This window comes from Micromys minutus (assembly GCF_963924665.1).
Source record: "Micromys minutus genome assembly, chromosome: 30".
Lineage (NCBI taxonomy): Eukaryota > Metazoa > Chordata > Mammalia > Rodentia > Muridae > Micromys > Micromys minutus.
Genome location: NC_137965.1, coordinates 25,984,831 through 26,051,261, shown reverse-complemented (window position 1 = coordinate 26,051,261; position 66,431 = coordinate 25,984,831). Strand labels below are relative to the sequence as shown.

General features: G+C 42.1%; 3 protein-coding genes and 1 pseudogene across 4 annotated transcripts; 2 read left to right on the top strand and 2 right to left on the bottom strand.

Moving 5' to 3' along the window:
• The first annotated feature begins 7,270 nt into the window (after window positions 1–7,270).
• PDCD2 (programmed cell death 2) lies at window positions 7,271–11,165 on the top strand. Its single transcript, XM_080941695.1, has 6 exons — window positions 7,271–7,557; window positions 7,924–8,163; window positions 8,827–8,949; window positions 9,867–9,970; window positions 10,743–10,856; window positions 10,982–11,165. Exons 1-6 carry the CDS (start codon window positions 7,275–7,277, stop codon window positions 11,138–11,140), a joined length of 1,023 nt encoding a protein of 340 aa, XP_080797821.1. The 5' UTR covers window positions 7,271–7,274; the 3' UTR covers window positions 11,141–11,165.
• A 3,978-nt stretch (window positions 11,166–15,143) lies between these two features.
• TBP (TATA-box binding protein) lies at window positions 15,144–30,284 on the bottom strand. The gene is made up of 8 exons (XM_080941677.1): window positions 30,175–30,284; window positions 26,847–27,010; window positions 25,367–25,734; window positions 23,066–23,153; window positions 18,587–18,678; window positions 17,817–17,984; window positions 16,594–16,688; window positions 15,144–15,861 (listed from the first exon to the last, which is right to left on the bottom strand). Exons 2-8 carry the CDS (start codon window positions 26,898–26,900, stop codon window positions 15,782–15,784), a joined length of 945 nt encoding a protein of 314 aa, XP_080797803.1. The 5' UTR covers window positions 26,901–27,010; window positions 30,175–30,284; the 3' UTR covers window positions 15,144–15,781.
• A 1,711-nt stretch (window positions 30,285–31,995) lies between these two features.
• Window positions 31,996–48,715, top strand: PSMB1 (proteasome 20S subunit beta 1). The gene is made up of 6 exons (XM_080941864.1): window positions 31,996–32,171; window positions 35,874–35,981; window positions 36,757–36,838; window positions 39,080–39,209; window positions 47,265–47,371; window positions 48,470–48,715. Exons 1-6 carry the CDS (start codon window positions 32,062–32,064, stop codon window positions 48,653–48,655), a joined length of 723 nt encoding a protein of 240 aa, XP_080797990.1. The 5' UTR covers window positions 31,996–32,061; the 3' UTR covers window positions 48,656–48,715.
• A 3,919-nt stretch (window positions 48,716–52,634) lies between these two features.
• Window positions 52,635–53,004, bottom strand: LOC308439932 (small ubiquitin-related modifier 2-like; annotated as a pseudogene). Its single transcript has one exon. The product of its transcript is annotated as a small ubiquitin-related modifier 2-like (transcript).
• Between the last annotated feature and the right edge of the window lie 13,427 nt (window positions 53,005–66,431).

Sequence of the window (66,431 nt, the reverse complement as noted above, 5' to 3'; positions counted from 1 at the left end):
CACACGGGCAGTGGGAGAACCGCGGTCCACTCACTGCTTCCATCCCAAGGCACATCAACACCCAGCAGTTGTAAGTGCATCTAACCATTCAGCCACAGGACTTCATAAACAGAAAGCCCAAGGCTAACATGCTATGGCCGCATAACCCTGAGAGCGATACTTCTTGACCACGTTGTCCCAGGAGTTGTAATGGAGCGCAGTGGGTTCACGACCTGAGTTTTCTGAGTGCAAAGCCAAAAATCATGATCCATGCAAGACTGAAGATTTGCATTGCCTCCGAGCAGGAACATACAGTTTTCAAAGATGGCGTGCTCTCCCTGAACAAAGAAAGGGCAAGAAATTTACGTGGGAAGCCTGTACTTATTTATATGGGGGATGTTTGGGTTTGGTCTTTTGCTACCTAATGCGAAGTGCGTGCCCCCAAGACTTGGTTGTCTCAGAAATGAGTCTGCACATACACCTTAGTTCCAAGATATTTCTGATTAGTAAATACAAATGCCAACAGCCAATAGCTAGGAAGAAGAGACATAGGTGGGGTTTAGGTTTCCCTGGCTAGGGGGTCAGAGAAAGAACCATGAGGAGAGAAGGGGAGTGCAGAAAGAGGAAGAGGAAGCTGCCGTGCATTAGGAGTCAAGAGACCATGGCCCTGAGGGCTGCCCAACTGGAGCTAAGAGCAGCCCAGATGAAACAGTAATAACTCAGGATTGTCTATAGGGAAGGAGATTCTGACAACTGTCTGCCCAGCTCTTGTGTTGTTTAAGGCTTACTGTAAATATAAAGTTTGCGTGTATAGCAAAGGTGGAATAGGAACCTCGGTTTGGGAGTTAAGTAAATTTCTGCAACATGGGGAAGATATTTTGGGATGCGTACATAGCTGTAGATGCTGAATTTAAGATAAACACTTATGGGCATGCTCAGTTATACTCATTGTTCAGGAGGAAAATGTAGCAGAAAGGACTGCCTGTATAAATTGTGACAGAGTTGTAAAGACAAGGAGAAATAAAATTTCTGGGGTAATCAGCACACATCACAGATGCTGAACAGTAGTGGGAGCCTGCTGATTGCTTCTAGCCTTCACTATTAGTCTCTGACAACTACAGTAGCAAGAAAACTCTAAAAGTTCCAGGAGACTAACCCCATTTCCCTTGACTGCCCCCCCCCCAGCCTCACAGTTTCCTAGCAACCTAAGGCTCCTTGATCTTCCTGTAAACAATCAGTCCTTACATTTTTAGATGTGACCTGAGAAGCCAAGGCTTCAGATTGGCAGTTAAGGAGACGAGACAGACTTCAAACTAGTAGTTAAGAAGACTAGGTCTAAATCTCTCTTCCCAAGAACTGGTTAATTCTAGGCAAGTCCATGCCTGAGAAGCTGTCCCACCACCTGGTCTGAGGTACAGACAGTGGGTCAGCAGCAGTTTCCAGATTTCCTCAGGTACTTCCTCAGCCAACAGTTTCCAGACCTCCTCAGAAAATTTATAGCCCCCACACCCCAGTTATGGAATGTCTGTATGATGGACCCAACAGATTAACATAGAGGTCACCTGGCCAGGAATTCCCTAATGTGCTTTAAATCAGGCCTTTGAGCTCACTTGATGCTCTATTTTGGCAACGAGGAGACCACAGCATGTGGGACTTGTGCAGCATAAAACATTCTTTGTGTTCACTATCTGAGTCTGGGATAGCATTCTTTGGCAAATCATGGACCCTTCCAACCAAAGAAAGAACTCCTTTGAAGAAGAGTTAAAAACTGATTTGTCCCCAGACCCTTCATACTTTTGTGGCTAGTACCAGCACAGCGGTCATTGGCTTGCCTTCTTGGAGAGCCAGAGTTAGCCCAGACCAAAAGAATTCCCTGCTAAGTCTAGCCCAAATGCCCATTCTGAAGAATCACAAACTAATAAATCATGTTTCTGTTATGATACTAAGATTTTGGGTGGAGACCCTGCATGCATTTGATATTAGCACTCAGAAGGCAGAGGCTGGCTGGTCCCTGCCTGAGTATAAGGCCAGTCTGGATTCTATTGTGCTCCGGTACAGCCAGGGCTACAAAGTGAGGCCCTGTCTGTAAAGCGAGGTGGGGAGGGGATTCAAGTTCTTTTGCTTTGCTTCTGCTCTGTCGCCTACAGAGGAATCATTGACAAAATTCAGTTTCATTAAATACTTGTATCGGGAAGATCATGCTTGGGACTGAACTTTCAAACACTCTAGAAAATATAAGGGCCAAGATGCTGCCTACGGAAGGAGTTCTTCCTAGTCAGTAAAGTTGATCTTTGCTGTTAACTGGAAAATGGACATACTTTGTCTGACGACAACATTCAGAAGGAGCTCACCCTTCGTCTTATGTTGAGACTCTGTGGTGGTGCTGAGTAGAGAAAGAAGTTGCATACTACTTCTAAGGAGTAAGAGGAAGTTAAAATGGCTATATTGAAATGCTGTAAGGTGAATGAAATGGCAGAATTCATTGCCTTCATGGACAATGGCCTTCAGATGAGTGTGGCTATAGTCCTCACTTTGATAAAACGGGTGTGGCAAGTGCTGTCTGACTCGCTGCTTTTACAAAAGGCAACTGTGCATAAATTAATTTTAAAAAAAGTCAACAATTAAACGCCCCAAGAGGATTTCAGATGGTCATGACACAAAAGCTCATGTATAGCCTTTAAAGTTTTTTCTTTCTCTTTCTTCTGTGAGCTCCAAACTGTGAATCTGGAAATACGGGCACTGGAAATCTAGAGGTTGAAAAATGCAAAGGTTTGTAAACTAGTAAAATGTGCTTTATTTACTGGGACAAAGGCACTCACCTTTGGTCTCAGGGGTAGTGTGGTGTCTGAATAAAAATAGCCCTCATATTCTCACAGAGAGTGGTATTACCGGAGGTTTGATTTGTTGGAGTGGGTATTGCCTTGTTGGAGGAAGTGTATCACTGGAGTGAGAAATTTGAAATTTGTAAAGCCCAAGCTAGGCCCATGGGCTGTCTCTTCTTGCTGCCTGAAGATCCAGATGTAGAACTCTCAGCTTCAGCACCATGTCTGCCAGAATGCTGCCGTGCTTCCCACCATGATGATAATGAACTAAACCTCTTAACTGTGAGCCAGCCCCAGTTAAATGTTTTCCTTTTAAGAGTTGCCCTGGTCATGGTGTGTATTGGGCCATGGTGTCGAGAGGGATCTTTTAAAAGGAAAATACAATTCGGTGACAGTGGAAATGTGCTGAGCCTGGTGGCAGCTGATGATGTAAGGCGCTGGCACTGAGTTGCTGAAGGCAGGGTGGGAGAGTGCCTAATGTATAACACAAAGTTCTCTTTTTCCTTCAGCTAAAATTTTAAAGTGTAAACTGAGTATACCAGTAATCATACAGTCTAGAGATCTTGATCAGGCCTACTTTCTTTGCTAGTAAAGAATTAAAAGGCAGGGGGAAAAAAATCTCAAATATAATGAATAACAGTGCAGAAACCTCGAGTACCACAAACAGCACATAGAAAAATCAGCAGTTGAAGAGAGGCTTTTATTATGGGTGAGGAAACACACACATAGTAGGTACACAGATAAAAAGACTTTAAAAAGCAGAGAGAGGGACTTTAAGAACCAAAACCACCCATTCTCTTCTCTCTCTCTTTTTTAAAGATTTATTTACTTTATGTATATGAGTACACTGTCGCTGTCTTTAGACACACCAGAAGAGGGCATCAGATCCCATTACAGATGGTCCTGAGCCACCATATGGTTGCTGGGGATTGACCTCTGGAAGAGCAGTCAGTGTTAATTACTGAGCCATCTCTCCAGCCCCCCCCCCCCATCTCCTTTTGATGTCTGTTCTCTCTCTCCCTCCCCCTCTCCTTTTGGAGCTTCCCCACACCCACAAACAATTATTGTGTGGACTAATTTTGATCTGGCTTCAAACTTGTCAAACCAGCCCTTCAGTAGGGAGCCTAATAGCAGGAGAAACACTTAGGAAGCCTTTGCTTTAAGCTGCCAGACTTTGACTCAGGTCAGGAGGGTGAAGCTGGCCATCTTGAAAGTTTGATACCTTTATTGGCTAGCCATGCCCCCTTTCCATATCTGTCTGCCCACCATCTAACTTGCAGTCCCTCAGAAGCATTCCAAGACATCACACACCCCCCCCCCTTTTTTTGTTTTTGAGACAGGGTTTCTCTGGGTAGCCTGGCTGTCCGGGAACTCACTCTCAAGACCAGTCAGGCTTTGAACTCAGAGATCCACCCCCTCTGCCTCATGAGTGAGGCATTAAAGACTTGCACCACCACACCTGTGCTCCAGGACTTTGAGCTGAGCATGGTACCCCCGCCCCCACCTTGGCCAAATGTGTCTATACATATTTTTTAATTTTATGTGGATAGGTGTTTTGTTTACATTCATGTTTGTATATTACTTGTGTGCCTGGTGCCCAAGAAGTCCAGAAGAGAGTGACGAATTTCCTGGAACAAGTTAGACGTTGTGAGCCACCATGCAGGTTCTGGGAATTGAACCCGGGTCCTCTCGAAGAACAGTCAGTGCTCTTAACTGCTGAACCATCTCTTCAGTCCCTAGCTTTTCTTTTTAAAGAAAATGACCTCACAACAGGCCATATGTCCTGTGTTTTGCTTCTGTAATCTCGTATCAATGGAACACTCCCTCTTGGCAAGAAACAGACAATTACAAAATAACTGTTCTAACCTCATAGTTTCTGCTTCTGTAAATATGGTTGCTGATGTGTTTATAAAAAGATAAAGAAAAGCTATGTCCCAGGTTTCAGCACCAATGTTAGGAAAAAGGTAAAGAGGTTGGAGGGATATCTTCTGTGGGGGTATGGCAGGCCCATGCTGAGGCATCCCTTCCGCCTGAGGGACCAGCCACAGGAAGGTATAGTATTAGAATAGACTTTATTCAGAGCATGGGGAGGGGGAGTTAAGAGGGTAGTAGGGGCAGAGAGAGAGAGAGAAGTAGAGAAGAGACCAGCCATGAGCACGTAGCGAGAGAGAGAGAGAGAGAGAGAGAGAGAGAGAGAGAGAGAGAGAGAAAGAGAGAGAGAGAGAGAGAGAGAGAGAGAGAGAGGGAACAGGAAGAAGAAGGACAAAGGGATAAGAGCAAAAGAAGCAAGAGAGAAGAGAGCAAGAGAGAGAGGAGGGGGCAAGCAGCCCCTTTTATAGTGTCAGGTAACTACGGGGCAGAGCATACCTGGCTGTTGCCAGGTAACAGTGGGGTGGAGTTTGGAGAGAATCTTAGTTGCTCATGGGTCTTAGTCACGTAGGCTAAAATTCAAACTCATCTCTCCTCACTAAAGTTTAACCTTTAGTCTCAGGTTAAACTCACCAATAACAGAAAAGGCAGAGAATGATGCTGGGCTAACTATAAATGTAAACAGTGTATCAGGGCTGAGCATTAGCTTTATGGGTCTGCCAGATAGGTCAGCCAGCATAATGAAGACAAATTCTCCAACTCTCCAAGGGTGGTTTGGTTTCAAGGTCTGACTCATAAGACACAGGGAAAGAGACACAAAGAAGAGACTCATAAGACACAAAGAAGAGGGAAGGAGGAGGATTTAAAGTTACCGTAAATCGTAAATTGAGTAAGATCACAAATGTATTCTTTAACTGAGCATGTTTAGAAATAGGCTGACCCCTTGGAATTCTCCATGAATAAAGCCTCATCCTCCACACAAATAAAATCTCCTTGATCCTGATCAGAGCGACCACTGCTTTGGATGTCTCTCCTGTGCTTTCCCTGCTCACTGAAAGTAATTAATCTTTCTGCACTCTTTGGTCTTGGGTGTGCTTTATTTGGCTCTGCATGCACCAAGATGGGAACCCTCTTCATTCACTAACATTACTAATGTTGACGAAAAAACTACAGCTCTCACCTCAAAGGCAGTTAAAGCTTATTTGGAGCCAGTTTTGAGTGATCACGGATCAGGAACAGGTCTTCCCAAGTGCAATGTTCCAATGTGGAAGCACTTTCATGGAGGTTTTATTGTAACAGAACAAAGAAAATTTGAAATGAAGATGCTGTAACAGTGCATTGGTGAAAACATTAAGTAGTCAGTTAGAGAGGAATCTCACATAAAAACCTCAGATGCCATCTGATAGCATTCTTAGTCTTTTGATTGGTGGAGAATAACATGTTGTTAATACAGTCCAATGGCCTTTATCTGTTTATCAGTGTCTTAGGTCTGACACAAAAAGTGGCCACTAAGGGTTCTTTAAGGGACTAAAGACAATCCAAGAGAAAGCTTTTTTAAAATCATTTTTTTTAAAGATTCAAAAAAGTTTTATTAGTTGACCAGACTTTGAAAACAGCTCCTTCCTAGGAATTTTCATTTACACTAGCCAATAAAACACTTTTGTGGGGCTAGAGACATGGTAATTAAGAGCACTGACTGCTCTTCAAGAGGTCCTGAGTTCAAATCCCAGCAACAATATGGTGGCTCACAACCATCTGTAATGAGATCTGATGCCCTCTTCTGGTGTGTCTGAAGACAGCTACAGTGTACTTAATATATAATAAATAAATAAATCTTAAAAAAAAAAAAAAAAAAACCAAAACACTATGTCTTTCTATTTTGCTGGGATCCTGTCTAAATTCAAAACACAGGAGAGCAGGCCCTCCCTTTGAGAGAAAATAGGAAAATAGTAAACTTTAACATTAATTGTGATTAGCGACATTATTTAGGATGTATTTAGTCTCAAAAAATAAGAGAATAAGAAACTGTCTCTAATCTGAGACAGGGTAAACAAAAACTGTCGACTTCTGCTTTCGGAAGCCGACATGCCCCTTTCTCTTCCAAAAGGAGCATACAGCTGTTTTTCTCCCTTAAGAAGTGACCACCAATGTCCACTTAGCAAGTTCCGTTTGCTAAAGATGAAACTGTCTTAACAGAAATCTGAAAATTCGGCTTCTGTAAAACTTGCTCAGCTCCGGGAAAACCTCTCTTGAAGCAGGGACGTAAAAAGATCACCCTAAAATAATCACAAAGCTCATGCCAATACCTAACCGTATAAACCATGAAATGTTTCTGATCCGGGCTGAGTCTCTTATCCAATGGCTAAAGGCTATAGCTGCGAACTAAAGCTTTTGTCTAAAGTGCTGAGAATGCCCCCACTCCCTCACCAGCCTTAGGATCTAGAATCAACACCTTAAGCTCAGAGGTCGGAAACAGCGTCTGGTCTTCGCGTCCCTGGAAACAGTGACAGCGCGGTGGAGGGGTGGAGAGGGCCCGCCTTCCGCCTTCCGGTCTAACACGTGACCACCCCCTTCCGGCCTTGTGGGCTGAGTCCTACTGCGAGCATGGCTGCGTCTGTCCCCGTTCCGGTGGAGTTGGGCTTCGCTGAGGAGGCACCGGCCTGGAGGCTGCGCAGCGAGCAGTTTCCCAGCAAGGTGGGCGGGCGGCCCGCGTGGCTGGGCCTGGCGGAGCTGCCGGGACCCGGGGCGCTGGCGTGCTCGCGCTGCGGCCGCCCGCTCGCCTTCCTGCTGCAGGTGTACGCGCCGCTGCCCGGCCGGGACGACGCCTTCCATCGCAGCCTCTTTCTCTTCTGCTGTCGCGAGCCGCCGTGCTGTGCCGGCCTGCGAGGTGAGCGGCCGCTGGGACAGGACCCGGGCGAGGGCTGCCACGGGTCTGAACCCCGGACGGAGGACGACCGGTTGGTGCAGGTGGTTGTATTCTGGTATCAGAAAGAGTCGCGCCCCTTTCATCCTTGGCCCGGACTCTTTAGAGCTAGCAAGTTACTCGTGTCAGACGGAGCTTCTGGTTTTTCTGGTTAAAGCACGTTAGCTTTCAGTTTTATCTCCTCTCATAAAAACTGTCCTCTGAAAGTAGGAACCTTAGTTTTCCTCCTTAAATGACATTGTATGAGGTGAAGCGCTGAAGACGGTCCAGATGTTTGAATTATTTTGTTTCATTGAAAAATACTCACTTACCCTTTACTCTTCATTTCAGTGTTTCGTAATCAGCTACCAAGGAAAAATAAATTCTACTCCTATGAGCCCCCTTCTGAAACGGGAGCTTCGGATACAGAATGTGTGTGCCTCCAGCTTAAGTCTGGAGCCCACCTCTGCAGGGTTTGTGGTTGCTTGGCCCCTATGACATGCTCTAGGTGCAAACAGGCACATTACTGCAGCAAGGAGCATCAGACATTAGACTGGCGGCTCGGACATAAGCAGGCTTGTACACAGTCAGGTAAGACATCCCTGCTTTCAGCCTAGCTTCACTGCTTCTGCCAACTTCAGTTTCTGGTTAAAGTTGAAATTAGAAAACATAAAAGTTTTAGGAACTGGTAATACCAGCTTTCTTAACAGGGAAACAGTAGTTACCAGCGGTCATGCAAAAAGTTTCGCTGTCTTTTGACAGCACATGCATGCATCCCTGATCTGATAAGATTATAATGAATTCTTAATTGTCCGGGGACTGTATTCCTGCTTGTGTTGGTGTAAACAGATGTGTGGTGTAGTACAGGAAGTTATATATGATATCCAATACCAGAGAACAAGTTAATTAACAGTCGGTGTGTTATCTTTTAAATTTTGTTGAGCACTTAGTGGTGGTACCTATCTGTAGTCCTAGAACTCAAGTGCCAGCTGCAGGATTTGGAGTTTGAGGCCAATCTGGGCAACATGGTGAAAGCCTGTCTCCTAACAGTAATTCACGTAGCAGCTTCGCACATGTAATGTCTTACTACTTCACGTGATGGCTTGCATGAGGCTCTTTGATGATTGCCCTATAGCACAGCAGCTCTGGTATCCAAACCGTGATGAATTCAACACAACTTTCACTTTAGCAATGGGAAAAACTTAGGTCTTCAAAACTGAATGTTTATTAGTGTTGGGAATAACTTTCTTTTAGACCTTACGGTTCCAGACCACAATTTCCTGTTTCCAGAATTTGAAATTGTAACAGAAACAGAAGATGAGATTGTGCCTGAGGTTGTAGAAATGGAGGATTATTCTGAAGTTACAGGAAGCATGGGTAAGGAGTATGTGTCAGTCCTGTTTGTCTGTGATGAGGCAGAGAATGTCTTGGTAGAAGATGGTAGATCACAAGTTACTGCAGAACGAATGACGAGAGAGGTCCTTTGTGACATAGTCTTTAGCTCTACTTTCAGATACATACTTTGGTTATTAGTGGGTGTGGCAATAGATGTATAATCCCAGCTACTCAGGAGGCTTAAGGCAGGTTTGAAGCCCAGGGACAGATAGGGCTACCAAGTGAGTTCAGGGCAAGCCTGAACAAATTTGTGAGACTCTGTCTACAAGAATAAAAGTGATGGGGTTGAACTCAGCATAGAGCATTTTGCCTAATGTGTACCAGGCCCTTGATTCAATTCCTGGTTCTGAAAAACAAATCTCTTTAAGCATCAGAAACTATTTGAGGTAAAATGAAGAGACTTGGAGATCCTGAAGTTTGATATGAAGCAGAGTTTCGGTACTTGACAATTAACTACAGTGTATGTTGAAACATTTACAAGATAAAAATTTCAAAGTGCTTCCCTGAAATTATTGTGTGTAGTGAAGATCTGGTTTGGGAAAAAGAAGTTGTGAGGTGTTTGCCTCTGGGAGTGTCGTAGGGTCCTCTAAATTATTGATGCTTTGTTTTTACACTTGTCTGAGGGAATTTCCGTCCTCGTGCATCCTGGCTCTTTATGGCAATTCGGTGTAATTAGGTAATGCCACCTCAAAGATGGACTGCTGTCTTCCTGAGCCATCCTCCATATGAAACCTTAAAGACTAGATTTATAATGATCGCACCCTGACCTAGAAATAAGCACTAATGTTACTTGAATAGTGGAAGCTATCTAATTAGACCTAGGTTCTCCATACATTTGAACTGTGAAAGTGGGGTTATCCCAGCATTCCATAGTTCTTGTGTGTTTTTTCCTTCCCCAGGGGGAGTACCTGAGGAAGAACTAGATTCCATGGCAAAGCATGAATCCAAGGAAGATCACCTATTCCAAAAGTTTAAATCCAAAATAGCCCTTGAACCAGAGCAGGTAAATTGGTATTTATACTTCCTTCATTGTGTTCTCAAGATGATAGCCACACCTACTTTTAGCTTATAAAACCTCTATGATTCAAATGCCTATAGACTGTCTACACATACATATCTACACAAATATTAAACAAAAGTTACAAAGGCAGCTTCCTAAAAACACTGGATCAAGTAGTGTCCAGGATAATAGGAAGTTTTGATCTGGCTATAAGACTTAAGGTGGTTTTTGGAAATGGTGATAAGTCTTAATCAAGAGACAGAAAAAAAGACTAAAGCCAATTAAAGTGAATTTACTTTTTAAAACAATTTAACCAACCCCATGTTTACCTCCTTACATATCGTTTATTAAGCATTTAAGGATCCTGGCTATATATGAAGAAGTGCTACCTTGGGCCACATTTTGTATGCAGACTCTAGTATTTAGTTAGTACAGTGTACTGATAGAGTGGGGCCAACACCTGGGGCTGAACCTCATAACCTGAGTTAGATCCTTGGGACCCTCACGGGAAGAAGTTGACTTCAACAAGTTACCATCTGACTTCCATACTTACACTATGACACGAGTGCTGCCTGTGCATGTGTGTACACAATAGTTTTTGTTTCAGAAAACTCTGATGTTTTAGGGAGGAGTATCACTATTAAGGAAATCAGGTGAAATAATGGCTTTTGAGGTTTAGGGATGTTGGCAATGTATAAAAGCACATGTGGACTGTCTCCAAACAATCCTCACATCATGGTTCCATTAGAAATTCTTAAGATATGTTGATTTTTAGATTCTCAGGTATGGAAGAGGTATTGAACCCATCTGGATTTCTGGTGAAAATATTCCTCAAGAAAAAGATATTCCAGATTGCCCATGCGGTGCCAAGAGAATATTTGAGTTCCAGGTATGACCTTAAATAATTACTATTTGTAGACAACTTGCTCTAGGTGGCTCAACATGCCAGATTATAGGGCTATAAAGTCAGAAAGTGCTCTTCCGTGACCTGTTCTTCTGCTGTCCTCCCTCCAGGTCATGCCTCAGCTGCTGAACCACCTAAAGGCCGACAGACTGGGCAGAAGTGTGGACTGGGGCATCCTGGCTGTCTTCACCTGTGCCGAGAGCTGTAGCCTGGGCACTGGATACACAGAAGAATTTGTGTGGAAACAGGATGTGTCAGATACACCTTGAAAAGGGTTAAATTCCTAAAAATAAATGTTCCTTAAGTTACCAAAGAAGTATGAAGATGTTGATTTAATGTCTGTGCATTACTAGTGCCCAGTGACAGGGAATTATTTGAGGTATATCCACAACAAAGGACAATAGTGGTATTGCTATAAATGTCCCTGGACACCAAGAAGGGTATAAACTAACAGCAGGATATCATTATTGATGTTCATGGCCTGTTAATTTTATAGAAATATTCGTGTGTGTGAAGAAAAAATCTGCTAGAGAGATGGCTCAGCTGTTTGTTTTATTATTATTATTATCATCACTGTCATTTTAAGTATATCCATGTTTTACTTGTGTATGTGCGTCACAAAGTGCCTGGCACCTTCAGAGGCTAGATGATGATGTTGTGTTCTGTTAGACATTTGTGAGCAGCTGGGTGAGTACTGGAAATCAAACCTGGGTTTTCTGCAAAAATAGTGAGGGCTCAGTTAATCTTTGAGCCAGCTTTCCAGCTCAGCTATTAAGAGTGTGTGCTCCTCTTCCAAAGGATCCAAGTTCAGTTCCTAACACTCACATAAAGCTCACTACTACCTCTAACACCTTTCTGGACCCTATGGGCATGCATACCCATGTGGCATAACTCTCTCAGATACACAAAACATATACATAAACAAAAAATAAAGTCTTAAGAATATCCGTAAAGGGAAGCTCTACACGTATATTTCTTATAAACCACCACACCCACAGCATTTCCCCACCTATAAATTTACAGCTAAAGAGGTAACAAATCTGTCTGGTACACAACAAAGAGAAACTGAGCTTTGTTAGACTAAGTAGGACAAAGGAGAAGCCAGTAAAGCAGAAGTACCGGGAGCCTGGATTTGAGGCCCTACTTCAGAGCTGACCTTGAAAAGCCAGGGGACCTGCTTATAGAAGATTGACAGACTAGACCCTGTCTTCCCTTTGCACAGTGTCTTCACAGGCTGACAGGAAAGTGAACAGAGGAGAAACTGGCCCTGGAAGCAGTAACCTGCAGTAACCTGAGTAAGGGGAGGGGAGGGCCTGAGCCTTCTTCAGGTGTGGGGTGTTTCATATGATATACTGCCAAGCAATGGCCAAATCTTAAGATGTTAATGATGTTTCCAGATGTCACTTAAGTTCCCAACATCAGAGATTCACATTAAGACAAACCTGAAGAGAGCTGTGTTCTTGTTCACTGAATTCTAATCTGTCAGCCTTTACAACTTTAAGAGGCCACATCACACTCTACTTCCATTGACTTTCTGACTACAGACAGCATGTTATATAAAGTACATACCACCTGCATGTACATTGAGACTTGTGGGATTATTTACAGATTTCTATGAAGAACACTTGTTGGTTACCAAGCTACTTTTAAGGGGGAAATGCTTTTCGTTTTAACTTGAGGAAGCTAAATCAATAATAACCACATAGAACAAATAGTATAGTCCATAGCTGTGGAAGGAATTGGCATCAATTAGTGGCAAACATGTAGAAAACATGACTCAGGAAAAGACTTGGACAGAGGTGTGAGTGTGGCTTCACATCCCAAATTACCAGCAATGCTGTCTGCTCAAAATGAATTACATAAAGTTCTAAATGCTATGGGCTTTTAAAAGTAAATGCACTAAGGCATTTAGAAATGGCAAGGGCTATTATTTGAGGATATCCCTAGGCAGTGTGGACATGAATGTACCCTGCTAGGCACTCATTTGAGTACATCTGGGTCAGTCTTGGAAGTCCAGAGATTCAGGCTACCCTGGGCCGCAAACAGTGCCTGCTCAGGCTACTGGTAGCAAGATCCCTTCTCAGTAAAACCAGTCTGTTGATTTTTGTCAACTTTTTACAGAGACCTAGACATAACTGGGAAGAGGGAATCTTGAGAACATGGCTCCTTAAGATTGACCTGTAAGTAAGTAAGTCTGGGGGAATTGTCTTGACTGATGTGGGCAAGCCCAACTCAATGTGGGTGGTGTCACCCCTGAGCAGGTAGTCCTGGGTTGTATAAAAAAGCAGGCTGAGCAAACCAGTAAGCAGCAGCATTTCACAGACTACAACTATACGCTGAAATAAGCCCTTCACAAAAGTTTTTTGGTCATGGTATTTTATCACAGCAAAAGGAACTCTAAGGAATCACATTCTCAAGAGGTCTGCTGCATGTGTCATCTAGGTATACTACACTTAACATTCTGGTAAATGCTAAGGGTTCTACTCTGGATGTAGGGCAGTTACGGAGGCCATTCCCTGCAAGCATGAGATCCTGTGCTCTATCCCCAATGAGGACAAAAGGATATACATAATGTAGAACCGGTTAAATGAAGACCTTGGTGAGCTCTAGAGGTTTATAATCCCAGCTACTTGAAAAAGGAAGGCAGAATCACTGAGTTCATGGCTACCCGGGCTAAGCAACCCTAACCAACACCTAACTCTGTCTCAAACAAACAAACCAAAAAGCAAGGTACATTAAAGCCCCAGCCATTAAAACGTTGAAAATAAATACCAGAAAGAAAAAACAAAATTACTACTTATCAACTATGACGTACCTAGAACTTAGGGTTCAAATGCAATCAACTCTTAACAGTAGTAATAAAAGTTCAGCAAATAGATCGGAAAAAGTTAAATATATACCAACATTTTCCCTTAAAGTGTTATGAACAATTAAAACAAGAAACTATGATGAAACAATTAACTTTTATGAATTGGAAATGCCCCATATAAAAAGAATTATAAAACTTCAAAAGAAACATGGAGAATACCTGTTTACATGGGGAGATGATCTTAGACATACTAGAATAATGTCTTTCCAAATAGTTCATATGTTACTGACATCAGTAATGCCTGGGATGTGCAAGAAGGGATACTTTGTACACTTCTGGGAGGTTGAAATCTAGTACTGCTTATTAAAATTTAAATCACATAAACCTATAATACAGCAATTCCTCTTGTAAAGTATACTATAGGAATCTATGTATGTATTCAAACACATACAAGAATACCTGGTCCAATGCTGTATAACAGTGTATACTGCCATCACTAGGGGAATAGTTCAAACCATTGTATCTAGGAAGACGTTACATTATATTGTGGAAGTATAGCTACAAAGAGTTAAATTCGCAAGAGAACATATGCTTCAGTATTTTTCCAAAAATGAAATGAAAAGCGGGCCCAAAGAACGGATTTGCACATTAAAAATTATAAAAGCAACCCAGCTGGTAACTTTAACATCCTAGTCCTTTGCCTGACCGACCACACTTCACAAGTCAATAAGTCCCCTCCCCACCCCCCACCGCCAATTCCACAGTTCCTTCCCATACCTGGTCCTGAGTGACAGGGTATATGACAAGCACTAAGGACTAAAGCCTTATTCTCCCAGCTGTTGGCATTCAGTGGCTCTCTTCTCAGTCTAGTAACCCCAAAGTTCCAGGACACTCACGCCACTGGGAAAGTCACTTACTAGTAGTGTTCCCTCCCTGCCTGCTGCTACTGTCAGCATACTGGAGAGCTCAGTCACAACAGAGCAGAAGATGAAAAGTTACAAGACCCACTCACGAATCTGGAAGTTACCCTGGGGAAACAGGAAAGACTGGGAAGAAAAAGACTTCCTTCTGATTACACATACTTGGAACTGTCAAAATGTACTTTTAGAATTAAAAAGGACAGAATGCCCTCCAAAATAACCCAAGTCTTTATAAATGCCTACCAGCCATGACAAAAATATTATACCCGAGAAGTAGCTATCTGTGGATAGGGCACCAACTTCTCTACTTGAATTACTTACTCAGAACCCTCCTATGTCTCTCACTAGTTGTGGAACTTTGGGCAAGGCTTTGGCAAAGGCTGAAAAAGGAACAGAACAACTAATTTGGTGAAGATCCCAGGCGCGGTGGACTATCTAGGAAATGAGGAGTTCAATGGGGATCATAAAATCAATGGCATGTTCATTCCCATAGCAACAGACAATAAATGTTAACCAGACAGACAAGCAAACAAAACAACGGTCTCAGGCGTTATATCTAAAATAAATTTCTTTGATAGTATGATCACATGACTTACAAGGTATCATTTATAACAAAAATCTAACAATTTACAAGCTGCGTTTTTGTGCAGAGCACTCTTTAGAAAGAAAAGTATGTACAGCCATTTGTTTTGATTAATACAACTATTCAGTCCTGCAATACTGGGAAGGTGGAATGTATCTGGCACAAAAATAACTCCTAAGAGTTACAAACTAGAAAAACAACACTTTTAAAAAAGATTTTTACTTTTCTGGTAGAAATATAAAAACGGCTTGTGTGGGAAAGGCTAAAATAAAAAGTCCAATTGTACAGGTGGCTTGAACACTTAAAAGTTCTGTCCCTTAAACCAACAATCACCAACAGCAGTGTTTAAAATCTAAATATAAATAAATGGGCAGTGCCGCCCAAGTAGCAGCACAGAGCAAGCGACTCACAGTAATGCTGCAGGGTGATCTCAGTGCAGAGGAGGGAACCTTTCCAGTACCCTGCAGTAGAACACACAGTGCCACTTCATGCTGCCACCTGCAACTGAGTGTCCTCACAACTGTACCATCAGTGGTACCAAAACTGACTGGTTTTAAAAAACACGTGGGTAGAGGAGGCAGGAATACATGGCAGACAACTATGTGGTCTTCCTGAATCCCTTTAAGATGGGGTAGATGTTTTCAAATGCTTCATAAATCTCTGCTCTAACTTTAGCACCTAAAAAGACACATTGGAACAGAAATGAGATAGTTAACATTTCTTAAAATAGAAAGTAACATCATTACCTTAAAACATAAGTACAGTTCTCTCCACACCAGGTTAAAACAAACAAATGTTATTAAAACAATAACACAATCCTAGCTGCACCCCCATTTTTTGTGACAGGGTTTCTTTCTCTCTGTAGCTCTGGCTGTCCTGGAACTTGTGTAGACCAGGCTGGCCTGCCTCTGCCTCCCAATTACTAGGATTAAGGGCCATGCCCAGCTAGCTCTCCCGCTAGGTTGTTAGAACAGTATTTTCTTAGCATTTTAAAAGTGCCACACATAGTGATCTTTAAACACCCTAGACCATCATTTCCTCACTATATAGTTGTCCTAGGCCAGGACCCACATCAGCGAGACAATATTCACCCCCTAGTCTAGTTCCTTCCCATACTTGGTCCTCGGTGACCTTGAGATCTTCTCAGTCACCTTACCTTAGAATTGTACTCTAATAGCCTGTAAGGTGCAGGGGGCCAACTGAAAACAGGCAGTGTTCCCTCCCTGCTTGCTGCCACAGTCAAGCTTGGTCTAGCTGATGGCTACAGCAGCAGACTCTGCTGTTCTCAGTCTTCCTTCTCATGAAGGATAGGATGGGATGAAAAATGTAAACAAAAGCATCCTTCCAAGTGGCTGACAACTGTCCCAGCATCCTCTGCAGTTTCAGTACACTACTTCCCTTTCAACTTACCTGTTAATACAACTTTTCCAGAAACAAAAATAAGGAGAACAATTCTGGGTTTAATCATTCTGTAGATTAATCCAGGAAATAATTCTGGCTCATAGCTAGAAAGAAAATGGGAATACAGTTTAGAAGTCATCAGTTTTTTTGTGTTTCTATACAAAGAGGCCTTATGCCAGAAAGTACTGAGTGAACAATCCAGGTATACACAAGTAGGAAACCGTCACCAGTCAGGAGTCATCTGTCATGGACATGGCGACCAACTACTGGCTACATGTCCTTCTATCACTTAATGCTGTCTTCACAGACTCTAGATTTTCTGTGATAAAAACAAGAGTTGTATACTAACGTCTGATCCCCATTTAGATTCACTTTGAGTTAGTCTAGGTATAGCAGCTTATCAAAATCTCACCATTCACTCCTAAGCCAAGAGTGACAGTCAGCCCTGTAATCATCTTACCTTCCTGAATACAACTATTCTGGAGCTGTCTATTTTTCTAACAGGTGACTTAGCCAGAGTGAGAAACCAGACATGAGCTTGGGAATGAACCGACAATGCCCTGGTCATACCATCTACCTGACTGACATCAGTTAATGACTGGAGAGATTTCTTAGTTCAGTCTACAAAAGGATCTGCCTGTCTTGTGAGTGATCTGGAGACAGGTCTATGAGGGAGAGCATCATGAGTGAATTCCTGAAACTCAAACAGAAGTTTCTACATTGAAAATTGCACCCCAATATGCCAGGGTTAAAAGTATCATGTGTAGGGGCCATGGATCAAGAGGAAGCTGGTGAGTGTGGGGAACAGGTAAGCTGCTGTGGCGGCAAATAGAGAACAGATGCCAAGATAAGGATGAGTAGGGATGCTAAGCTAATCTGTGGGTTGATGTCATGGTGATACATGTTTGGTAATGTCCAGGTAGAGAAAGGCAAGGAATAATACCGGGCAAGTCTACCTCTGCTCTATACTGTGCTGGTGTGTTGACAAAGAAAGACTCAAACTAGGAGAAAAGTGGTAGAACAAACTACCAATTCACGTATTTATATCTAGTTATTGACTAACAAAATGGTAAGGCGCACGGGGGAAAGGAAATGGGGACTGTAAGGACAGTAGAGAGTGCAGTAGCACAAGAGCAGCAATACCTTGTGTTCACAAGTACTTAACTTGCAATTACATCATACACGTACGTCATCCTAAATGGAAAACTACTGTCCACACTTCTTAGACCTACCTACTGAACTGCTGGTGGGTCAGCACAAGGCCTTCCAGCCTTATGGGGAACTTCACATCACAGCTCCCCACCATGTTCTGGATCTTGAAGTCTAAGAACTTAGCGGGGAAGCCCAACTTCTGCACAACTCTAGCGTACTTTCTTGCTGCTAGTCTGGATTGTTCTTCACTACAGAAAGGAAAATCAGTGAGTTATGTATAGAACCCTAATGGAATAATTTAGACGAATAACAAACAGAGTCTAAATTAGGAAAGTAATTAGACTATCCCTGTGCCCTTAACAGAAACCATAAATATACCAAAACATCAGCCTTCTATTTGGCACATTACTGCCAAGTCCTTGGATTTAAAGGACTTGATGTAGCGAGTGGTTCAGTTAGCATGATCACTGTCATTACCATATTCTAACCTATACATTTCTACTGAAATGTAAACTTTATCTCTATAAAAAATTAGTAAAATGTATTATTGAGGAATACAAATTCTATCTTCCTTTACACTGAATCTCAGTTCTCTATTAGGACACTACTACTGGATAAAAACTGATTTTCCAACTCGGAGTTTTCATCTGAACAGTAGAATGCAAATGGCTGCTACACCAGAGCACAGGAGATCAGGAGTTACAGTCAGTGTGGGCACCAAGCTATGCAGAGTAATCAGAGCAAATCATCCCAAATAACGTGAGTGCCACCCTGATGACAGAGGACGGTAGAGCCTTTTCTTTCATAGTCATAATCCATTCACCAGAAACAAAGCATTCCTTAAGGATACCTCTTGGCTCCTGTGCACACCATTTTTCCAGAACTGAAAATCAACGCAGTTGTTCGTGGCTCTCTTATTCTCATGATGACTGCAGCAAACCGCTAAAATGGTCAGAAAGAAGCATTAAAAAGGTGTGAATGGAAGGGTAAAAGAAAAGTTGTCTTTATGTTGAATGATTAAGAGACTGTGATTGAGGAAAGCTGTTGTGTTATAAGTCCTAGGTCAGACAGTCTTTGCTATTCCTATCAATGAACTTAAAAAGTATTACTTAAAATGTTTTTTAAAATTCTTTTTCTTACAAGTTTGTCCAACTAAAGCAACCCACGAGTACTGAAGTCAGCACTGCAGAAAATACTTAAAAGGAATGCTACACACAAAGGAAAAAAGTCAGACATGAAAGCTCAGGAAAGAATAATAATCTTATGAGGAACTGATGAATAAATGAGAACCAAGAAAGAATCAATCTTCAGACTCAGTAAACCAACTAATTCCTAATGAAGATAGAAAAAGCCAACCATAAATGTCAATCAATAAAATTTCAGGAATCAGATAATTTTTTCAGTAATAGCTCTAAATGTAAATCTTAACTATCTAATGAAAAGACAGAGACTAGTTGTTTGTTCTAACCCCACCATTTGTTGACTGTAAGAAGCAGACCTCCATGGTAAAGATACCTGCAAACTGAAAGGGAATGCAAAGGAAAATAATAAATAGAAACAGAAAACAAACAGGAGTTACTACACTCATATCTGACAAAAAAGGCTTCAAACAAACATGAGATGAAGCTACTACATCTTAATAAGGGTGAATGGCTCACCAAGTAGATATGACAGTTGTAAATATTAAATACAACAAAAACTTAGTTAATCTTCCAGTTCGCCTTATACTCAACTAAAAACCTGGACATGAAATAGATCCCACATTTCCTATATTTAAGACCTTCTTTCCCTTAATCTCTAGATATTGCTACATTGCCAGTTTAATAATGTCACTCAACTAAGTACAGGGACACATAGTTTTAAATCCAGAATTCAAAAGGCAGAGACAGAAGAATCTGAGTTTGAGGCCATAAAAAATAAAATCACAGTATAAAGTATGCAACCCTATTACAGACAGAAACAAGGCAGGGAATGTTTATACAGAAAAGTTTTACGACCTAGGACTCCACTTGGGTTTGGGCTATGAATATACCCTTCTGCTAATAATGAACATGGCAGCCCGAGACCCTTAGCTGCATGCACAATACACACATAGTCCTCTCCGAACCCAGAAACCCAGGACCCACACCTGCACAGATTATATATAGGACACTTAAAAAAATGGAATAAGTTTCTCCTTCCTTGATGATGGTCAAACACATTCAGTTAAGTCCAAGTATAAGGCGTGTGTGCTGGGGGGGGGGGGGGGGGGTGTTGATCAATCCTGATTGTTTTGGATGCAAAAGGCAAACTGTCCTCTGAGTAAACTCTTAAGGAGAATCCTCATTACCTCCTTATCCCCATGCATATCAGTAAGTGAGCTGCATCACTTCACAGACACGCTCTATAACCTGAATCTGCTTGTCAAATACAACACCAGGCCCCTAATAGCCAAACTCCTCTCTCCTTTAGCTCTGTAGATCCCAGGAATCTGGGCCCCTTGATGTCTTTCTCATTCATGCAGCACATCCTCACTCTTCACAGTATATTTCTTTCTGATCTGTACTAATGTCTATAAAGGAACTGTTAGTTTGGGATCTCTGTGGACCTTTATTTAATTCATTGAATAAAAAGCAAAGAAGCTCACAGGAGAATGTATAAGGCACTCCCACAGAAGAAGCAAGAGGTTTTCATGGCTAATATCAACTAAAAATATGCAAAAAAGGAGGGGGAAACTGAGATTCACTGGTGAAGGAAATGGGGCTAACCCAGCAAAACTAAGGTAGGGTACTGAGACCAACAGCCAGGTTATGGTATAGACAATGTCGAGGGGTCTGAAGAATGATCAAATAACTAGAATTGTGTGTGCCTTACTGACCTATCAAGTTGTAAAAGGACAAAAGCCCGATTAACCTCTTCCTGGCCACCAATTATCAGTAGCTGTCCTGAGTTTTTCCCTGTTGCCTTTTCTTTTTCATTAATAAAACTTTAAAAAAAAAAGATTTGTTTATTAATGAGTACACTGTAGCTGTCGTCAGACCCATCAGAAGAGGGCATCAGATCCCATTACAGATGGTTGTGACCCACCATGTGGTTGCTGGGATTTGAACTCAGGACCTCTGGAAGAACAGTCAGTGCTCTTAACCACTGAGCCAACTCTCCAGCCCCTAATAAAACTTTTATACATGTATTGATGCACACACACACAGAGACATCTTATTTTCTGTTATTAAAGGGAATCTATGAGGTACTGGTTCCCACAGTATAGGTTTACAGGTACTAGATGGCCCTTGGATGAATGCTTCCCAGTTTAGAAAACTATTCCTACATATTTTCTCAACCTAACCTTCTACTTCAGCACCTAGGCATCCAGACAGCTCTCTATCTAGACTTCACAACTGTCTGCTTATCTGTCAATGCAGGTGTTCCCTATAGAAAAAAGAGAAAAAAAAATCTTTCTTACTGGTGCACGTTAAAAAAAGCCTTTTAACATATACTAAGCTGTTATCTTTAACACCCAGTAGGCTGTTGTGATGATTTGTGTATGGTTGACCCAGGAAATGGCACATTAGGAGGTGTGGTCTTGTTGGAATAGGTGTGTTGCTGTGGGAGTGGGATTAAAACCCTCCATCATCCTCGCTGCCTGGAAGTCTGTTTTTCACTAGCAGCCTTCAGATAAAGATGCAGAACTCTCAGCTCTGCCTGCACCATGCCTGCCTGGATGCTGCCCTGCTCCCACCTTGATGATAATAGACTGAACCTCTGAACTTGTAAACCAACAAAAATTAGATATTGTTGTTGTAAGAGTTGCCTTGGTCATGGTGTCTGTTCACAGCAGTAAACCCCTAACTAAATCAGCTGTCATCTTTAGCACACACTAGGCTGTCATCATAAAAACTGGTGCTTTCTCACTCATAACTCCTTTTTAAAGTTCCAATGTTATGGCTTGAATGACAATGGACCCTAGACTCATATATTTGGATGCTTAGCCACATGAGAATGAAACTGTTTGAGAAAAAATGAACGATTAAGAAGTGTGGCTTTGTTGTGTGGCTGAAGCAGGCTTTGAAACCACAAAAGCCCAATCCAGTCACAGTGTGTTTCTCTTGTCTGCTGCCTTCAGATCAGAAAGTAAAGTTACTGCTCTAGCACCACGCCAAGCTGTTTCTGGCCATGGTTACCGTGGGCTAACCCTCTAAAACTGTAAGCAAGCCCTGAACAATTGTTTTATTTTTTTAATAAGAGGTTGCTTTGGTGGTAATGTCTCTTCACAGCAATAGAACAGTAATTAAGATACATGGTGGTACAGTTAAGTCTTTGATTTTGCTAGGCCAGTGCTCTCCCACCAGCCATACAGGTCCTGCAGGTTGTGTATTAGAAAAACCCTCTGTGGCCATCCCACCCAGAACACATTTGATCTCTGGGATGGTTTGTATATGTTTGGGCCAGGAAGAGGCAGTATTAGGAAGTATGGCCTTGTTGGAGTAGGTGTGTCACTACAGGTGTGGGCTTAAGACCCTCATCTTATCTGCCTGAAAGGGAGTCCTCCACTAGCAGCCTTCAGGATGTAGAACTCTCAGCTTTGCCTGTACCATGCCTGCCTACATGGTGGCCAGCTCCCACCTTGATGACAATGGACTGAACCTCTGAACCTGTAAGCCAGCCCCAAATATTGCTGTCCTTTATAAGACTCGCCTTGGTCATGGTGTCTGCTCACAGCAATAAAAGACAACCGTATCTATCAAAAAACCTTAAAAGGTATGCAAAGGCAGGAAAGCACGCAATAAACTTCTTGTACTTACAGCCAACAATTACTACTGACCAGTCTGTTACCACCCATATAACCATGCCCAACTCTTCCACAGTACTACAGAGGTAGATGCCCCAAGTATGTCACCAGATCTGCCTCAGGGTCTGAATGGAAATCCCGCTTTCCCATTTCATGCTGGGTACCCGCTACAATATAAATGTATAAACCTTAGTTTATTGTATGCATTTCTACATTAGAGGGCCACATATATAGTAGGTATTTAATAAAATACAAGTTAAAGAACTGAGGACTCAGATTAGTGGACAGCACTTCCCTCATGTGGTTAAGGTCCTAGGTTGAAACTACAATACTGCAAAACCAGGAAAGCAAAACAAAATGAAAACATTTCAGAATGAACTTTTCTTTTCCCACGTACTTAACATTCAAGATAAGCAGGATACATACTCATTTTGTTGATATCAAAAAAGAAGCGTAATACAAATTTTCTCGTCAATATTTCGGAGGAATTTTCTGTTTATCTCATACATGTATTAAATGAAATACATACTTTCATATTAAATACATGAAAATGGGTCTGACCTTGGGATTATATTCAGCATTTCTGGCACGAAGTGCAATGGTCTTTAGGTCAAGTTTACAGCCAAGATTCACGGTGGATACTATATTTCTGCAAGAAATTTGAAAAGAAAACATGATTAAGATTGATGATTCATTGTTTAATTTAAAGAAAATATAGCAAAACCATGCTGACTTTAAATGTCTAAAAAGTGCTCCATACCAGGTATTCTCACTTAGTACTCAAAATATACTATGAGGTGGTTAACTATTACTTCCATATTCAGACAAGCCAGCTGAGCTTCTAGGGAATGGGCTACCTTTGGCTTGGGATGTACATGACTAGCCAGCCTAGCCACAAATCCCATCTTAAAGACCAGGGTGGGTAGTGAGTGTCCTGAGAAATACTTTAGCTGCTCTTCCAACATACAGAAGGAAGTGCACATGAATGTGCACAGAAGCCGTCACTATCCACTTGGGTCTAAAGGACTGTTTCATCCACTGTATCCCATTCTTCAAGTACTGTTCTGTTTTCATCTTAAGACTGGGTTTCTCTGTATAGCCTTGGCTATCCAGACTAGGCTGTCCTGGAACACACAGAGATCTGCCTCTGCCTCCTCAGTCCTCCGATTAAAGGCATGTGCTTCCTCCACCTGGCCTAGAACTTTTATTAAAAATGGAAACATAGCAAACTCAACTTTTTTGTAGTTTTCTAGGTCTTTCAAAATAGACAGACCTGAAATGAACAATGTCATCAGATGCAATTAATAGACTACAACTGTCACATAGGAACACTACCATACTAAGAACTCTTGAGTCCAGACAACCAGCTCTAGTTCACTGTTGTTCCCAGTTCTCTTCTCTCTACAAAGAATACTTTTGAAATCTAGTGACTCGAAGTCTTGCTGAAAAGCAAGGCAACACAGAGCACATCTGCAACGTAGCATGTGGGAAGCTTAGGTAGGAGCATTATCAAGAATTCAAAGCCAGTTTGTATTTTACAGACAGCACCAGGCTAGCCAGGTTTGTCAAGTGAGACAGTCTCAAAACTATCCTCAAAAATTTAATTTAAAAATTAAATTTTATACTAGTTTTCTCTAGTACATAATCATAAAGCCAGGTAGATCAAATTCCCCCAACCTAGGAAATACTAAGAATAAAATTCTTGTTTTACTTAAAAATGAACTTTACTCAGCATGCCCATACATGAACTGAGTTTTCAGGTTCACTTTGGTATACCTGTCACAAACTGAATCATGCAAATGATGAACGTATTCTTATTTTAGAAAGTTAAATATTTCCCTATAAGGAATAGTATTAGATTATGGAAACAGTAATGCGGCTGACGGCATGTTCTGTGGATATGGAAGGAAGTGTGTCCGAAGCTGGTTCTCATATATGACTTTTGTCTGTGGACATCACACAGGCATGCAGAAATAGTTTAGAGCAGTGCAGACAAGGAGTGCTTACAGGCCTTATCTCTGTAAACTCAAAAGTAATCTTCAAATGGTATAACGCAAGGAGTGAGGTCATGCCACAGCTTAAAGAATGAGCGTGGCTCACAGTGACAGTGAGGGAAACTGAGTGTAAACAGGAAACAGCCGAAAGCAGGACGGTGGAGTTAATAAACACTCTTCAGTCAGCCACTAAGCTTTCTTAAAGCAAAGCTATATTCTTGTTACCAAGTGGTATCTGCAAAGTTTGGGCTGTTTCAGGAAGAAGAAGAAGAAAAGAAAAGCCTGAACCTCCCACCTTTTTTACATTTGGGAAGTATTTTCACTTAGACAGACATTTCATGAAGACAAGAACTGCTGTCCTCACTCTGAGAGTGACACAGTGACATAGATCTTCAAAGACATAAATATAGCCCTCACAGGCAAAACTGAAGAAAACCTGGACCCCTAAGACCTGACATTTGGCCAAGGTGTGATACAACTAGTCTGTGACTCTGCCAATTAGATACAAGAAAATGTCCACAGTACCAATGAAGTTCAGTTTGCATCTCAGTGGTCAAAATACACGAACACGAGCAACTCCACTTCTAAGGGAAAGTCTTTGCTGAGAGCACTGACCCAGCACGGAGCTTTAATTCCTTGTCAAGAACAGATGAAGTCAGTATAACAGAATTACCATGGGGTTCCTTCCTTAAGGAAATCCACTGTCTGAAAGCAAATAGTGTAATAGCACTGAGTGCCACCTTTGGTGCAGGGACATAGGACGGGGGACACAAACAGAAAAACCATGAATACATACACACGCACACACTCACTCACTATTATGTACAGGGGGTTGGGGGTGGTGTGTACACAAGTGAGGGGTACTCACTGAAGTTGTGGTACAATCCCAGAGCTCTCAGAGGCTGGTGTGGCAGGAGTGATAGGGGTCATAGGAGTCATTGGTGAAGGGTACAAGGGGGTGGTGCCTGGCAATGGTGCAGTGGTCAGAGTCTGCGAATGGAAGAGTTGTGGGGTCTGGCCTGAGGCACCCTGTGTGGATTGCTGAGATGTTGATTGCTGCACTGAGGCTGCTGCAGTTGCTACTGCCTGCTGTTGTTGTTGTTGTTGCTGCTGCTGCTGCCTTTGCTGCTCTTCCAAAATAGATAGACTATTGGTGTTCTGAATAGGCTGTGGAGTAAGTCCTGTGCCGTAAGGCATCATTGGACTAAAGATGGGAATTCCAGGAGTCATGGCGCCCTGTGGAAAGCAAAAAGAACAATGATTCAGATACTGATGTTAGGTAATTTAGATTTTTTCCTAGTGGAGTCCAAGTAAAGTATAAAGACTGATGTTTTCTGAATATAATGGGTCAATGGCAGAGAAGAATTTGTGTCCTGAGATGCATCACTGTCCTCTGTAGTACTCAACACAGTAGATAAGCACTTAGGATTTAAAATCTGGCTGTCATTTATGATATGCAAGAAAGATCTTAGCCTCTCAAGCATATTTAGACCACAGAAAAAGCATACGGCCCTATTTAGAGTACTACCCAGTAACCAGGTGTAGTGGCACACAACTTTAATCCTAGCTCTGGAGGCAAAGGCAGGTGGGAGTTTGAAGCTAGCCTGGTCTACAATGTAAGTTTCAGGGTTGCTGTTACATAGAGAAACACTGTCTCAAAATACCAACCCCTTTTCACCACAGTACTACTCAGTATATGAGGACTATCCACTAACAAAGCATGTGTCAGTTTTGGATGATGGGTCACACAGACGATGGATGACAGGCTCATGGGCGCTACTACTCTAAAAAGTAACTTATTCTACCAAAAACGAAGATCAACAGAACCTGAGAAATATCGCCAACTGCCTTTTCTATAATGTTTGAATGTTTTACAAATATAGATTTAATTGTAATATAATTAAAAGTTTTATTTATACAAATAAAGTAGATTTAATTATTTATATGGAGATGGAAGAACACAGAGATGGTAAAATTTGTAACAATCTAGGTTTAATTCTATTGCAAACACACACACACACACACACATACACATGCACACGTTTAACATCAAAACTAATGATTAATTTTGAAAGCAGATTTGAGTAATCTTTGGATAGGAAAGTGATTGCAACAGGAGCAAGAAGAAACCTTCTGGAGTAAATAAATGTTCTATAACCCATATAGATGGATACACTTCCCAAACATAAGAGCATCTTGTCTATCTAAATCAGAAATTTTTACAAAGTAAAACAAGCTTGAAAAACTTACAAATCCATATTCAATACAGCATGGTTAAATGTCACTTTCTTTTGCTTTCTCTTAAAGGGAACGTCAGCCCTCCTTGCCCCTCCTATTGGCCCTATTACCTGTGGAGAGGCCAAGCCCTGAGCATAAGGTGGAAGGCTGTTGTTCTGGTCCATGATTCTCACTTTCTTCGGTACTCAGACTTTCCCTAGAGCATCCTCTGTATATCTCCTTAGAAACGTCTTCAATTTCCTGGATTATCTTCACACACCATGAAATAGTGATGCTGCTTGGAAAAATACATTTTAACTTTAATAGATGGACACAGGTTTCACGTTCACACAAAATAAACACATAAAAGTATTTTGGACTGTGTGTAAATACACACATACACACAAAACATGAATATATGTATTTTTTATTCCCAAAGCCTTGTCCATGTGTCATGTAAAATCCCCAACAAAAACTAGGTTGGTGTATGCTTAAATATTCTGATAGTACTAAAAATTAAGGTGTCAAGATCAATAATAAAAACTATTAGAGAAAAAGCTGTCAAGAAATGGTTCAGCCGGGGCTGGAGAGATGGCTCAGTGGGTTAAGACCACTGACTGCTCTTCCAGAGGACCCAGGTTCAATTCCCAGCACCCACATGACAGCTAACAAATGTCTGTAACTCCAAGATCTGATAACCTCATACAGACATGCAGGCATAATACCAACACATATAAAAATAAATAAATCGAAAGAAATGGTTCAGCGGGTAAAGGCACATGCTGCCGATCCTAATAGTCTGAGTTAACCCAAATGGTGAAAGGAGAGAATAGACTCTCACAAGCAGATTCCTCACATAAATGTAATTTATTTTATATGTGTAGGTATTTTGCCTACATGTATGCCTGTATATCACTTTCATGCCTTGGGGGCCTGCAGAGGCCAGAAGTCAAAGGCCCTGAAACTGAACCACCATGGGGATATATACATATATATACACATACATACATTCACACACATATACATATATATATTTAAAGTAAATATGGGTCTTTGGATATACAACTTGTAACTTTGAAACCTGTGTGTTCTTTGTGAACTTAGATAATAAATGTTTAGATTAAGATCAAATTGAAGGGTGTGACAGATGGCTCCAACCTGATTCTCTGGAAGAGTAGGCAATGCTTGTAACCTCTGAGCCATTTCTTTCACTAGGGACCAGCCCTTTGTACCACCTTCACCCTCACCTCCCACCCCCAGCAAAGAACTAGGGCGGTGGTGGTTGGGGGGGGCGGGGATAGGGGTGACACCTCGGGAAACGAATTCCTAAGCAAACTGTATAAGAAGAGAACACTTAATTTGGCACTGTTTGTGCAGCCCTGTTAGGTCAATTCTGGTTTTTAAATATGCTGCTCAGTTTTATACGATTCACAGTACCTCAAACATAAAGCGCCATAAATAGTGAACTGGACACAATATACTTTAGGTAATCATTTTTTGTGTGGGTGCTCCAATTTTAATTAAAGGCAGACTAAACAATAGATAAAACATTATCTTATTAGAATACATTAATGCAAACCAGGCCTGGAACTGGGTTTTTTAAATCATCACTTCTTGTAGTGATCACGGACATGAAATATGAATATGGATTAAGAGATTATGAAATGTGCTGTTTTTCCTTTGTAATAGTAGCAGTGATAGACCCTAGAGCCTCCTAAATAGTAGGCAAATGCCCACCTCCAATTCTTTAAAGGTACTTTTTTCTTAAATCAGTTCATGTGGACCAACAGCTTGCTCAGAGATGCCATAAGAACTGAACGAATCAACATTCCAGATACAAAGATAAAGAGGATGCAGTCCTTATCAAACAATTCAATCAAAAAATATGCAGAGAAGTATAAATACTTAGCAAGCACTAAAATTGCAGGCGTTTACTAAGTACGGCAAGAAGCTGGAAAGCTGAAACCAGCATACATGTCTTCAAGACACCTGTACCTACTTATGACTGGACTTGGCATTTGTGATCATGAGTGAATGTTATGGAAGAAAAAATACAACTAAAGTCCAGGGGCTGGAGAGCTGTTCTGAAGTTAAGAACACTGCTGCTCTTTAGAGGAACTAGGTTTGATTCCTACCACCAACATAGTTACAACTAATCTAGTCCCAGGGAATCCAAAGCTCTCTTTTGTCTTCCATGGGCCCTGAGCACGAATGTGATGCACATGCAGACAGATAAGCAGAGCATTTATATGTGTAAATCTTTTTAAAAGTTAAGAAAGACATAACTAAAGTCAAGTACCCTTATGAGAGGCCAGAGATCTCACAAAGCAGGGGCAAACTAACACAGGTCTAGCAAGAGGAACAAAACCAAACAAATCAGCGCTATGGTAGTACAAAGGACAGAAGTGAAATGGGGACAAAGCCTTGGAAGAGTATGCAGTATGTGACAGTCTGAGTACGTAAAGTCAGTTCAGAAGATGACAAAGCAGCTGTAGGTGGGGTTGCATAATCCAGGGTATAAGATGACATTACAGAGCAAAGAGAACAGTTAAAGGATTTTAAGGTGCAGTTTGAGTATCTCCTTTGTCAAAGAGCAGATAAATCTGAGAAAAACTGAAGACTGAAAATTCAATTTTAGAGACCACTGCTTTAGTTGAGCTCCTCCCCCCCCAAAAAATGGTTGGATTTAATGTCCAAAGTATAACCAGAGGTTTATCCAGATCACTTTTTGCAAACCACGTTTACTAAACGCTTGATTATATAAGACTGGGGAATTTGTAGTATGCTTCGCAGAGTTCATCTTACACCTGCAGACGATACTAAACCATCTTTTCTCAACTGCATCTTAAAACCGCAGTAATCGCGGCATAAATATATTTTTAGATTGTTTTCAGCTTTTGGAAACTGAGCCATCAAACTGAATATTTGGGAAACCAATTCTGCACAGTCTTCAAGCGTCTGCTTTACCCAGTGCAGCATCTTTTCCCAGAAAAAGCCTACCCGGAGTTTTGGAAAACCACGTTATAGAGAGACAGCGCGTAAATAAAGCAGCGTGCGTTTTTATGCTAATCTCGTCTGAGTTTGAATCTCAGGCTTCTGACGAGCTGTTCCGTCTCAAGATGCAATTCCTAACAGAATTCTTACTGGGGACAGAACGAGCAGACTCAGGCCTAGGTAAAACTGTCTTCCACCGGGGAAAGCAGCGGAGACGTGCGGTGCGCCGGGCTGTCCTGTGCCAGCCCCTCGGAGATGCTCACACTTGGCACTGGGTTTCATGATCCCGCAGAGGCGGTGGTCCAGAGACTGGTACTCGCGGAGCCGCCGCAGCCCGCGCGGTGGACCGTTCCCCGCCTGGCCGCGCGCCCATTCCACGTCTCCTCCGGCAAACTCCAGGGACCCGCTGCAGAAGTCGCCTTTGTTAAGGCCTCCAAGCGGAGAAAAGGGAGAAAGGACCGTTACCTGGGCACTGCGGAGAAAATGACGCGACCACAGAAACCTAGCCAAACCGCCTGCAGATACCGGCCACCGCTACCGGACTCGACCCCACCGAACGCCTGACGCACATTTTGATGCCGTCACTTCCGCCAGTTGCGCTCTCGACTGGAGCCGGGCTTGTTGTGTGTGAGCTGGGAGGCTCTGGCGAAGGAAACGAGGGGTCCGGGCTCTCAGCAGTTCCGGGGCGGCAGTCAAAGGGAGGTGCAGCGAGTGTAGCGGGAAGAGTTGGGGATGTGGCAATAGGGAGCAAGCGTTCTAACACTGAACTACATCCTCAGTCTTTCATGTTTTGTTTTGTTTTATTATTATTATTTTTGGGTTTCTTTGAAAAAGAGTTTCTCTGTTGTAGCCATGGCCGTCTTAGGGCTCCAACTCAAGAGATCGCTTGGCAAGCTCACTTTGTTCTGTAGAGTTGAATGATAGTGGTAGTTGCCTCTTAGAGATTTGTGAGATGGGTAACGTGAATGGCAAGCAGATGCTCATCGTGTTCTCCGTGAATGTTAACTTGCTTCTAAAGAATAGCAAAAGAAGCGTCTACGTAGTCATAGATTCATTTCTATTTTAGCTCTGCGACTACAAGCTCTCTTTGCTGTCATGAGAAAGGTCAGCTGTTTCTTAGACTGGTTATTTTGTTTGTTTTTTAATATGTATTTAATGTATATGAGTCCACTGTAGCTGTCTTCAGACACACCAGAAGAGGGCCTCAGATCTCATTACAGATGGTTATGAACCATCATGTGGTTGCTGGGAATTGAACTCGGGACCTCTGGAAGAGCAGTCAGTGCTCTTAACCTCCGAGTCATCTCTCCAGCCCCTTAGACTGGTCCTTAATGCTTGACTGATTCCAACATATCTCAATTTTTTCCTCTGTGGCTCATCTAGGCATATACAAGTGTTGTTCTGCTTACTTCGTTTCCCTTGTGTTTTGCACTATTAACAATGAGGTAATGAGCTCCTTTAGGTTAGCGCACCCCCCCCCCCCGTTTGTGTATGATGGACAGTATTGTGTTATGTGTATAGATGTTGAATAGGTTGTCTAATATGCATAGATTCTAAGAAGTACAGTATGCATTTTCTCCTAAAGGAAACATTTTCTCAGGAAACTTCAGAAGACCGGGGAATTAAGAAAACTTAACAAAAGACTGACAAGAGGCAACTTAAGAGAAGCGGGTTTTATTTTGGCTTAATGCTTGAGGGGATACAACCCAGGCCGAAGCATGGCACCCAGATTGCATCCACAGACTGGAAGCATAGATAGATAAATGTTAGTTCGCTTCTTTATTTAGTCCGGAAATCTAGGCAATAAGGTGGTGCCGCTTATATTTTGGTTGGGTCTTCCCTCGTCTATTAAAGCTTCTTGAAACACCCTCATAGACATGCCCAGGGGTTTTACCTAGGTGATGCTAAATTCCGTGAAGTTAGCAATATTAACCATCAGATTCTGGCTACGGAAACCTAGTATTGCTTCCTGGGTCTCGTGGCTGCATAGACCACACCTGACTATGCGTCCTGATTCTCAAGCCTCTAATGCAGCAAGAACTACTACCCCTTCTCAAACGCTGTGCCACTTCACCAATGTGATATCCGACGAGCTGTCGTTTCTCTGTAATTGGTATTGTCAGACTTTTAATTTTCTATCCGCCACGAGTAAATCCAAATGTTTCCTTGGGGTTATAAAACAGGTCTCTCGGAATTGGCCGATACAGGTGGTGCGCTAGGCCGACACAGACGTGGTCCTCCAAGAGCAACGACGAATACGGGCTAGAGGAGCCCAGGGGGGCGGGGCGAGGGAGGCGGAAGTGGACCGGCCCCGGCAGCCATTTTGCCGTGAGACAGCAGGAGCTTGGCGCGATGCTTTCCACTGCCGCTTACCGGGACCGGGACCGAGAGCTGGGAATGGGGCCTCACGGCTCCGCCGGCCCAGTGCAGCAGCGTTTCTCGCCTTATGCCTTCAACGGAGGGTAAAATCCTGGGTCTGCTGTGCTCACCTTGGTCGAGCCTGGGGTCGCGGCGGGCTGGTGTGGGAATGGCGGATACGTAGCCTGCAGCCTGGCACTTACAAGAGTTGTGTAGGAACATCCCTGGTGCTGTTTGCTTCAGCAGGGCGGGCTCCCACCTTAATTCTCCACTCTATGAGCTTTTGTTTGGTAGGGCTTGAACAGGTTTCTAAAGCCAACGGGCGAACATGAAGTTATAATTGGTCTTGATTGTTAGACGAGTAGCTGTTTCTTGCCGCTGAGCCGTCTGATTATTATTTTAAAAGGAAAATAGCGTGATTAACCAGACATAATTTTAGGGATGAAAAATGAAGTTTTGTTCTACTCTTGAGACGTAGCCTGCTGGGTAAGTTCTACTGAGCTGCATCCCCAGCCTTAGACAGTCCGACCCTTGTGTGTGTTTATTCTTACTTTCAAATTACTTGTGCATTTTAATCATCTGCTTTATTCGAAGGGATGTTTTTTCCTTCATATTTAGGACCTTTGACAATACAGGAGTATTTTATACGTTGAAACAGCCAACTGTCAAAAAAAAGGGGGGGGGGGGCTTCTTAAGAAAAGCAAAACCAGCCAGGCTGGGGGTGGCGCACGTCTTTAATGCTAGCAAAGGCAAGTAGGTCTTCTCTTAAGTTCGCGGCCAGTCTGGTCTACAGAGCAAGTTCCAGGACAGCCTGAGCTACACGGAGAATCCTTGTCTCAAGAAGGAAAAGCAAAAACGTTAAGTAAATCTTTAGAACGTTGATCATGTAGAAAGTGAAAGGTTGATTTTAGCCTTGGTTGTGCCTTTTGAAGAGCAAATGTGAATGGGTGTACCATGCGGGTTCCTTTCAGTTACTTGAGCTTCTTTAATAGCTTGGGGGGCGCTCAAGGTGGTCACTTTTTTTTTTTTTTTTTTTTTTTTTTGGGTCAATTTTAAGCAGTTAAGTGAATATTTCATAGTCTTCTTGTTTCTTGGCATTTAAACAGCCAAGAGCTGGTGTGAATTAGAACTGGTTTTAAGTTCATATCATTCTCAGCCTTGTCCAGTTTCGGTCTGGCTTTCCAGTGTGCTGCTTAACGCTGCACGTGAACACTAAGTACTTGCATTGTTAGGTGTGTTAATAACTTCAAGGTGTTCCGAATGCAGTGCTCAGTGCTCAGGATTTACTTTGAACTTTTAGTTTTTCTCCATCACTTTGTTCATTGTTACTTAAAGCTGTCTGTTAAGTCACTTTCTCCTTTCTCTTTCACACCCCTGCAACTAGCATTTGCAACTAGCCCCTTCAAGCAGCCTCTGATTCTACAATAGGAATATTAATTTCTCTTTGTAGCTTCCAGGTTTTGCTACTTTATTTTACATGCCTCATCCCTGGAAACATACTACTTCCCAATCTGTTTCTGTAACTTTACTTCTCAGAAGTCCCCTCAGTTCTGGCCTCTTTGGGAAACCAGTTCTAACTGCATTTTCTGTATTGGCCATAACTCATGTTAGTAAACAAAGCAAGGAGAGTAGTTATTCCTTTCAGTTACTGCTGTGCCTTGAATGTACCCCTTGTGATGATGTCAGCACTCTGCTTTGTTTGGGGGGGGGGTTGTTTTTTCTCACCAAACACATTTAGGAAGTTGTAAAGCCTTGGTTGCACACATTGGTGTTGTATTTGACTTTGTCCTCCTTCCCCCGTAATCCTCTTTCCCTTCTGGTCCATCACTCCTATTGGAGCAGTATTGTGTCCCACTAAACATACTGCATTACTGTCAGAGTCTTAAAATCCTCACTTTGCAAATGGAACATTTTCATTCTTGTTCTGTGTAACCTTTAGGACTCCTTGCTAGAATTCTAAACTCCAGCTTGGCACTTGGGGTCATCTACAACAGTCCATCACATGAGTGTGTATGTCTCTGGTTACATAAAAGTGACACCTTAATTACATTGCTTGAGTGGACTGTGGTAATATTTTTTTCCTTCTGTTGCTGCTATTCATGGTATTTGGAATGCCATTCCTTGTTGCTTTGGAGTTTTAGTACAAAACTTGCCTCAGTAAAAATAGTAGGTAATGTTTTCTGGCTGTTTTTTTCCTAGAAGGAAATACGTTGGGTACTTTATGTGTTTAATTCTCACACCCTGTAACCCAACAAATACTGTAATTACCACCAATTTGAACATAAAGATTCTATCAGAGTCACACAACTAATAAGTGGCTTGAGTGATCCCAGTGCCCAGGAACTTAGTCATCACATAGTGCAGTCCTAGTGCACCTTACAGTGCTCACATGACAGTTACTGTTAAGTAGTCCCTTGTTCTTTAAAGAAATTGAAGTCTTTAGAAGTTAAAGTAATTTGCATGTGAAAACAACATTAGTATCTAGGCTCTACTTTTGTGGTTTTTCTATGGGGCTCTTCAGCAAGTTATTAGAAATTGTACAGGAAGAAAAAGAAAAGCTTGCTTTTTGACTATGGTTTGACAACTTTTCCTGTGAAGACACACACACAAACCTGCTCTGAGATTAGCTAAGGTTTAACTTGGAGAACCAATCAATTTTTTTTTTTTGTGGATTACTATGCTAGGAGTATGGGTCAAGAGATAGATACTTTCAAGAGAAGCAAAGATGACCCAGAATTAACTGTATCATAAAAAAGTTTGCCCCAGTACAGTTGACAACTCGTAAAAGCTGTGTTTCTGGATTTCTGTGTTGTTGTAGGTCGCTTACTAGTCAGAAAAATATCTCTTCTTACAGCTTGGCTGGTCAGAGTTTCCTCCCCTAACAGTTAAGACAGTGTCTCATTATGTACCCTAGCTGGCCTAGCACTCACAGAGCCTGCCTTTCCCTTCAAATGCCAGAATTCAATGTGTGCATAGGTGTGTGTGGCAGGGGAGCAGGGAGGCTCCAGGAATCTTATGAGTTTCCCCTGGATATAACTTGGTTTCCCTCAAGTATTTTACCTTAGGAGTCCTCATGAGCCTCCTACCCCACAAGGGATGCTTCAGTTTAGAGGAGACTGCTCTAGAAACTAACCATTCGTTTAATGACTTTTTAAAAAAGATTTATTTATTTATAAGTACACTGTAGCTGTGTTCAGGCACACTAGAAGAGGGCATCAGATCTCATTACAGATGGTTATGAGCCACCATGTGGTTGCTGGGATTTGAACTAGGACCTCTGGGAGAGCAGTCAGTGCTCTCAGCCACTGAGCCATCTCTCCAGCCCAGTGATATTATCTAACAGCTCTCATGTAAGGAAATAGACATAGTCCTTTTCTGAACTCAACTTGCTTGTGGGACTTAAAGACTACAGACAGGTTGCTTTGTAATGCCAGTGTTTGTTATGCATGAATATTTTTGGTTTTTAATAATGAAGGTATGATTTGGTTTCTCTCCTATTACCTCTCCTCAGTGAGGTACTGGAACAGTATGTTCCATTTTGTATTCTGTGTTACCTATCTGAGAAAACAGAAGTTTATTTGCCCCCTGGCTTATAACTGCTTGATGGGGGAGGGCTCCATTAGACTCTAGGTTAGGGATCTTCCAGGATGACATGTCAGGAATCCTTTGCTCCAGTCTTTTGTTGTTAATTTGAATTCTACCTTTATGTCTCGTAATTTTACCCAGATAGGGCCTTTAGGACACAGAACTGCCACCCTGAAGAATTAATGTTTTTTTTTTCTTCCTTTCTTTCTTTAATTCTTCAGTACTGTATTGGCAATTGCTGGAGAAGATTTTTCTATTGTTGCTTCAGACACTCGATTGAGTGAAGGATTCTCAATTCATACTCGAGATAGCCCCAAATGTTACAAACTGTAAGTAAATCTCTCTTCCATTTTTAAAAAATATTTACTTTTATTTTAAGTATGTTTGTTTTGTTTGTACATATGTTTGCATATAATATGGATACTGGGAATTGAAGCCACCTATATTGGGTACTGGAAGAACAACCAGTGCTCTTAACCCTTGAGCTATCTCTCCAGCTCATAAGTAAGTCATAAGGACATTTCACTTCACTTTTTGGTGGCCGTTGAGAAGATCTTCCTCTTGGTTAATCACAAAACTGTTATTCTAGAATTGAAATGGAAATGGAACCAACCAGGCTTGAGTTTTTGCATAGAGGTTTGAGGTGATAAGGAATATAAAACGAGAAAGGCAGCTTTGCCCTGTGTCATCCATTCTAAGCATGGCTCACATTTACCTTAAGAAGCAGTGAGGTCTTGTTCTCATTCCCGGATACCCAGTTTTTCTAACTTACTAACTGTTCTTTCTTAAGGAAATTAGAACTAGATTTTATTAGAGTCATGAGTCCATATATTTTTAACTTCTTGGTTTTTTTTTTTTCTGTAGAAATAGATGTATGAAACTTCTATATGATTAGTTACATCATACTTTACCTTTTCTAGCCCTAGACTGTAAAATAGTCACCCTTATTTTCCTGGGCCTAATCATAGTATATTTTTGGCCCACCTAAAATTAATTTGGTGTAAGGAGATGTTGATATGTCTGCTTCCGTGCCTCAAAAGCACTGGCTAGTTGTTAGTGAGCCTTGCTTTCTCAACTCATTTTCCTGAAATTGGCTTCTTACAGAACAGACAAAACAGTAATTGGCTGCAGTGGTTTTCATGGAGATTGTCTCACTTTGACAAAGATTATTGAAGCAAGATTAAAGGTAGGTCTTTTGAACTTGTCTGACCTGTTGAAACAGTTCACAGACCAGCTGCATTTAGAGCGGATAGCAAGTTAGTAGGTGGGGTTAGCATACCATAGAAACAGCAGTACCAACACTGGCTGTTGAGGTCTTCAGGTAATGAGGAACTGCATCACATTCAGTCTGGAATACCTCTGCCTTGTCAGGGTTGTCTACCTTATAGAGGGCTCTTCCGAAGTGTCTCCTGGTGTGTATCAGATCTGCCTGTGGCAGAAGATAGCCTGGGCAGCTGATAGACCAATAGAAGCATGATTGGGAGCTGTGTGCTCACCTTCCCTTCTTCACAGCTTTCCACTCTAGTAGACAGCACAAAAAGAGGAAAAATAATTCTGGAGCAAGATGAAGAGCAGCAGCTCATCTCCTGGCAGGTTTCAATAGTAGGGATGATGTGATTGGGGCATTTTGGGGGGCGGGGGAAGACCACATTCTCTGTTGGTACTTAAGGGGATACATCACATAGTCATAAAATGTTTGCTTACACTTGCTGTGGGGCTGTGTAGAAATTATTTTACAGTATTTTAGAAATTTATCAGTGAAAGCTTCAGAAATTTACATTTACTAGCAGATATATCATGCCTTCTAATTCATATTTTACTCTAACTTATCTTAGAAATTACTCTGTATTTGTCTGCTTCTAGTCATAGCTTTTTGTAATTGTTCAGTGTTCTGACCTTGACTTACAGAACTTAGGCTTTGCCTTAGAAAGGCTTGCCATTGGACTAACAAAAAACTCACCTTTTATCCTAGTCAGGAGATGGTCAGACAGATCTCTGTGAGCCAGCCTGGTCTCTGAAGCAAGTTCAAGGGGGCTATTATATAGAGGAACCCTCAAAATCAAACAACAACATAAATGGTGAACTTAATTCATTTTAGGCTTATAATTTTTGTGGACATTTTTAGCCTATTTAATTTCATTTATTTTATGTGTATTGGGGTTTAGTCTATAAAAATATGTGTGTATATCATGGGCATACCTGGTGCTCAAGAAGGTTAGAAAATGGTGCCAGATCCCTTGGAACAGTCTATAAATAATTGTAAGCTGTCATGGGGTGCTAGGAACCAAACCTAGGTTTGCAAAAGCAGCACGTTTTCTTAACTCGGCTGAGCCATCTCTCAGTCCCTATGATGGGCGTGCTTTTATACTATTTTCTTGGTAGACAATTTGAGAAGTAAGACTGCTGACCCTCCATGATGTGTTTGTCCAGGAGTTAAAAAATCTGCCACCATAAATGATGCATTCAGTTGATTTCTGTTTGTAAGAAACCAGATCATAAATATTTTAAAACTTAAGGGCTGTTTGATTTCTGTCACAGCTGCCTAGTCAGACAGAGAAGGCTGCATAAATAACATGGCTATACTCAGGAAATTTTTATTTGTAGAAGCATGTAGCAGGTCAGGCTCTTGGTGCTGATATCATTGGGGTGCATAGTGCAGGAAGAGATGCATTTGGAACATCTTTCCCGGGCTCACCTTACATGACCTTACATGCCTGTGTATTATATTGTTGTTGAACTAGTAGTGCCCACAAGGAGGAGGGGAAAGTAGAAAGGCTCTTTAAACCAACCTTCTTGACATTCTTCCCCTTAAAATTTTGATGTGTAGACCAGGCTGGTCACAAACTCATTTCTTGAATGCTGGGACAAGTTTAAGTTAGGGAACCACTACAAACCAGAGTGACAACTCTACAAGCAGTGAGTTCACTGGTTATTTAGAGGAGTGTGGTGGGTGAGGGCCTATGGAGGGAACATGAGCATCTCAGCACCGAGGACACTTCAGGAAGGCTGCTTCCCCTGAAGCCCCTCCCATCAACATACAGGCAGCTGAGTGTTGTTTTTCTTCTCTGCGGTTGTTTACTGTTTGTATAACCTTGAGGAAGGCCCTCATGAATCTTGGTTTCAGCTTTCCTGGCACGTGTCAGATTTATTCACATCTTGAGTCTTGCTCTTTTTTTCTCCCCCAGGAAAAGTTTCTGATCTGAAAAACTACTGACCACCTCAAATATATGTAATAAAATGCTATTTTATGTTAGTAACATTGTATGATTTGGCCATAAAAGAAATAAGCTTTTGTGTTTCACTAAGGAATACTTACAGTGTGTACTGGTTGTTATTGAAGCTTGACAGAGTCTGTCTCTGCTCTACTGAATCTCTGTTATCTCTCTGTTGTCGTGTCTCCTTCCCACCCTTGCCCTTCCCTCTGAAGATGTACAAGCATTCCAATAACAAGGCCATGACAACAGGGGCAATTGCCGCAATGCTGTCTACCATCCTGTACTCTCGGAGGTTCTTCCCTTACTATGTTTACAACATCATTGGAGGACTTGATGAAGAAGGTAACATCTTGCTTTCTGGCAAATGCCAAAGTGTTATTTCATAAATGTGTGTGCTTCTGCCTGGAGTTGACTATCTAGCCCAGCAGCTTTGCTCTTTGGTCATGAAAGTAGAACAAACTGAAGCTAAAAGATAAATACCATTCAGTCACACAGCAAGTACTGTATATGGTACCTGGTGACCTGTTAGTTGTGTTTCCTTAGGATCTGGTATTTGTTGATAATTATTATCTTTCACTTTACAGTTACATAACATAGTTAATTCAAGTAATTCTTTTTAAAATAATACTTATTTTATGTGCATTGGTGTTTTGCTTGCATGTATGCCTGTGAGGGTGTGGAGTCCTCTGGAGATAGAGTTACAGGCAGTTGTGGGCTGCCATGTGGGTTCTGGGAATTGTGCCTAAGTCCTCTGGAAGAAGAGTAGGCACTGCTCTTGACTGCTAAGCTGTCTTCCAGCCCCCTCAAACAGTTCTTGAAAAGGAATTTCTGGGGCTGGAAGAACTCATGGTTAAGAGTAATTACTGCTCCTGCAGAAGAGCTGACTTTAGTTCCCAGCTCTAACATGGTGGCTCACAACCATTTGTAACTCCAGTTCTAGAGGGTCTGATGCCCTCTGGGAATTTGATCTGACTTCCTGGGAGATACAGCACACAGACAAAAAAAATCACCCACATGGGTAGACATGGGTAGCCCACAACAGACCAAAGCACAGATATCACGAGAGTCCAACGTGGTGAACCAATGAGTTTTATTGGGATTACTTGCAGAACTGTGGGTGAGGGGTTACTTACAGGACAGAGATGTCTCAAAGGCAGTTGCATCACCGAAGCTGGAAACCTGGATTATACTTACAGCCTGCAGATAGTTCAACAGGTTGGAGAATATCCCTTTTAGGTCAGTGGGTTAGTTGAGCAGCACATTTGCAGGCAGGTCAGATAATCTCTGCTTTTTTGCAGCTTGGCTTTTAATGAAAGTGACTTTCTCGGCAGTATTTATTGTTTACTCTTGGGAGAGAGGTCTTGGAAATCTGATTTGTTTCAGGGACTTCCTGAAGCTGTTAAAAGTTGTTTACCTTCTGTCTTCCCTGCAGGATGAAATGTTTTAATCAGGAAGGAATCTGCTACACAACACATTTATACATTCAGGCAAAAGATGGAGACTCATAAAATAGAAATAAATCTGTTTGTTTGTTTGTCTAAATGTATTATGGTAATACATGCCTATAACCCCAGCGCTTGGCAGCTGAAACAGAAGGATTGTATCCTTCAGGGACTATTAAAGACCTTGTCTCCAAAAACAAAGATGATTTGGGTTAGTTAGTACCTGTAGTGCTCTCAGAGTATGTATCTTTTGTTTTTATCTGTCAGAGTAAGATAGTATATTTTAAGACTTAGGCTGGATCTGGTAGCACATGGAATTACAGCACTTAGAGGCTGAAGAGTCTCTGAGTTTGAGGCGAGCCTGGTCTACAGGTTCCAGAACAGCTAGGATTATGTAGAGAGATCCAAACTCAAATAACAAAACAACAAATTTTTGTTGTCTGTGTATTTGTTCCCCCCTCATGTTTTATTAGTTCTTAGAGAATTTTGTGCAGTGTGTTTTGATGTCTTTGTTTTCATCTTTAAACATCTTTATGTTACTCATGCTCATGGATTTGTGGCCTTCCCCTAGAATGTAGTTAGCCTGCTAGGGGACACACCCTTAAAATGACTCCCTCTACCAACAGCTGTCAGTTGCCAAAAGCTCCTTGGCTAGGGTGGTACTTGTCTTCTCTATGCTGGGATGTATTTCTGGCTTGAGCTTGCTCAGGTCTTGTATACACATCACAACTGCTGTGAGTTCCTGTGTGCAAGTGCCCTTCCGTGTCCAGAAGACAGTAGTCACCACCACCTCAGGCAGTCTTTTCACCCCTGTAAACACACATGATGAAAAGGAAATCTTAAGAAAGCATTGTAGACTTACTTTTTCAGTGTGTGGGGTGTGACATGCATGTAAGTGCACATGTGCCAGAGCTGTTGTTTTTAGAGGCTGTTGTGAGCTACCCAGAGCACTAAGTACACATCTTATCCACTGAGCCATCCCTCCAGTTCAGATGTTTGTTGTTTTAAGATTGGAGCTAAGACTTAAGAAAAAATTAGTCTTTGGGGATGATGGTGTAAAAAGTGCATTATATGTATGTATAAAATTGTCAAATAGTTTATAAAAATTATACAACCAGTATCTACTTTTTAAAAAAAATTTTCAATAGCAACTTTAAAGAGCAATCAGTCTATGTGACTGACCTGTCTTCTTACCTGGATCACAGCAAGGGGCTCTGGTGATGGAATGGAGGTGAAACCCAGAGGACTGGCTCAGGGTTAATACATCTACCCTGCCTTTCCTCTTTACTGTTCTTGTCCTCTCATCGTCCTCCTCGCCTGTCTGTCCCGATTTTCTCCTCATCTGCAGCTTATGTGCCCCTCATTCTTGTTGCCTGAGGTAGTCCATCTTTTTGTCTTGTGCAAAAGTAACTTTTATTCTCTTGATATTAGAGGGTTGCTTTCTCTGCTAACCTAGGTTTAGTCCTGGAAGCTGCTAGCCTAGGCCTAGAATGTTTTCTGCCTCTGAGACTTGCTGCTGAATAAGCTCACCCTTTGTAGTTCTTTCTGAACTCTGGCTGGCTGATTCATCTCAGATGTTCTGGCTCAACACTCCTCTCGATACTGACTGATTCAAATTGGCTTCTCTCAGCTTCTGATTGAATTGCTCTGCTTGGCCTTATTGTACCTTTAGCAATCTTCTGGCTCCTCCTCATTCTCTGGCTCATTCATTCTGTCCTTACCTGTGTCTGGCTTGTTCTCTCGCTGCAACCTGTCTCTGTACAACTGTTCCAGTAAAACTGTTCTCTGTTTCTGTACTGCTTTCTTAAGTCACCCTTCTTTCCCCTCTGTTCGCATTTCCCTGCTGTTCTCATGAGAGTTGTCATATCCCAGTCTGTCAAATCTTATTCGTTCCTTTTCTGCCGCTTACTGACTCACTTTCACATATGGGTGCTTCCTTCTAAAACTAATTTTAATTGCTAAGGCTGAGCCACACCACAACTAGAAACAGGTTTTTCCAGTAAACAGCATAGTGGGATCAAATATCCTGCAATGGTCTTATTCTGCTTTTTGAAAAGTTCCCTCATTTATGTTTTAAATTCTGTTGTTACTAGTTCATTTCTAGTGCTTTACGTTTCTTAAAATTATATATATTTTTTACTTTTGTTATTTTATTAGGAGTTCTATGTTCTCTTCATTTCTTTTTCTTTTTTTAAATTTTTGTATCCTGTATTTTATATTGGTGCTCTTAATTACAATGCAGTGTTAATTTAGGGCTGGTCCTACATCATGAAGAGTGACGCACCAGTCTGATTAGCAGTCTTAAGCAATAGTCTAGTATACTATTCTTACTACTATAATTTTTAAAAATTTAGTTCAGACATACATATAATACATTACAGTTTCCATATACCTCAGGATGAGTGATCTTCAGTCTAGGCTTACAGCTGGAGCTTTTTGTTGGCCAGATTTCTGTTTCTGCTTCATGCTTCTGTTCTTTCCAGTTCACTTAGCCCAGGTCACCAAGTCTGCTAACATCTCCAAAGACTCACTGGCTTTCAGGCAGTAGGATGGGTGTCAGGTGTCGTTCTCTTACCTTTTAGGTATGAAATAAGCCTTCCTGGCTTTGCATCCTGGGTGCTGGGATTAAAGATGTGCACCACCACTACCTGTTGAAGTGATTTTTTATTTATAATATGATAAGAAAAGGTTCTTTTTTGGTTTTTGTCTGTTAGGTGTTTTAAATGCCTCTGTATCTGGATTGTCATCTCTCCCCCCTTTGGGAGTGGGGTTGGGGGAGGACTTTGAGAAGGTCTCTCTGTGTGTCCTTGGCTGTCCTGGCACTTCCTCTTTAGACCATCTGTCTGCCTTCCAAGCTCTGGGATTGAAGGCTTGTACCACTGTCTCTTCTTAACTCCAGGAATTTTCTGTTAACAGTTCTTTTAAAAATGTTTTCTTTGCCACTAGAACAAGTTCTTCTGTGTCCCTGATTTGATCTTAGTGCCTTGTTATGCTGGAGACAAAATTAGATTATGCCCCTGGCACTTTCTACTCTTTTATCTTTGCTGAGTTCTTCTACTGTGTCTTCAAGCTCAGATGGTCTGGTCTTTTAGTGGTCCATGCCATGCAGAGACTTTCCACTGTCTGTCTGTGTTTTACATTAACTTACTGGGATCTGTCTCTGGTGTTTCATTCACATTCGTTTTTCTTCAGTATTTCTATCCCGTGTTGAATTCTTTGATATAAGCATCAGTACCTACTTGATTTCTTCGTTAAGATTTATTTTATATGTGTGATTATCTGCATGTATTTATTTGTACCACATGTATGTCTGGTAGCTGTAGGGGCCATCAAATCCCCCAGAACTAGATTTGTGATCCAGCATGTGGGTATTGGAAACCAAACTTCGAGCAAGTGCTGAACTGTCTTTCCACAACCCCTTCCTGATTTTATTCAACTGTTTGTATCTTTGAACATATTACTTTTGAATTTTCGGTTTGGGCTTTCATCTAACTCACTCTGATTAGATGTGACTGCTGTAGGGTTAATAATTTTTGGAGTTGTGTTTGTTTCTCTAGTTTGGTTATTTTGTGATCTGCATGTCTGGTATGTTTTGGTGATTTTGTTTATCAGCTATATTCTTTCAGTTGAAATATTCAGGTGGAATGTGAGTGTGGTAGTCTTGAATATATAATTCAGAAAACAATTCCTTAGACCTCTGGGTTCCTCATGTAAGCTCCATCTTATTCCAAGTAAGATATTTGGGAAGAGAAACCACAGCTGTTTGATATTACTACTATGCAGTTGTGCTAGCCACATAACGGTGTCCTTTTAGATAAACTTCAGTGGCTGTTGGAAGGTAGTTAGTATACAGCATGTTTGTTGGATTTCAGTTGATAAGATTAGGAGTGGGAGGGAAGTAGGGTAGATAAAGATTAAATATTAGCTTACCTCAAAAGTCATTCTTCATCAAGATGGATGAAATGGCCAAGAAGGGAAAGCTAGGATACTATTAAGGGCTGCAGAGCAGAGATTATTTAAGTTATGGAAATTTACAATTACATAAAGAGGAAAGATGAAGGACAGGAAGATGTAGGAATTAAAGTGAGAGGGTATGTGAGCTATGGCTGAATAGTAAGAAACTGCCTTTGGGGCCAATCTACAGAGGGAGTTCCTGAGCTGCTAGAGAAACCCAGTCCTAAAAAACAACTCCTAAAGTATGTACACACGAAAGCAAGACCACTATGAAACATGCAAGAGTAGAAATTTAATAGTAGAAAATAAGAGATAAAGGGGATATTTGCAAAATTAATTGCTGGCACGTCCGTGCTGCATTGGAAGTTGGGTTCTCAAATCCCCCTGGTGTGCTGGAAGGGAGGATGGGTGCCTTTCCCTGCATTCTGTGCTCTTGGGGTTCTCTGAAGCTGTTGAAGCAGGGGGCCTGTTTCTGTGGTCACTTCTGCTTTCACCAGGGATCTGGTCCCCAGTATGGCTATTTCTTAAGTCATACCTTGTAAATAGTCCATGATTTCTTATGGTTTGGGTTTAAAAACTTTTTTTTTAAGGTCTCAGTCTGTAGCCCAGGGCAAGTTTGTTGTTATCCTCTTACCCCAGCTTCTTAACAGTCACCACACAATTGACTCCACGGTTGTTTTTAAAAGACCACTTCATGGGGCTGGAGAGATAGCTTAGCACTTGCTACTCTTTCAAAGAACCCAGGGGTTCAGTTCCCAGCACCTATACGGCATCTCACAAAGGTTTGTAATGCCCTATTCTGGCCTCTTCAGGCACTACACATTTCATGTACTTACAGGCACACAGACAAAACACTCATACACATTTTTAAAAACTTTATCTAAAATTGTAGCGATGTGTTCTTTGATAGTAATTCAAGCAATATATAAGCATATGGTACCTTCCAGTTTTTCTCAAAAGTAGAAAAATTTAAAGTGTGTTTGCCATGGTGCAGATTTGTGAAAGTCAGGGGACGGACAGCTTTGCAGAGCTGGTTCTTACCTGCCACAGGCTTGTAGCAAGTGCCATTGCTATCTTTCTGCCCTGGCCTCAGTCTTATCAGTGTGCTAGCTCATCCTGAGCACTGTGAGGCTAGTGTATTAACCTATGCCATAACTGAAACCAGCGCCCTGACCACACAAGTTACAGCAAGGTGGAGCAATTTGGCTTTCTTTAGCTTTTAGACAGTGGTATGTTTTCATGAGTGAGTGCCACCTTTCTAATAACTTTTAAGATGCCAGTAATTTTTTGCTACTTTGAATATTGCAAAAATATCTGCTTACTAGAAACAAACAATAATTTCAGTGTCTCACAAGGAATACACAAAGTCAAAGTAGCTTAGTAAAGGCGGTTCTGATGCATCAGAGCCCAAATCAGGCTGGCAGCATACCAGGGTTGGTTTTTTTTTTTTTTTTTTTTTTTTTTTTTTTGGGTCCTCCCCCCCCCCCCCCCATTCTTGGTGATGGTGCCTCATCTCATTGAAGAGAACTCAGCATCACCAACTGGCACCGTTGGCAGATGGGTGTGAAGGTGAAGATTTAGAAAAACTGATTCTGTACCAGGCTGCTTTTGATTTAATTTTTTTCTTACAAATACGTAAGAAATTCTATATTTGCGATTGTCTTTAGTATAAATCCTGCTCTGCACATGAAATAATGTGTTATGGGTATGGACCTGTTTGCATTGGACAGCTACTGATGCCACATTTTCCAAAAGACATAATTTGATTTCAGTGGAGTCTGCAAGGATCACTGGTTTGTTGTATTGGGTTATGTTTCCCTTAAAAAAAGTTACTCTTGGGCTGGAAAGACGGTTTAGCATTTAGAGTGTTTGATGCTCTCAGAGGACCTGTTTGGATTCCAACACACACACAGTGGGCAACTTTCACTTGCCTGTGACTCAGTCCCAAGGAATCTCTGGGCTTTCATGGATACCTATACATATGACAGACATTCACATAGACACACACATAAATAAAAATAACCTCTATTTTTTTTTAGGTTATTCCTTATTCCAGTAATTCAAAGCAAGCCATATTTGAGGCAAAACTAATCTCTAACAGTACACATTTGTGTTTTGCTAAAACCCTTTATTAAACACTAAGTAAATAATCAAATTCTTCCATTAAAGTTTGGTAGTATTTGGCAGGGGTGTTTTTCACCCTGTACCTGAGTCTGCCGTGAATTTACTGCCTATGGTGTCTTAGTTAAGGTCTCTATTGCTCCAGTGAAGCACCATGGCCAAAAAGCAAGTTGAGAAGAAAGTTTATTTGACTTACATTTTCACATTGTTGTTCATCATTGAAGAAAGTCAGGATGGAATTCAACGGTAGGAACCTGGAAGCTGGAGCTGAGGCCATGGAGGGGTGCTGCTTACTGGCCTGCTCCTCATAACTTGATCAGCCTGCTTCGTCATAGAACACAGGACGTCTGGCCCAGACATAGCATCACCCACAGTGCCTGGGCACTCCTGCAAGTGCACTACAGGTCTGCCTACAGCCCAGTCTTATGGAGGCAGTTTCTCAGTTGCGGTTCTCCTCTGATGACTCTAGTTTGTGTCAGGTCAACATAAAACTAGCTGATACATGTGTGTTTTTTTAACAATATACTGTTAAAGAGTGTGTTTATTTAATACTAAAATGGTATACACAATAAGTCTGTGGTATTATTACTTAGATTTAGCTTATTTGTTAGGAATAGCATACGGATTTTGGCTAGAACTTTAAGTAAGGCCTATGTTCATTACCCAGTGTGTCTGAATGGCCTGCCCGTCCAGGCAAGTTGACCACAAAGGTCACTAAGATGTGAACCTCTTGTCTCTGACCTCATTCCATAGAGAATCGTCTGCTGGGGTCCAGTGCACCACAGTTCTGACCTCTGACAAAACTCGAGCTGATGGATTGCACTCGGCATCATTCTTTGACTTTGTTTTTTACAGTCTTGTATGTACTTTCTTCTTTAAGGAAAGGGAGCTGTTTACAGCTTTGACCCAGTGGGCTCTTACCAGAGAGACTCTTTCAAGGCAGGAGGCTCAGCAAGTGCCATGCTACAGCCTCTGCTCGACAACCAGGTAATGTGCTTGAGCCTCTGCCTGTGGCAGCATGGGCAGCTCCGGTAACCTCCAGTTTTCTCACTCCGGTGAGGTGCTGCTGAGATCTTCTGAAACTGCCCTTTAGTCCTCCCCTTCCCATACAGAGCCCTTAGACTCTGTCTGCAGCCATTGGTCATGACTCTGTCCCATGCCATCTTCCCTTACATCACAGTTTCTGGGTTATAGTCACTTTCCCAAACTTAATTTGTCCCTCTTTTTTTTTTTTTTTTTTTTTTTTTTTAATACCACCTTGATCCAGACCTGCTTTTACTGGGTTTTCTCAATGCCTTCAGCCTCTAGGCTCATTTACCTTGTCCGTACTGCTCATGATTCCTGGGCCTTGCTCACTCCTGCTTGTGTGTTCATCTCAGCTGTGCCACACACTGCCTCTTCTTTTTCCTGAAGTGATACCTATCTGATCCTCACTTTAGTTAGGAATGTTTGATGCTCTTCTGTTTCATGCCTTTTCCTAGTTTGATCTCGCTGCCATTATCAAAGTACCTCGACCAAAAGCAGCTTAGGGAGGAAGGGATTGTTTCGGTTGAACAGCTTGTATCTGTAATGGAAGTTGAGGGAGGAACTGAAGCAGAGACCATGGAGGAGTGCTGCCTACTAGCTTGTTACTTGTTGGCTCAACTTGTTCCTTATACGTCCGATGACCAGCTGCCCACAGTGGGCTAGGTCCTGCAACATGAAGCACTGATTGGGAAAATGTCCCACAGACTTGCCTACAGGCCGGACTGATGGAGACATCTTCTCAGCTGAAGCCCCCATTCCTAAATTCCCTGCCCGTTTTTCTGATGTAGCAGCCTGCTAACAGGCTGTCTTGGCCTCCTCCTTGCTGTATTGTTTACAGCATCTACATCTGCTTCCATGTGTCCGTGCTCTTGAGAAATTGGGAGCTTTGCCCCATTTCCACTGTGCTTAAGCTGGAACTGGAATATCCTTAATCTGGAAGACATCCTGATGGGACCTGATACTTCCAGTTCAGATCCTGGGACGTGTGTACTGTGGGAGGTCGGGGCCTTCCTTAGGTCTTAGCGTCACATGATGCCATATGAGTTTCTGTCCATCCAGGTTGGTTTCAAAAATATGCAGAATGTGGAGCATGTCCCCCTGACTCTGGACAGAGCCATGAAGCTGGTGAAAGATGTCTTCATTTCTGCTGCTGAGAGGGATGTGTATACCGGAGATGCCCTCAGGATCTGCATCGTGACCAAAGAGGGCATCAAGGAGGAGACTGTTCCCCTGCGGAAAGACTGATGTGTGGGCCATATATTGGAGCTGTGGCAGTTTGTTTTATTAAAAAGAAATGTAAAGTACTCACTGTCTCACGCTGAGTCTTCTCTAAGCACGACAGGTTGGAAAGAATCCCTTGGGGGTTGGAGAGATTACTTATGAGTTAAGAAAGTATGGCTCTTGCAGAGGACCTAGGTGTGATTCCCAGCACCCACCTGTAACTCGAGTTCCAGAGGATACTTCCTAAATAAGTCATAGGAAGGCGTCCCAACACTGGGCACTGGATTTGTTTTGTTTAATAATCCATGTCTTCTGGGATCATCTTTCTGTCCATGCAGGGTACTTTCATTCAAATTTTCTTTAATTCTGTGTTTAATTAGCTTATCAAGTGGTTGGGCTCTGGGTTATTCATATACCCTCAGTTTTAATTAAACCGCCTTCTACATTGTCACTATACCTCTGTCTATCCTTGCTTAAACCTGCCAGTCCCTCATTTCCCTCCTTTTATATCATGTTCTATGCTATCTCCTTCCCTATGTCCTGTTTTTAGTATCTACAGATACTGCAAGCTAAACAACTCAAATCTAAAACTTCATAATACCTACAATTCACATGAATGCACTCACACTGTTTGAATTTGGAATCTTGGATTATCTCAATATATGTTCCAATTTCATATATTTTCCTGCAGATTTCACAATTTTTATTTACAGTTGAATAAAATTTCACTTTGTACATGTACCATGTCATATTTTCATTATCAGTTCTGCAGTTGGTGAACATCTAGCCTGATATCATCTCTTCAATGTGAATAAATGTGGACATGCAAGTATCTCTCTCCTGGGATATAAATTTCTTTGGGTATATATGTCCAGGAATGGTATGGCTGGGTCCTATAAAAAATTATGTTTTTATTTTTTAAATAAACTTCCATTCTGATTTCTATAGTGGCTGCACTCACCCAGCAATGTATAAAGGTCCCTTTACCTGTCATTTGTAGTCTTGTTTGTTTGGGCTTGAGACAGGGTTCTTCTGTGTAACGGCCTCTGGCAGTTCTGGAACTTGTAGGGCAGGCTAGCCTTAAACCCAGATCTACTTACCTCTGCTTCCTGAGTTCTGGGACTAGAGATGTGTACCACCACTGGCCTTTTATATTTTTGATATTCTAACTGGTGTGAGATGGAATCTCAAAGTGGTTTTAATTTATATTTCTCTGAAGGCTAAGGAGGCTGAATAATTTTTTTTAAAAGATTTATTTACTTCGTGTATGTGAGTACACTTGCTGTTTTTAAACACACCAGAAGAGGGCATCAGATCCCATTACAGATGGTTGTGAGCCACCATGTGGTTGCTGGGAATTGAACTCAGGACCTCTGGAAGAGCAGTCAGTGCTCTTAACCACTGAGCCATCTCTCCAGTCCCCTGAATAATTTTTAAAGTGTTTATTAGCTATATATATTTCTTTTCAGAAACTTAGTTTTATTGTCACATTGACAGCCTGGAGTGACATGGGAAGAGGAAGCCATTATAGACTTTATACAACCAGATTGTTCTGTGGCCATATCGGTGAGAAATCTTGATTGATGATTGGTAGAGGAGGGCCTAGCCCGCGGTGGACAGCACTTTCCTTCAGCAGGTGGGGCTTGATCTGTAAAGATAGCTATCTGGGGCTGGAGAAACGCCTGACTAGTTAGTCTTTTCTAGAGGACCCACATTTGATTTCTAGAACCCGTATTAGGTGGCTCACACGGCCTATAACTCCAGTTCCAGTGGCTTCCATGGGAAACTGCACACACAGAGGAACATGCACACATACACAAGTTAAATAATTTTGAAAAGTGCTTACAGCAAAGGAAGGAAATCTAGCTGAACTTCAGCCAGTGAGCAAGGCAGTAAGTGGAATTTTTCCAGATTCTTGTCCCAGGTTCCTGCCTGGAGTAGCTGCCTGGACTTTCCTCAGTGATGCATTGTAACCTTGAAGTGTAAGCCAAAGGGTTCTTTCTCTTTTGTGGTGCTTTTGGGAATCGATTATATCACAGCACTGGAATCAAAGAACAGAAACTCACACCAAAAATGGGGTTGTTTCAATGAACCTGTGTTGATTTGGAGGATCAGGGAACTGTTCGGGACTTTGAGCTGGAAAAACCAATGAGCATTCAGAACTTAATGGGTTGCTCTGGGAGTTTGGAGGTAGTGCTGTGAGAAACATGGAGGCTATGGAGACCTGGATTTGATGCCTTTGAAGGAAGAAAGACTATCAGGGCCATTTGGACTAGGGATCTTTGTTTTTTTAGTTAGAGCTGAAGAAGCAGCTGTGACTAACAAGATAACCAGCACCCATTAGGTGAAAACTTTGATTTACTAGGATATGGATTCTGGTCATCTGGGACTGAAAATCAGCTATGATTAATAAGAGATCGCTATCGTTGAAATAAAATCTGGAAAGTATCAACTAGGGATAAACACAGAAACTGGTCTAGTGGGGTCAAGTCTGTATCTCAAGCTGTTAACTGAATTTGGCAATGTGTAAGAGTCACCCCGCTATTGGTGTTAAAGGCAGGAAAGTTCTCAATTGAAGGGATCATAAAAATAAACAGGTCTGGCACCCTGTGGCAGGATTGGGGTGCCTGCAGGCCCAAGAGCCTATTGGTGAAGGCAAAACGTGAGTTGCAGCAGAAAACCTGGGATACTGGAGAAGACTTGGGATATCTGCCGAGAACAATGGTAAGTACAGAATGAATCAGCACACCGAGTGTGCTAGGGGTGGCAGAGCTGGAGATCCCTTCAGCACACAGAAGATTGTGTTATAAAAGAGGACCAGATGTTAGGCATTGATCTATACAGCTAGACTTTGGTTTTTCCCAAGTGCATTGTTTGTTTATGCCTTGTTTCTTCCCTTTAGGAATAGAAAGTAATTTTCCACAGCAGCCCACATTTAAGAGTGCTTGGGTTCATGAATGAATGAATGTTTGAGACAAGCTCTCTCTGAAGCCTTAGTTGTCCTGGAATTCACTATGTAGACGAGGCTGGACTCAAACTCACAGAGATCCACCTGCTGTTGCCTCTTGAGTGTTGAGATTGAAAGAATTGCCCCCATGCCCAGCAAGACTAGATTTTAAAACAGACCTTGTATTTTAAAGAGTTTGTGTAATGTATATGAGCTCACGGTCATATACTCACCAGAGGAGGGCATCAGATCCCATTACAGATGGTTGGGAGCCACCATGTGGTTGCTGGGAACTGAACTCAGGACCTCTGGAAGAGCAGTCAGTGCTCTCAACTGTTGAGCCATCTCTCAAGCCTGAGACCTTGTGCTTTTAAAGCATTGGAATCTTTAAACTTTAGTTTTATTTTTGAAGAGGAGGGAGGGGTGTTGTGTACATGCATACAGGTGCCCTTGGAGACCGGAGGTATCAGATTCCTGGATCTGGAGTTACATCTGACACAGTTGCTAGGAATTAGTTTCTCTGAAAATGCTCTCACCTGCTGAAGCATCTCAGTTGAAAATTTTTTTAAAACAAGACGCTTGACTTTAAGGGAAAACTAGGATCATTTTGTTCGAGAGTAATTTATCTCTACTTAAAGACAGATTGCCCTACATGTAACAGCTACTTACAGAAAAGTTATAAAACTGTCTATGGTTTTACAATGATAAATGAAAAACATTAAAATCCTCCAATCAAACAAGGTATGCAAGAATTTTGTATCGTTGGGTTCTTTTGTTAAAACATTGAGAGCAAAATAACTTCCTGGAATATAAAGAGAAGAGTTGAATGAGCCACTAATGGAGAAGGAGATATTTTCACAGAACCAGTACTTTCCTCAGACCATCTCCATCTGATGTCAACCAAAGCAGATCATCAGCCATTTAGTTTTAAAAAATGAGAAGAAAAAAAAAAAGAGCGATATACTTGTCCACTGTGCACATACACCAGTTACTTTATGTTCAATAAAGAGATGGGGACAAGGAAATGAAAGACGAGAGAAAACTATACGGTAGTAGTCAGGGTGTGGCGGGACCAAACTGGCTTTCTAATTGAGAACGTGTTCTTGGTCTAAAACAACATTCTGGATAAAGTAGCAGGTTCCCCTTTTGGTAGACGCCTGTCTGCTGCTGGAACACACCAATCGTATCTTCTCCAGTTCCAACTGCGCAGGTGCGTCTGTTTCGTTGATTGGTTGTCCATCAAACCGGAATCTGATCTGCCTCATTGAGAAACCCTGCCATTCACAACAGGCTGTCGTTAGTTTACTAATGTGTAAGCCTCTCAATCTTAAACTGCGCCTCAAGACTATCCTGTCCCTCCACCTTCAAATTAATATGATTGTTGTTCTCCAGTCTTGACTCCTTCCTTGGGTTTCTCCTCGGCCATAGCGAGCGCCGGAGTCTCCTCAGCTGCGGCTTCACAAAAGAGGCACCAGGTCCGCACTGAAGGAACTCACAGGCGTCACCAGCAGCGGCAGGAGAGGATCAGTTGAAAGATTTAAAAACAGGTTTTTTACGTTGTATTTTGCATTATACTAACATGAGAAAATGGTAACAGGAAGCAAAGGTTTGTTTGCATGCTGAGTTGGCAGGGAGTGAAGGAAGCATCCTGATCATCATCTGGGAAGAGAACGTCACAACTGAGGAATTGCCTTGATCAGACTGGGCTGTGGCCATGTCTGTAAGAGATTGATATGGAAGGGCCAGCAGCACCCCTAGGTATGTAGGCCTGAGCTATATAGGAAACATAGCTAATTATAAGCCCCAAACCAAGCCATAGAACAAACCAGTGGGCAGAACTCCTCCCTGATTCCTACCTTCAGGTTCCTTCCTTGAGTTCCTGCCCTAACTTCTTCCAAAAGATGATGACCTGGAGATATAAGCCAGATAAATCCTTTCCTCTACAAGCTTTTGCTCATGGTGTTTATGAGAGCAACAAAATGAAACTAAAACAGTTCTATAACCAACTTTTAAAACTTAGGACATGGGGCTGGAGAGATGTTAAGAACACTTTCCAGCAGTTAACACTTCTCTGCTTTTCCAGAGCACACAAGTTCAGTTCTCAGCACCCACATGACAACACTTGACCATCTCTAACTCCAGCCCCGGGGGATCTACCACCTTTTGGGATATGTGGTCAACAGACATGCATGTGGTATATGAACACACACACGGAAAACATCCATGCACATAAACAAGTAAAAGTAAAAAGTGGGTTTGTGTACACATGCACACACAAGCACATTCTCACAAGCCATAGTGCAAATGTAGAGGTCAGAGGGCAATATATCAGTTCTCCTATATGGACCATGGGGATGGAACTAGGGTAGAGGTGTGTAGCAATTTCCTTACTGAAACATTCCACCCTAAGTGCTTTAAGACAGAAGTTAAACAACTTAAACTACCCAAAGGGAGTCCCTGAAACTGACTAGATTCACCAGGATCCTCCCTCCATGATTAAACAATACAGACCGTTGAGAGTTACCCTCGGACAAACCAAGCTACAAAGAAGACTTTGAGACTAGACCAATTACCTGGGAGCAGAAACCAGCAGATGTTCCTGGAAGAGGTTTAGACCCGAGACACCCAGAGAGGCCACTCCCCGACCTGTTGAGCTGTCCCCAGGCTCTGCAGTGTGACCCTAGTTTCCAGCTTCTGTGAGCTGCCATCTGTGCCGACGTGGGCTTTGGCTATGCACCTGTCTTTGAGTCATTTCTCCCATATGTAACGGCTTACCCACATCGTAAATATCCTCCATAACCCTCTTGGTTCACCAAGTTGAACTGTGGTGGTGTCCATACTTCGAGCTATTGTGGGCTCCCTCTGAGGGGACAGTAGGTTGCCCCTCCCTAGGGAAAGTCTGCCACATAAGAGTGGTCAGCACTTTTACTCGTGATTTTCTTGCTGTACTTCTGTTGTCACCATTGCTCTTTGTGTATCCTAGACGATATGTACTCTATCAACTACATAGCCACCAGAGAGGGTCTTCTGTTTGCTCTTCACTTGGTTGACTTTTCTTTGTTGTACAGGAGCTTTTTATTTTCTCAGGCTCTCATCAGTTAATCATTAGCCTTATTTTCCATGCAACTGCGGTTCTATTCATGAAGTTCTTATCTGTGCCTATGTGGTGACGACATGTACTCTCTCTTTAGAATATTTATTTTATGTTTATGCGTATTTTGCCCGCATGCATGTCTGTGCACCATGGAAGTCAGAAGGCCTCAGGCCCTCCAGAACAGATTGGGAGACCCTTTCTGGATGCTGGGAACCGAACACAGCCTCAGGGAGATCAGCCAGTGATTCTGGGCACAGCGTCATCACTCTGGCCCCATCCTCCCTACTCTTTTGCTCTAAATGTTTCAGAGTTTCAGATTTTATGTTGAGGTATTAATTTTTGTGCAGGATGAGAGAGAGAACCAAGTTTTATTCTATACACTTTCCCCAGCAGCACTTGCTACAAGATTGTCTTTTCTCTAATGTATATTTTTGGCATCATTGTTGACACCAGGTGGCTGAAGACACACGGACTCAGATCTGGGTCCTCTGTTTTATTCATCTGGATATCTGGCTTTGAGCCAGCATCATGCTGTTTTTGTGACTCTGGCCCTGTAGCATGACTTGAAGTCAGGCACTGTGATGCTATTGACAGTGTTCTTTCTGTTCAGGGTTGTTTTGTGCTTCCATGTTAATTCTGAGATTTCTTTGGTTGTTCTCCACATCTCTGAATATTGGTTCTAGAATTTTTACTGCAATTGTATTGCATCTGTGTTTTAGGTTTAGGTTAGAGATTTTATTACGATGATGAAACGCCATGACCAAAAAGCAAGTTGGGGAGGAAAGAGATAATTCGGTTTGCACTCCCACAGCACTGTTCTATATTGAAGGAAGTCTGGACAGGAACCCAAACAGGGCAAGATTCTAAAGGCAGGAGCTGATGCAGAGGCTGTGTGGGAGTGCTCATAATGACTTGCTCCTCAAGACTAAAAATCTAAAAAAAAAAAAAAAAAAAAAAAAAAAAAAAAAAAAAAAGAAAGAGAAAAGAAAAAAAAAAACCCTACAGCAGGATCTTATGGAAGCATTTCCTTAGCTAAGTTTCCCTCCTTTCAGATAAGTCTAGTTTCTCTGTCAAATTGACACGAGACTAGCCAGCAAACATCTGTATGTTGCTTTTTATAAGATGGCCATTTTGACAATATTAAATTCTTCTAGTACATACACATAGAAAGTCTCCATTTTTCATCTCTTCCTTAGTTTCTTTCTTCAGTGTCTTTATTTAAAGGTTTTCTTGTAGAAGTTTTGTTTGTTTGTTTGTTTGTTTGTTTGATTACTTGGTGTGATGGTTTGAATATGCTTGGGCCAGAAGTAGCACTATTAGGAAGTGTGCCCTTGTTGGAGCAGGTGTGTCACTGTAGGCATAGGCTATAAGACCCTCGACCTAACTGTCTGGAAGTCAGTCTTCTCTTAACAGCCTTCAGATGAAGATGTAGAACTCTCAGCTCCTCCTGCCCCATGCCTGCCTGGATGCTGCTGCCATGCTCCCACCTTGATGATGGACTGAACCTCTGAACCTATAAGTCATCCCCAATTAAATGTCCTTATAAGACTTGCTTTGGTCCTGGCATCTATTCATGGCAATAAAACCCTAACTAAGACACCTGGTTAAGTTTATTCCAACCAAGATAGTGTGTGTGTGTGTGTGTGTGTGTGTGTGTGTGTGTGTGTGTGTGGTGAGTGAGGTTGTTTCCCGGACTTCTCAGCACACTTGTCATTGGGGTGTAGGAGCTTCTACTTTTTATGTGCTAATTTTGTACCCTAACACTTTGAAAGTGTTTATCAGCTCTAGAGGTTTTCTGTTGGAATGGATAATATCTCTTATTAAAATCATTTCATCTTCGAACAGGAAGATTTTCACTTCTTTCCTATTTATTTTGTCTCTGGTCTTACTGCTGGAGGACTTCAAGCACTATGCTGAATAAGAACGGAGAAAGTTTTCTTATTTTAGTAAAAATGCTTCAAGTTTTCCAACCTTTAGCTTAACATTGTTTGTGGGCTTGTTGCACATTGACTTTATTATGTCATGAATTATGTCCCCTGCATCCGTCTAGCAAATGCTTCATCAAGAGATACTGGATTTAATCAAAGACCTTTCCTGAACCCATTTGGTTTCTGTCCTTGAGTACTTATGTGATCAATTACATTTATTGATTATATATGTTTAATCTTCTCTTTGATGGTAGTGAATGGTATTTCTGATATGATCTTGAATGAGCTCGCTAGCATTCTGTTGAGAACTTTTGCATCTGTGTTGATCAGAGGGATCAGTCTATAATTTTCTTAATGCTGTCTCTGTCTGATTTTGGTATCCACATGATATTGTCCCCCAACCCCCCAAGGGTTAGAAGTTTCTATTCTTTTTCTGCTTTATAGGATGATTTGCAATCTATCAGTCTAAGTTCTTCTGTGAAGGATAGATAGAACTGTGTAGTAAAAGTTAGTGGAATACTGGTTGTTTGTAAGGTTGTTCTTATGATTTCCTGTATCTCTGTGGTATCTATTGTAATGTCTTTTCATTTCTGATCTTACAAGTTCAGGTCTTCTCTGTCTTTCTGTTCATTTAGCTAAGGTTTGGTTAGACTTTTTGAAGAGATAACTCTCACTTCACTGATTCTTTGGATGGCCTTGTATTCATTGTTTCTATTTCGAGAGCTTCTGCCCTTAAGTATTTCTCCTCATCTTCTGATTTGGAGTTTAGTTTGTTCTGACTTTTCTAAGGCTTTAAGGTGCATCATTAAGTTATTTGCATTTTCTTTGGATTTTTTTTTTTTTTGTTTGTTGGTTTAAAAACATGTGGGCACTTAGAGATATATGCTTTCCTATTAGGACTGCTGTTTGCTCTTGGGTGGCTCCTTCGACTTTGTGAATCATATTTAAAAAATGTTTCTTTCATAACTTAGAACTTGATATGGGGTGTGGGCTGATCTCTGTAAGGCTGAGTGTTTGGTAAACACCGCTGTTTTGAACTGGGGGCTCCATTGTGACCTCAAGCAGGCCCATGACCTGACTCCTGCTTTGAGATTTGCTATAAAGGTGGCTGAGGCCTGTCACAGGCTAGTCTTCATTCGTGAGTGCCAGGCTCTGTGTCACTCTACGTGAGGCCACTAGGTGGCACTGTGGATTTACCTCTGGTGCCCCCCACTTGCCTGCGAGCATTCCCCAGGATTGAGTTTAGTTTCTGTGGTAGGCAGGAAATAGAGTTTGAGCCCGGGCATGATGATGTATGTCTTTAATCCCAGAACTTGGGAAGCAGAGACAGGAAGATCTCTACGAGTTTGAAATTGGCACATATAGAAAGCTTCAGGTCAGCAGGGGCTGACAGTGAGACCCATTTTTATTATTTCAACGGCAGTAGACAGGTCCTATTTTTCTTCTACATTCTCAACTCTCCGATTGGAATTGGACCTGCATTTTAGATGAGATTTTTGAGAATCAGTCCTAACACCTAGAAGGACTGCTGCTCTGTGGTCGTCTTATCAAATTTTCACCTCCTTTAGAATATTAGAAACATACATCTACAGAGCCCAAGCGTGGACTAGCTCTACGCAGCAACTGTAGCAGCCTGTCTGCCTGCCCTTGGGTGTACAGCTTTCATAGTCTACAACTCTCTCCCATCACGGCAAAGCCTACACACGGCTTGCTAGCACTTCTCACCTGGATTCCAGGCCTGGCTCAAACGCTTTAGACTTAGTACAGCATTCCCGGGAAACTGTACTTCCTTTGGCAGAGACTCTCTAGGAAGGAGAGAACTGCGGCAGCTTTGAAGCAGGGGCTGTGGAGAGCATGTCAAGAGCAAAGCTGTCAACGCCATGTTTCTGTTCTATTCTTCTATGAATGCCTTCGTGGATGTGTGCATAAAGCATACACTTGTGTTTTGTTTCCTATTTCTTTATCGTGTAATGCAACAAAATGAGACGGTATCCGTAGTAATTATCATATGTAACTTATGAGGCGCAAAAGGACTAAGTGTTCCTCAAGGAATGTTGCCACCTTTTCTAAAATACATGATGCAGTTTCAGTTGTATTTGAGATATGTATGTCATATTAGGTATAATGATGGCCTGATTACTGTTTTCTTTTGGAAATTAGGAATAACAGAAGGATGTGTAATTGATGTGCCAAGTTGGCCAGGGATGTACTTGTGATAGCTAAACTTGGGTTGTTAACTGCATTCAGAATCAACTAAACCCCAAGCCCCGGGCACACCTGTGAGAGATTTTCTTTATTGGGTCATCACCCTAAATCTGGTGGATACCTTCTGGTGGTAGTGTACAATAAAAGAACATGCAAGGAGAAAGCTTTTCCCAAGCTTGCCCTTACTCTCAGTAGCGATTCCACCAAGTCTCATGTATTCCTCCACTAGTGTTAGAACCTACTTCTTCCTGATTCCCCTGTTCACTGAGAACCAGCAGCTCCAGGAATCCTCAGGGACTAGGTTAAAACTACAAGATTAGACACACACACACACACACACACCTGATATACTGACCAAACGTTGGACAATTTTTTAATTTTATAGCTCATGTATCATTTGTCTTTAAATTTTAGAATAGTTCATAAGTAAATGTAACAATGTGCTTATTAATATATAAAGTATGTATGCATACACACACACACACACACACACACACATACACACAAACATACACATTCTGTCAGTTCTGCTCCCTTAGAGAACTCTGACTAATAGAGTAACAATAAAAATGGCTGAGTAATATTCATTGCATGGAATATTGTGCAGCCATTCGAGGTAGAGTCTCAGAGGGTCTTAAAGCAACAGGACAGAATACTAAGACACAACAGGAACAAAAATATTCAGAATTGTACAGAGTGATCACAGGTGTCTGGAAACATCGATATGTTAACACAGAAGTAGAAGCATACTCAAATTAACAGAGCGCCCTAACACTAGATGGATTTCTATTTTATAGGCATTGTATGATGGGTCTTTATCACTTATTTTTAAATTTTAGTATAGAAGTTCATAAGTTTAGAAATCCATGTTTAAAAGTTCAAACTTTGTATGAGTCCAAATAATCAACCAAATTTTATAAAATATTTATAACCATGTGGCTATTGTTAATTAATCAACTTGAAAAATACAGCGGGCACTTGGCTTGAATTGCTAGGAGATGCATTTTAAAGAACAAGTATTCCACTCATATAACCAGTGCTTAACCTTCATGAGACAGGCCATGTCTGGCCGAGACACTTGGGAATGAGCAACACTATCTCATCCTTATCGTCACTAAGCACAAGCGACTCTTCCTTTGAATTTCTCTAAATCTTTATTTGTTCATCCCTGGCTTCTATCATAGAACACGTAAGATACACACAAATGACAGGCCAGTACGGTAACCCCCAGGTACCTCTCACATGTCCCTGACTACTCGTAGCTAAACTGCGATCACTGTCTGCTGCATCCCCACCAGATTATTTTGAAACGAATCTCAGCATGCCTATAATTTTACCTTGTAAACACTTTAGTGGCTCAAAAGATCATGATTATGCTTTATAATAACATCTCAGTATCAAAAGTCACACCTCCAAAATTAACTATAATTCCTCAGTATTTGATGTCCAATCTGTTAAAATTCCCTTGATTGTTTCTTAACTGTTTGCAACAGTTATTTTCAGATTTGGAGCCCCCACCCCCACCCCACCTGGAGTCATTCACTCTTGAAATTTACCTAAAGGTGGTTTTTCTTGCAAGGTGCCCATGTTCTGGTTATCACCAACTTCCATTCTTCTAGTCTGTGTCTCTCTTTCCTATTAATGCATAGATTTGGGGCCTTGATAACACTTGTTTTTTTTTTTTACCAACTGAACAATTTAAAATTCATGTAAGTCTTACAACAACAGTTTAGACCCATTTCTATAGTTAAATAGTAATGTAATGGGATGAAAATCTTTAAAAAATAAAATTAGATTTATTTTTTAAGGTTTATTAACTTATTTTATGCATGAGTACACTGTAGCTGTCTTCAGACACACCAGAAGAGGGCATCAGTTCCCATTACAGATGGTTGTGAGCCACCATGTGGATGCTGGGACTTGAACTCGGGACCTCTGGAAGAGCAGTCAGTGCTTTTAACCACTGAGCTATCTCTCCAGACCCCAAAATTAGATTTATTTATTCTATGTGTTTGAGTGCTTTGGCTGAAATGTATTTGTACCACATGTGTGCCTATTGCCCACAGATCAGAAGAGGGCGTCAGATCCCCCGGACTGGGGTTATAAATGGTTGTATGGTTGTGATTCACCGTGGGTGCTAAGAACTTAACTCAGCTGCTCAGATCTGCCTACCTGTCTTTGCTTGGATTAAAGGTGTGCACCACCAACACCCAACCAGACATTTGTCTTTTTAATATGAGTATCATTTTGTTTTGTTTTGGTCAATATGAGATAAACTGCAGTTTCTAAACACTTGGCCTGCCCTCTGACAGGGTCTTCCTGCCCGTCTGGAGAGTGGCCCCCAACTTCTAAGAGAAACTTTTGGCTCGAGAGCCCCTTGAATGCACTCAGGCAGTACTGTGTACTGAGGGACCCAAGTATCTCATCTCAGCTGCTACAAGGAAATTCACTTTTCTTTTTTTTAACCTTGGCATCTTACCTTAGTCTGTGTTAATATAAATATTACTCATAACTCAAATAACACGTTTTCTACACTTATTGGTTATGATGGTTAGGATTTTTTTATCATTTATTTTTGTTATTGTAGGGGTCTTTTTGGCTTATATTTTCATTTATTTGATGAAGGGTAAGTGTGCCATGACACGTGTGGACATCAGCAGACAGCCTGAAGGAGCTGGTCCTCTCTGGAACCATGTGTGTGCTGGGCATCAGGTGTGTGCTGGGCATCAGGTGTGTGCTGGGCATCAGGTGTGTGCTGGGCATCAGGTGTGTTCTGGACATTAGCTGTGTCCTGGCCATCAGGTGTGTCCTGGGCATCAGGTGTGTCCTGGGCATCAGGTGTGTCCTGGTCATCAGGTGTGTCCTGGGCATCAGGTGTGTCCTGGTCATCAGGTGTGTCCTGGGCATCAGGTGTGTGCTGGGCATCAGGTGTGTCCTGGGCATCAGGTGTGTGCTGGGCATCAGGTGTGTCCTGGGCATCAGGTGTGTGCTGGGCATCAGGTGTGTCCTGGGCATCAGGTGTGTCCTGGACATTAGCTGTGTCCTGACCATTGCATGTGTCCTGGGCATCAGACTCAGGTTGTCAGGCTTGTAGACAGCTAGCTGTTTTACCCAATAAGCCATCCATCCCATCAGCCCTATTTTTGTTATTTTTTTTGTTAAGTGTTAAGTGTCCAAGCATGCCAAAAGAGTGTTGGGTTACCTGGAACTCAGCCATAGGCCGTTGTAAACCTCTGGGCGTAGGTGCTGGGAACAGAGTGTGTGCCCTTAACTGCTAAGCCATGTCTTGATGGCCACGATGGTCCCTTTTGTCGACTTGAAGCAAGATGAAACCACTTGAACAGAACATCTTGAGGGATTGTGGCTCAGTTGGGTGTCTGGGTGTGTCTGTGGGGGGACATCTTGATTCCTTGGTTGATATGAGGAGAACTGAGTGTAAGCAGCTTCTTACCTCGGCCTGGGGTGCTTGGTCTGTGGAAGAGCAGAGGAACTGGCTGTTCTTCTGTATGGATACAATCGTTTCTGCTCTTCTTCAAAGAGTATTTATTTAGATTTCTATGTTTGTTTTGTGGGCCTGGGGCCTTGTGTGGGAGTCAGAGAACTTAACAGAAATAGATTCCTTCTACTGTGTGGGGCCCTGGGGTGGAATTAAGATCATTTGGCTTGTCAGCAAGCGACTTTACCTGTTTGGTTTTCTCTCAGTTCTTGACTGTGTGTATGGTAGAGTCAACTGCTTTAATGTTCTGCCACCTTGGGGGTCTCTGAAATAATGGACTGTATCCCAGAACTGTGAGTCAAAATAAACCCTTCCTCTTGTAATCTGTCTTTTGTCAGAACATCTCAGCAGCAGAAATGGAACTAGTCCCTTGGTCTAATAACTATCCTCAGTCCTGTGACTCCATTTACTGTTTAGCTCTCTGCTTTCTGTGCGCTCTGCTAGTGAGCTCTGAGTCACACATTTTATTCTGAGGGACAGCAGTCAGGTGCTCTACCCATAGTCTCTTTACCACCTCTGCCATTATCTTTATTACTGCGGACTATTTCTGGATCAAGCCACAACAGCTGTAGGCTACATTTAACTCACACAGCTGAGACTCACAAAGTTCACCTCATGCACACAGTCTCCCATGCTACCAATAGCAGCATCAGGGTCAAAGTGCCTCAGACATCTCTGAGAAGCTCAGGTGGTCCAGGTTCCCTTTTAGGAATCCAAGATGCAGGCTATGTGTAGTGGTGAGTCTTGCACACTGCTTGTCTGTCTAGCTCCCTGCCTGTGGCTCAGATCCCCTGAAAGGATGTCATACTGAGTCAGCATGCAGCAGGAGCCAGCAGCTTGTCCTAGAACACGAAGCCAAGAAAGCACAGCCAGGTGGGCTTAGGAGTCTGGAAGAGCCAAAGGGGTTGATAACAAGCTGGAACACAGCAAGGAAAGGCAACACTCAGGGAAACACATTCAGCCCTGTGGCCAGTCGTCTTGGCTAAGACCTTCTCTTTAGATTTATGATCACCATGGCCAGGGTCAGAAGTGGCTCTGATGTCCCCTTTGCTGACTGTGAGTACTGTGTTTCTCCAGGTCACGGATACTGTTAAACTTAGATCATGTGACCCACTGGTCACATTCCATTTCCTCCTCTTCTGACCCCACTACTTACTAATGACCAAATCTACCCAGAGTCTTTGGCTGCAGGATCTAGAATCAAATACACATACAACTGGATGTTCATCCCCTACCTGAGCTCCCTGCCTGTGATAAACAGTGGAGGACCCAAAGGGAAATATGGGAGGAGCCTTCTTGGGGCCAACGTTCAGTAGTTCTTGTGTGAATCAGCGGTTCCTGTGAAGTATCACACACTATCTGGAGCCTCTGGAAAGACCACAGCCCACATCCCATCTGCCAGGAACTCAGAGTCACTTTCTAATGCTGGTGGTGTTGTGCTTCTTTATGAAGTCTTGACATCTCTCTGTCTCTTCCTTCTGCTTCTGTGCTGACCGTCAGACTCCACATCTACTCTGTAGTGCTGTTCTTGGAACAGCACTACAGGCCCCAAGCACTCTGCACTGGCTCCATGCCTGCTCTCTCTGTTTAATTACTTATTTAAAGACTAAGTTGGACATGGTGGCTCATATTCATAATCACAGCATTCAGGAAACTGAAGCAAAAGTATCCCCATGAATCTGAGGCCAGCCTGGGCTATAGCAAGCTACTGTATTAATAATAAAATAATACTAATTAATTCAAAGCTGTGAAAGACTTAAACTAAGACTGATCATTATAAAATGTCTGATTCCTGAAGAGTGCTTTCTTTGTGGGAAAAGCCTGTTTAAACATACTACGGGACTGACTTGAACAAACTGACTTTAGATAGTGTGTTGGCTGGTTTAATGTCAACTTGACATAGGCTGAAGCCATCAAAGGAAACCTCAGTTAAGAAAGTTCCTCCATCAGACTGGGCTATAGATGAGTCTGGAAGGCATTTTCTTAATTAGTGATCAATAGAGGTCTCAGCCCATTGTGGGTGGTGCCATTCCTGGGCTTGTGGCCCTGGGTTCTAAAAAAAAAACAAAAACAACACCCCCCCCCAAAAAAAAAAACAAGGCTGAGCAAGCCAGGAGGAGCAAGCCAGTAAGCAGCATCCTTCCATGGCCTCTGCATCTGTTCCTGCTTCCAGGTTCCTGCCCTGTTTTCATTCCTGTCCTGACTTCCTTCCATGATGAACAGCAATGTGGAAGTGTAAGTCAAATGAATCCTTTCCTTCCAAGTTGCTTTGGTCATAGTGTTTTATCACAGCAGTAGAAACCCTAACTAAGAAGGACAAGGGACTATTTCTAATCTGTACAAGCCCTCCTCTGGTGGACCCCAAAGAACTGGATGTACAATTCTCAAAGAATGCATAATCAGGTACTTCTGTACCAGCCCCATATCCAGTTGTGTAAAACTTCAGCCATCAGTTCAGCCAGCCTGCTGCCAGGCCATAACCCAGTAGAGCTTCTCCAAGACAGCAGCCAAGTTAGAGCCATCAGACTCCACTGACCAGATGGGAGCATGGCAGGGGGTGAGTTCATGACGTTGCAGTAGATGCAGCTGAAGTCCCCTGGCACTGACCCCAGGAGGGGTGATTTGGTCCAGGCTCAGATGCTGTCTTGGCTGCGCCTCTGGCTCCAGCCCTTCCTGCTATTCCCCTTGTAGCTGTGGCTACTACACCCTCCACTCTTTTCTGGAAGTGGTGGTCCAGGGGCCTCTGGCCTCTGTTCCACATACAGAGGCGTCAGTCCAAAATTCTTGAAATGATTGATATGGTCTGGTCTGTCAGACTTGAAGAGGGACTGTAGGAGAGCAGCTTTGTACAAGATGAAACTAGGCATGCTGGAGGAACAATTGTCACCTTGGACAGGATGGCGTGGGCCCAGTCCTTCAGCCAAGGGACTTCAGCTCAAAGGGCTGAACTTCTGGGTTAACTCAGGTACTTTGCTGGGGGAAGGACAAAGCCATCACTGGGTACATGGAAGTATGCATTTGCCATAGCGCATGTCCATTGTACCCTATTAGAACCCCTATGGCTGCCAAGAGATGATACTATTGCCTACTGCAAAGATTTCAAAAGGAAGTCCTCAGAGGCCCAAGAGTACAAGGAAACATTTGCCTGCCCAGAAAGAGGCCCTAGAACCAATGGAGCTTTTTCAGATCCTGGTTATCCTGCCTGAACCTGAACTGCTCCAAAGCCCAACCTATACACAAAGAAACCAAGAGGACAAAAAGAGAAGATGCCAAACAGAAGGCAAGTGGGTGGTGGCTTTTGCTGGACAAGAGACCTGTACTCCCTGACATTATTGGAAGATAGATGGTAACCAGACTCCCCCAGGTTACCCATCTGGAGTCAGCTAAAACTGCTGAGCTACTCGGACTTTGACAGTCCAGATTTCTTTCTTTCTTTCTTTCTTTCTTTCTTTCTTCTTTCTTTCTTTCTTTCTTTCTTTCTTTCTTTCTTTCTTTCTCCTCTTTAATCCTGGATTTGGGTTGATTCTTGTGAGGTCTGACAAGGGCCTGTGCTACCTGGCTAAAGTTTCCTTGAATCTGGCAAAGATACTAAATGTTGATTAGAAGCTACATTGTGCCTGGAGGCCACAAAGCTCAGGACAGGGAAACTAAATATGTCCTTGAAGCTAGCAAAATTGGGCCAACCTACCTTTTGTCTGAATAAGAGCCAGGTGTATCTCTCCTCAAGTCCTTACTGGCCCTGCAAGAGTTCCAGCGAACAATTCATCAGATGGTTTGAGAGGTCATGTCCTTGCCTGTGTCTGAACCTGCCCACAAGTTCCAGTCCTCACTCCTACAGCCATGAAGGTTGTCAGTGTCACCCTGTGGAGTAGCAAAAAAGATTACAAAGGGTAAGGACAAACGTGTTGTCATCAGGTTCTCCAGTTCTGTAAGATAAAACTGGCATGGCTCTATAATTATGGTTTTCCCATTTACCCTTTTTTTGTCTCACCACAGGAAAGACCCCAAACCCTTATAAGCCAGGACCTTGAGTATAAAATTTAAGAAAGATAGCCATTCCAAGACCCAACCATCTATCTTCTAGGTAGATTTCTGCAAAACATTCAGAGGCTTCTGGGAGATAATTTACT

Coding starts and splice junctions, on each gene's coding strand:
- PDCD2 (XM_080941695.1), top strand. CDS start 7,275: ATGGCTGCGTCTGTCCCCGTTCCGGTGGAGTTGGGCTTCGCTGAGGAG. Junction 7,558..7,923: donor GTGCTGTGCCGGCCTGCGAG/GTGAGCGGCCGC, acceptor TCTTCATTTCAG/TGTTTCGTAATCAGCTACCA. Junction 10,857..10,981: donor AGAGAATATTTGAGTTCCAG/GTATGACCTTAA, acceptor TCCTCCCTCCAG/GTCATGCCTCAGCTGCTGAA.
- TBP (XM_080941677.1), bottom strand. CDS start 26,900: ATGGACCAGAACAACAGCCTTCCACCTTATGCTCAGGGCTTGGCCTCT. Junction 23,154..25,366: donor GGGATTGTACCACAACTTCA/GTGAGTACCCCT, acceptor AATTTCTTGCAG/AAATATAGTATCCACCGTGA. Junction 17,985..18,586: donor GTGTGCACAGGAGCCAAGAG/GTATCCTTAAGG, acceptor TCCTTTCTGTAG/TGAAGAACAATCCAGACTAG.
- PSMB1 (XM_080941864.1), top strand. CDS start 32,062: ATGCTTTCCACTGCCGCTTACCGGGACCGGGACCGAGAGCTGGGAATG. Junction 35,982..36,756: donor AGCCCCAAATGTTACAAACT/GTAAGTAAATCT, acceptor GGCTTCTTACAG/AACAGACAAAACAGTAATTG. Junction 47,372..48,469: donor AGCCTCTGCTCGACAACCAG/GTAATGTGCTTG, acceptor CTGTCCATCCAG/GTTGGTTTCAAAAATATGCA.